The sequence below is a fragment of the Colius striatus genome, chromosome 1 (genome assembly GCF_028858725.1).
Source record: "Colius striatus isolate bColStr4 chromosome 1, bColStr4.1.hap1, whole genome shotgun sequence".
Classification (NCBI taxonomy): domain Eukaryota; kingdom Metazoa; phylum Chordata; class Aves; order Coliiformes; family Coliidae; genus Colius; species Colius striatus.
In genome coordinates, this window is record NC_084759.1 from 164,977,570 (window position 1) to 165,049,658 (window position 72,089).

Sequence of the window (72,089 nt, forward strand, 5' to 3'; positions counted from 1 at the left end):
ACTACTTAAGGGCAATTGAGTACATAAAGTGCATATAGAAGTGAGGGAAAAGGTACAGGAGGGCATTACTACTTAAGTCAAAGGACAAAGTCGGATTCAGAAAAAATAAGCAGAGCAGAATCAAGCCAGAACAAATTTCCCTCTGATAATTTCTCTTCCCCAACCTGGCACTTCATTATCTGACAAAGCAGAAGGCCTTGGTTAGGGATACTCATACTTGCCCGTGCTACTGCAGGGAACAGACTATGAGGAAAAGCTAAATCAGTCCCTATGCCCATGCCTGATTCAAGCACAACTCCCCAACTCATGTAACGATCACCAACTTAGTTAGGAGTGATTGTTTTGTCTTCTATGTCTCAATATTGGTAGTGTCAGGAATCTAGAGTTTCACAGTAGGTCACAGCAGAAGGGCACTGGAAAGATGCTGAAGAGGCCTGTGAATCACTGACAGATTTATTGTATTCTTGAGGGAGACACAAACAGTGTGTGTCCAGGGGTGCCCTCATATGAATTATCATCAGGAACCAGCCGGCAACTGTCTAGTTGTCGCTGTGCTCAGAGCCATTGCCCCAAGGGCTGCTTGTAGGCCACAATTAACTATATACTCATGCGGGCAATTTGCTTGACTAGGCAAGAGATGCCACAAAAAGTGGCTTTTTGTGCCAATGCAGGGAGATATTATCATCAAATAGAGCTTCCGTATGAAGCATTTAGAGGCTCACTGCAGCCACTGACAAGGTGATGTAGTTCTGGCCATGGTAAAAAAACAGAGACTCTATGTTTGATGATAGCTGTTGATGTGACAGGAATGTTGCTACAGTGGGCCTTCTTCATCACCAGTGACTGTGAAGAAAGCAAGGCAGAAGACTCCTTTGACCTGGTGTTAATTTCAGAAATACTCGTCTATTTCTTTAAGTAGTTTTTCTTCTAAAAGCTAGATATAAACTGTTGACAGTGCTGCAGTCATTAGAGTGGAAAACACTGAGAATTTGTTCTCTGGCCTGGAACAGAACATAGGTCAACTTGAAGGCAAAATTGATGCCTTTGAACATGAATGAAGAACAAATTTACTAGAATGGTGTCATCTGAGGGCTCTGGGCAGATGGACAAGAGTATGTGCTGGAGAATACTCTTAGTATAGTGCCAAGAGGAAATGTTCCTTTAGATATTAAAAATAAGTTATCAAAAAAATCAGCCAAGAACTTTAAATCTGTACATTTCAGGTTTCCCTGAAGGCTTTCCATGAGGAGACATTGTATATGTCCTTTAATTAGATTTTGAACTGACTCAGGCAAGTGTTCTCACATTACTTAACTACACTGAAGCAAGTAAGTCTGCCACTAGAGCAAAGACAGAGCATGGCCAGATGTTTGCAGGATTAGTCTTGCAGACTCCCTGGCTCAGGAACTAAGACTTCAAACTGCCTCTAGACAAACAAGCTTACTAAAATACTGGGACTACACGCTATTGTATCAGCATCTGTATGCATCTAAAACCCACACATGCCGTTAAGCTGGTTTTGCCTCTGGGATGCACAAGGAAACAGACTAACTTGGCAAGTGAGCATGACTGCATTGCTGTGACCACATGTGATTTAATTGTTCCCAATGTCACATAGGTCAGCTCTGAAGTGATTTTGATTGGAGATGCAGAGATGACCATTAAACTGCATCTTAGACCAAGACAACCTAATCATATTTCCCCTTGTCTCTCTTTCCTTCTGATGATAAAGTGTTATTCTCAACAACAATCACCAGCAGCCCTGACATTTTGATCCCCAGCAGTACTTAAATACTGTCATGTCTTGTGAGGATGTCACTAAAAAACAGAGGAAAGCTTCAGTACAATTATTATCTGTCTTCTGAAAGCTAAAATAAAATTAATCTTTTTTCCTCTTTTTAATAAAAAAGCAGGACTGAAACAGAAACACTGACGAGTTTCATGTTAATGACAACTTTTTTCTCCAAGTTGTCAGTTTTTCACTCTTCACTGGTTTGTTGGTGCTTTTTAATCCTCAGACTGACAAATTTGGTTATCTGTGTAGCTTAATCAGGCAATCAATGACTTCAGATAAAACTTAAGCTTAACTCAAACCTCATATGTCTATAAACACACCACTTTGCAAGCAGCTTGCTTTTCTTCACTTCCCAATTAAAATCTGAAAATGCACTCTAGATCCCAAAAGGGCTTTTTAATAATATTTTACTTTTTATGGCTCAAAAAAGTACTTACAGAGTATACTAAAATCAGAATTAATCACCACAACTCTCTGCAATTAAGGTCTCAACCATTTTCAGATGCATATCGTAATGTCACTCTTCTCACATGAAAATTAACACAGGACTAATAGTTTCAGGAAATACACAACTGACACCCATTGCTATCTGCTGCACAGTTCACACTCCTAAAGTAATGAGCTGTGGCAATTTTATGGAATTGTGGTTTGTCCTACATACTCGTTTTTTTTTTTTCACTCCAAAGGTATTAAGAAATAATATTGATCCAAATTCATGCATTGTGGGTATGTTAAGGTTACAGTTACAGTGCTTTCAGGTAAAGCCTGAACTAGCATTAAACTAGCTAACTGAAGGTGTCTGTAGCCTCACAGAGGATAATTTACACTCTTCTCAAAGGCTCTCTGTACTGACAAATTTTAAGTCAAGAACTGATCCTTAAAACAGTCAAAATAAGTAAGTCATGGTAACAAAGGGAAATCGATTCAAGTTTCAGATTTCAAGGGTATCCAAAGGTGAATCGGATTGAGGGTCTTATTTGTAACTGCTTTAAACTACTTCCCTCCCTAAAACAAAGGGTGGACCCTGCCCACCAAGACACAGTTCACTTTCCCAAACAACAAATGTAAGCCTATCAGCAAGAGGTTTGTTTTTCTTAGCTTTTGCGATAGTTATTTTTAAAAAGACTACATAGACTTCTAAAGGTATTTATAGACTATAAGTAGAAACTCACTGCTCTAAGTAGACCCTCCACCTGAATTTCAATGTAGCTCAAGCAGAATTTTCAGCAAAGCTCAATCCCGTTCTCCCTGTTGTCAGCTTCAGTTGAATCTTTAACAAAATCTGAAGAAAACAGAAAGTATTTTCAAAGGCCAAATTGGTTTCAGTCCTCGAGAAAACAGTAATTGTACTACCTACAAAATATAATCCATTACCTAACATTAGAATGTAAGATAGTCGTGTAGAAAACTATAATTCTGGGGTACAGGGTAGCACAGTGGAAAAATACTGAACAATACACAGCTTTGCACCCACAATAGAGCTTTCCAGCTCACCTGAAATATTATTTGAGATAGCATGGCTCTCCTGGGACAAAATGACTGTACTTGTAAGTAACACATATAGTGAAAAGCACCAAATCACATTTCTTTTGGGTAACTGATGCAGTTCTTTGCCTAGTAAACAAACTGCTGTTAAACCATGAGATTTCTCAAATAGCAAGTTCTGCCATGGAAACTGCATGGAAATAACTGATGGATTTTTAAAAAGAAATGATTCATATGAAATACCACTCAAAAAGCAAATCTGAATTGATGACAAGAACCCTCAGTCTTCTGAGAATTCACAGCCCTTAATACAACACTACTGCAATCTCTGTTTTTAGTTGTGTTGAATTGCAAGGAACAAGTCAAGCACAAGAAAGAGAAAAGGCTGAATGCATGTTCTGAATCAGTCCTAAGAGATGATCTAGGGTCTTGAAAATTCTCTGTACCTGGACTCTTCTCTGAAATAGCCTGGAGTTTCATGCAGATACAACCAAACTATGTTTAATTGGGGTATATCTGATACAGCTGATCACCCTGCAAACTGAAAGTATGTCACTTCCCAGAGCTATTAAGTCAATACACAAACACTTTGCATTTAACAAAAAGGGGCATGAACAAGATAGAACTGTATCGTATAATAAAAATTATCTGGTTTGTAGCCATGGGGTGAAATGAAGCAGCTGCCCAACAAACTATGCAATATAAAGCTGGTTGTGAAAATTCTTGTGGAAAACTGAAATTTCACAGGAAACATATAGGAATCCAAATGTGAGCACTACAGGTGAAATTTAACAAGACATTTAGTCCAATGACTAACATCCAAAAAATAACTTAAAGGCATAAAAAAATGCTATGAAACCCAAATGCAGATTTAGCTGTGTTACTGTAGTATGGTCTGCTCTAGTATGACCTCTTATCACACACCTCTGTAGCTGTCATAAGCAAGGCTTCCACCTCTGGTAGGAGTGGCTCTGGTACTGAAGAAAATGGCTGTATTAACCACAGTATTCCAGTCACGGGGCAGCATCTTAATAAATTACCCCACACAAAGCTGAGAAGGGGAGATGTGCTACTCCAGCAGCCAATAAGTGCATTCAGAGTGGTGCTGGGTTTTCCCACATTGCACTGCACTGTGCTGTGTATAAATAATTCTCTGGCCCTTGTAGCACCAGTTCCTGAGGGAAGCCAAAGGGTCATAAAAGTCATAAGAGTAACAGATCACAATCATTATTTCATCTAACCTCTGGAATACCTCAGCCATTCTATTTTTCTTTCAAAGTTAGATCAAAGCAAGCCTTTTAGAAAGACCTCTGATTTTTGTTAAGATTTCAAGAAACAGTGAGCAATTGCTCTCTATATTATCCTTATTGCTAGAACAGTATGTCTTACTCAAGGTTGAATTTGTTAAACTTCCAGTCATGAGATCACCTTATGTCGTAAGACAATAAATCCCTCCACTATTACATCTCGTCCATATACATAGACCTACACACAGTGATTCAATTCCTTCTTACCCTCCTCTTTGATAAGCTTTGACTGAGGTCTTTAAAACTCATATCAAAGCTGATTTTACATCTTGAAAGGCAAACAACAGATTTGAGACACTATTCCAGTCAGTTGGTTTGCATAAACACCCATCCTCAAAACAATCTGCAGTCCTGGAAGTATCTTTTTGTTGTTGCTTGCTCGCAGTGGCATAAAAACACAATTTTTTTTTTTAATTTAATTTGAACAATTTAATCCAGCTATTCAGATAATTCTTACCAGTAATTTGGACAAAGCCATAGAATAATTTAGGTTGAAAAGGATCTGAAAAATATCCAGTCCAGCCTCTTGCTCAAAGCCAGGCTAACGTCACCATAAAAGCAAGTTGCCAGGCTCTTTCCCAGTCACATTTGAAAATCCTGAAGGATGTAGATTTCGCAGCCTCTCTGGACATATCTTTCCAGGTTTAGCCACTTTTCATGGTGGGTTGTTGTTCCTTGTTTAATAACTGTGTTATATAAAAGTACAGCCTATGAATCCTTTTTATCCATATTTTATATCTTTGAACACAACACTAAATTTTGTTTAAAAATTTAGCCAGGTTACAGGCATCTTCTCAGCAACAGCCTTGCTCACTGGCACCTGACCATCAATTACATGTTAAAGATGTGCCACTAAGCTGGTTTCCAGTCCATATGATATAAAATCTGTTAATTCAGTCTAATCTCATTGATTCAGCAAATGCCATGTGATATTGAATAAATACAGCCCAAGGAATCAACAAGAAGGCACAGCGTCAGACCCATTGCTTGTGTCTAAAAAGATCCACCCTTCAAGACAGCAGGCTGTCTGGCACTCATTCTTTTTGACTGCTACCTTTTGCTATTAGAGTCAACTGTTTCTCCTGGGAGATGGAAAAGCAATAGCTACTGCACAGCTCCCTGCCTAATTCCACCCTCTTTCTCCAGTTGCTGAATTTAACTGGACAACTTAAGACATTTTCCCAGTTTAGCTGCTTAACATATTCCTAGGCTATGTCTTTAACATTCTTGAGAATTAACTATGCAGCTATGCTGATTAGGAAATGTTTAATTTCAGAAAATGCTGCTTTTCATCTTTCGTGAGTGCAGCTAATACTCCCATTCAAGTCTCTCATCCAAGTGCCAATTAGCCTCTGTGGCAGAGCACACAAAATCTGACCAGCAGCAGATAAAAAAGGAAAACCCCAGAATAAGCTTATAGCTTTCCACAGGCACTCTGCTCAAGCCCAAAGATATTTCTAAAGTTAGATGTTTCTAAAAAGTTATGTATTTGGCATTAACACTACACATTTATTGATAGAAAAGTTACAGTTTTAACTGTATTTTGCTTCAGAATGTCTGTTTCCAAGATAGAACTTTAAAACAGTAAGTCAAGAGGGTTACGAAGTCCTATATGGAAAGCAACTTGGTTGGATAATTCACTTGACACCTTGTTTTCAATATTACTTAAAGACACTTTTGTATCTGTAATAGATTTTTTTCAAGTGTCATAACAGTCCGAGACTTGTCACATTAGGTTGTCATAGCTCCAAATGTGTACTTGTCTTTTCAGGACTATGAATCCAATATACAGTAACGTGACTACTTAAGAGGAGCTGTTATACTTTACATCAATCCAGCTGCTACACAAATACATAAAATCTGCATAACAAAAGTCCCTATGTTAATTTTTGTTTTAAAAACTGACTACTTGCCATAAATTGATTTCCCAACTTTTGTTATTCAAGCCAATTGACACATTTTCTTGTCAAGATACCTAAATGGGCTACTGTTTACTGTTTATGAGAGAAATTTGTGCTGGATTCAGTTTATCAGAAGTGGGCGATTCATATATATTATTTAAACTTCTCTAATTTTAAACCAGCAGAATGTATTTTTAAACTGCACTGAAAACTTTTAATGGCAAAATTCCCACAGCTTCCCTAATTATCTATACTAGTGCTTTAATACCCTTGCAGTTGAAAGCTTTCATTGATGTGCAACCTTGAACTGCTGTATTTCAAGTCCGCTGTGGTATGTCAGATCCTGGTGGGTGGGAACAGTGCTGCCTTCCCCTTCGGAAAGATGCTCAACCCTATCCCAGAGCTCCTTGGGCTAACACAAGGCCAGAGGTACTGCACAGGCCACTAATCCAAGAGGATGAGTTTCTTCACTCAGCCCATCTCACACCAGTGTCCATCGTCGGAAAGGCAGCAGAAGCTCTGAGGGACTTTGCCATATTGTCACACCTTTCTCAGTCAGCAGCTGACCACGTTCCTTTGACTTCATGTGAGCGCTGAGGGTAGATAACCAGAGCACTGCTGGCAAACCTTGCAGGGCTCTAGTGTGAAATTCCACCTTCACACTGAAGGCCGGCGATCCCACTTGACCCGCAGCTGATCTCCCATGAGGCAGCTGCCACATGTTCATGACCAACCTCTCTGCAAACTGAGGCCTCACGCGGTGGAGACGTGTCAGGTGTGCTTTATGAGAGGACACTGGGCTTCTTGAGGATGGCGGGGGTACATAGACCAGTTAGAAAAGCAGTGACGGCCGGACGGCCGTTGAGATGGAGAGTTTGGTCCGTCCGAATAGGCCGCTGCGGAGCACGTCCCGCCGGCCGCAAGCCTGCACGGCGACCAGGTACCTCCTCTCCCGGCTGCGCAGGGATTTACGTCCCTCACGGCCCGCCCCACCGCCCCCGGCCCTGCGCGGCTTCCCGCCCTCACCCCTCGCTCTCTCTCCGCCGGCCGCTGCGGCATTCCCGGGGCGACAGGACCGACGGCGATCCGCCCCTCGCCCCCGCAGACGGCCCCCGCGGGCCCCGGAATCTGCCCCGAGGCAAGCGCGGTGAAGCGGAGAGCGTCGCGCCAGGCTCGGCTCCGACAGCGCAGCGATGCCGGCAGCCCGCGCCGGGCCGCGCCGGGCCGCTCTGCGCCCGCTGCATCGCGGCGGCCCGTCCGTGCTGAGCCGCCCTCCCCTCGGCACCTTCTCCGCCCCGCTCGCCTCCTCCTCCCACGGAGCCACCCTCCTCCTCCGCCCCCTCTCCCTGCCAGCCTCCTCCCCGCCCTTCCCCGCACTCCACGCCGGTGCTGGAGCCGCGCGTCACTCGGGCTCCAGCCCCGCCGCAGACATGGCGACACTGACAGCGGTCCAGCCGCTCACGCTGGACAGAGGTAAGCGCGGCTGCCGCCGCTTCCCCGTCCCTTCATCGCTCCCGACCCGTCACGGTTCCCCGCCCTCGCCGCATCAGCTGCCCCACGGACGCGCACTGTGATCGGGGGGCCACCGCGGCGGAGTGCGGGGTCTTCGCCCGCAGCCCCGACTCCCGCCGGCCGCGGCGGAAGGTGGTGGGGAGGCTGCTCCCGCGGGGCTCAAGTGAGAGACGGGAGAAAGGCTGATATGAAACTTTGTCCGGGCTGGGGACAGGGGTTGTGCGGGTATCCCGCCGGCGAGAGCGCGGCGGTGCCGCGGGAGCGGGATGCGGCGGGGGACGATGCAGCTCCGCGGTGCTCTGCCGGGTGCCGGAGACGCTCCTCGGTACCGCTCCGCCACCTCCACAGCTCTGCGGGGCTCCCCCGTGGGCGGCCGCCCCCGCGCCGCCGCCCGCGCAGGTGCCCGGCGGAGGGTGCTCCGAGGCGTGGGCAGGGACCCCGGCCGGTCCTTCCGGGGGCGAGTTGGGAGCTCGCACCTCCCGGGGAGGCAGTCGTTCGTTAGGAAAATGCGGCAGTTCGGGGGGCTGGATTTGTGTGTGTGCGTGAGAGGACGGGATCGGTGACTGCAACTTCTCTGTTAGCTGGCTTTAATGATGTTACCATGTTCCTGTAGACCACTGCCCAGTATGGGCAGGAGAAGGGGTTGCTGTTTTGTTGGTCTTGAGACTGTCAGTAATCGTACCCAGTTAATGTAAGAGAGTGCTGAAATCTCGAAGGTATGTTAAAATTCAACTTTTGCCTCCAGGCTGTAAAAATTGTACCTGTTCTTCCAAGTGCCTTTGTGCCTGTAATAAGACTCCACAGAAACGTTATTAGATTTGTGTGGGTTACAGAGGAGAGTAACTTACCATTCTGATATGTTTTGCGCCTTCGGCTCCATCGGTTAGAGAAGTCCAACAGCTCCTGGTATAACATCCTGAATTGCTGAAGTATTTTTCTTGCTAACTTGCATCCAGAGTCTCTGAGAGGCTCCTATCATGTATAAAATTTGTATTCTTGAAAATAAAATTGAGGCCAGTGGCTTGATTTTTTAAATGTTGGGGGATTTTTGAAGTAAAATAGAGTTTCTTGCTGTGATCCTATGGAAAAGAAATCTGATGAACTCAGTTTCAAAATGATAAGGGAAAGGTAGTTTTCTGGAACTCAATTGAGAGCAAAATAAACCACAACGCACTCTAAATACTCTAAATACAGTTTGATGGATTGCATAAATTCCAACCTTTGTAGAAATGGAGAATCTAAAGTTATTTTTACTGAAATAACAAATTGCTAGGATGTGCTTTAAATTTAACTGCTCAGAAATCCACTGTGTAATCTACAGTTTTCCCCTAATACTGTTTTAAGTAAGCAGGACAAATCTATTTCCTGGCAAAGGGTTGAACAGATGGCAATCCATTAGCAAACCTGGCTTTTCAAAGGAAATTCTTACTATATCAGAATTACACATTCCTTTTCAATACTAAAACTATGCTTTAAAAAATCTACAATACACAAAAATGCAAATTAATCCCAATTTAAATATAAGCATCTGTTGTCTGTGTCCAGGATATACCTAATCATTTGGCAGAGGTGCCAGCATTACGGTCTCCTTGATTGTTAGCCAGGGCTGATGTTAGTCCGAGTAAGATAAAACATCACAGAATGATAGGATGTGATATGTAAAAGGAAAATAGAGGTGAGAAGAGATTTAAGTATTGCACCTGGCCTGCATAAGGCCATTTTGTCAGAGGGATACACTTCATCACCTATGACATGTTGTTGCTGCTTCGTCAGCTGAAGAGGATGAACGGAAGCAAACCCTGAAGCAACTAGACCAAGCCTGGTGCCTCCAGATATTTCCTCTGTAGTCTCTCACAGCCATGGAAGAAGAAAAGTGTTACGTGGTGAGATTTCCCAGATTTCTGCTGCTTTTATTAAAGCAGATGCAGCTATGTTTGCTGTTACTATGCTTTGCACAGCTCTGCTATGATCTAGGTGCAGCACTGAAAAGTCTTGTGCACTCATATCCACTTTGCTGTGTCCCATGGAGAGCTCAGCGCAGCGAGAAAATAGGAAATGTTTCAGGAGAGGTAGCATTAATAACCTTGCATTGCAGGGGAAATTGCTGCTTGATTTCTGTCCAGGAAGTATTCTGCATTTCCCCTTGCTAAGGGTCATCGAAACAGTAAAACGTCATATGGATACATACATCTGAAATATGAATTACACTCTGACATGGTCTCCTCCTGAAAAAAACACATACAGTGTTCTAGTACAGAAATAGGAGCTTTCTTAAAGCCTGACATAAATGAAATTCAAAACCTGTATGGTAAAATGAATTACCATTTAAAGGTGAAGGGCATGTTGTGTGTGAATGATTGAAAGCCAATTATATTCTGGAAGATTACTTCAGTCCAAAGCGCAGGAATTAATTTTCTTAATTCCTGTCATCATGTGCCTTTTTACCTGCACAAATGTGTGCAAGTTCCATTAGGGCTCTTTAATATGTGGAACAAGTTCACAAAATAATGGAAATTTTAATCACAATTTAATCTCAAAGGCTTTTGTCTGACCTTTGCATGGTGGGAGGAGGGGAAAGAATCAGCAACTCTTTCAGGGAGGAAACATAAAGCAGTGGAGCTATGTGTGGCTACCACTTAGGGACCTTAAGGAGGGTGTTCCCAGTGTTTGAGAGCTTTGGGATGGGGAAGAGCCTGCCTGCCAGGCATCTTCCAACAGCCAAGTAACTTTCCTCTGTAAAGTGCAAATCTTCACAACAACTGTCTTATGTCTTGAAATGATACCACCTCATCAGTAATCTCCAGTGTCCACCAGAACTAACTGGGTAAATTTTTTAGGCCAGTTCAAAACTTAAACTCTAAAGATGTGAGGAACTATACCTTGTTCCAGGTTGAGATGGAAAGTTACAGTACTGTCTTTCATAAAATGACAAGAACAAGAAAAAAAGTTGAGCTATTTTTTTCTTTTTTCATTTTATGGTAAAGGTTATAGATTTTTAAGTACATTCCCAGCTTAATTTACCTCTACTAAAAAAAAAAAAAAACCACTCCAAATCAAAAGGGAAATGGTTAAAAACATCTATACAATTATTTGTACTTCTTCCACAGGTATGTCTTTAGTAAGAACTTGGTCGATGCGGTTTTGGTTATACAGAGATCTGACTACAGTTAGTTGGCAGCAGTATTTATTTGTACTGGCATACCACTCCATCATGTCTTGCTTCTCACCCTTATCTATATGGGATGGGCAGTGCTGCTTTTGCCTCAGTATCCTTTGACTTCCACAGAGGTATTGACTCAGCTTACTCCATGACCAGCAGTTGCTGTCTTCCCCTTTATTATCCAGAGCCCCATGTCTCCCTTGAGGGCATCTTCTTTTGCTTTCCCCTTGTCAAAGCCTCAGTGCACTCCATCAAGTGACTCCCTCTCTCTGTGCATTGCCTTACCCATTTTTACTGTACAACAGCCAAATTTCCTTCTCTATTCCTCTGTTTTTCTGCTGTCCCCTGACCATCAGCACTTCACCGGATTGACACTATCTCACTGCCATTATGCTGCTACATAGACGTCAATGGCATGTTCTGCTTTTCTCCAGGTACCAATCTCATCATCTCCCTCAGCAAGCTTAGCCTCTTCGCATTTCTCTGAGGACTTCCTGTGAATTCCTGTGTGCCACAGGTACACATTGTGAGCAATTAGAAATTAAAGGAAGCTTGGTGGTGGTGGGATCATTTAGAGGGTATGTTAGCACAGTCTGATGGAAGCATTTTCTGCAAGTACCATTATGCTCCCAGAAATATATTGAGAGGGAATAGCTTTCTGTGCTTCCCTTGGGGCTCATTTTAGGAGTGGTCATATGGAGGCCTGCAAATTGAAGCAGACATCTTTCTAGCTATGCATAATAGATGTTCCTCTCCATCCAAACTCTTTTATTTTGCTAAACGTCTGAGTTTTTTTTTCATAAAGCTTGCCACTGAATTTCACTTATGCTCTTCATTCCAAGATGAAAATCTGCTTTGATAGAAAAATGATCATGTATTTGGTCAGATTGCTGCAAAAGCTCAGTCTCGGTTCCTCTCTGCATAGGACCATAAAAGTGGTGTCTTTAAAGGGCACTTTTCAAAAATTCTGTCTATTTTTGAAGATATTATATAATTAGCCTGTGCAAAGACCATCTCATGATTATGAGCAAGGGAATATCTTTTCATGTGAAAGGGGGTTTTCAACCATCTTTTGTTAATAATCTGTGTCCTATTATGTTTTTCCTTATATAGTTACTATTCATGTCACTGATGGTTTCACTTCTTCATGTGACTGAGGATAAAAGAAGAAATTTGAATAGGCTGAATATACAGTGCTGAAATTTTAATCCCTGAGAAGTTTTATAACAAGGTCATAGCTATTGACAACTAAATTTCTCCTGCTTTCAAAAATATCCTTGGAAACTGTAAAGACTTCTTGCTGTTTGGCTGTAACACATAACTGAGTTCTGTTGGGTTTTTATGACTTCAAGCAAATATTTTTCCACTGGAGCGGGTGTTCCAAAACTTCCTAAAAATACTTTACAAAGCACCATGTTCAGTGATGACAAATAGCAATAGGCTTGAAATTGCCATCAGCTGTTAAAAGGTAGTAGATAAACTGTTGGATGTGGAACCTGCCAGTGCCTGACCATTAATACACATTGATACTTGACAGAGTACTCTTCCTTCCTTCCTCCTCTCCTCTTCTTGTCATTTTTCTTCTCATTAAATCCGCATAGCCTACATAAATGGGTGTTTTTCCCCATTTGTGCTCCTATATATGTAACAGAAATTGTGTCGAACGTAAGTCATAGTAGACTCTGCATGTATAAGTATAATGTATATTATCTTGGGGAAAAATATATAACATAATCATCAGGAAAAGAAAATCAGATTCATGAGATGTGGTGTACAGTCCTTGACACAGGAGCAGCATAAAGCCAGATCTCTATCTCATGGGGTGAAGCCCTGTGTAGCAGTGCTAAGTGATGTGCTGCTCCCTGCCTGGCTCCTTGTCTGTCACGGGGGTGTATTCTCTTGCTCTTCAGCCTAGCATGCTAACTACTGCAAGTGCTGCACACTTTCAAGTCTAACATTTCTATGTTTGGTATGCCGACTGAGGACATAAATAACCAAATGAATGCATTCTTGGGAAAAAAAAAAAAGCAGCCTATTATTTGTAGGAACAGAAGAAAGTGCAAATTGGGGTCACAGACTGAAATGTTTGGGTTTTTTTTTTACATCAGTGTTCCAAGATTTATTTTATTTTTTTAAATACACTTTTATGAAGTGATAGATTAAGGTAAATGGATTGAACTGGTGGTTTATGGGTAATGACTGGGATGTTTTGTGAGGATCTGTGCTGCTGAAGTGTTGGTTAGTTAAACGTGTAGTTCCAGTGCCTCCTGGAGCTCCGGAGATGAGCAAATACCTACTTACCCATCATCTTTGTTTTTCATGAGTGGTGTAAAAATATGTGACTTGAAAAGTTAAATGCACATGTCCAATTTAAATATCTCTGTCAGCACAGGCCCAACCTGGAGAGGTGCTGGGACACATGGTGCCACAGGAGCTCTGCACCAGGCTGGAGGTTCCTGAGGTGGGCTAGGCATGCATGTGAGCACACCCAGAGAGGGCCCTGTCTTCCAGACCCGAGTGACTCACAGGCATGTGGAATCTGAGAGAAAGTTGCACCAGTACACAGACACACAGAAACATCTACAAAACTCATGGCATCTTTTAAAATTAAGTCATCTTTGTGGAGTGTAGAGGGGGAATATCTTACATTTCCAGTCATGTTTCCTTCAGAAACTCGTAACTGATAATAAGGATGTATGTGTGTCTGCAGAAACTGGTTGTGCAGTCAGGAAACGTTTGCAAGTCATCTTTGAAAGAGTAACCAGGCTCATGGCCAACCGATGGCCATGCAGGGACCTTGTGTTCCTCCTGCTCTGTCACGCTGAAAATATTCTTTCAACAAGGTAGCAGTGAAGTAATCAGTTTAGTCTATCTGAATTTGTCCTGTGTAGAGGAAAGTGATAAACTAAGCTTGCCTGTGTATGTTGTGTTTCTGATCCTCCAAAAGGGACTTGCTTCTGCAGCTGGGTGAGGTGGATAAAAGCTCTGACAAGAGTCCCCACACAGGTGCAGGATTCAACATTTGCAACAGGTTGCAACGATGTTAATGTTTAGAAAGCACAAGGGATGCTATTTTTGTATGTAGTAGATGTATGCTCCCTAAATATCACACTGTTGAAAAAGAATCACAGGATCACAGAATGGTAGGGGTTGCAAGGGACCTCTGAAGATCTAGTCCAACCCCCCTGCCAGAGCAGGACCACCTAGAGTAGGTCACACAGGAGCTCGTCCAGGTGGGTTCTGAATGTCTCCAGAGAGAAGGATTTGTTTCCTAAATAACATCCCTATGCTGTATCCTAGAAACTTCAGTTTCACACTGATGTCTGAGAGACTTTTGTTTAACTACAGGATTAACTTCTTAATGTAATTGTAAGTAAACAATTTGCTTAATTCCATCCTATGGCTTGAGTTGGACCCCTCTGGTGATGTTGTCAGACAGAAACTATTTTTAAAATGTGACAAATTACTGAAGTCATCAGCTTTGTGCAGCAGATTAATTTGTCCTCTGAGTTCACTGTTTCAGGACACGTGCACGCACATCTCTCCTTAACACAGATGACACACATGAAAGTACAAAAAGGGATAAATACAAGCTTTTGGCTGACCTGTGTTACTTAGATACAAAACCATGCTCTTCTGCATAATGCAATAGAATTTGAATTAGGAATTATATAAAACTATCTATTTTGGTTAATCATTAAGAAGCACAAATAATAAGAAGTTGAGGACTTAAGAGGAAACCAAGCAAAGGCAGATAATGTTTGGAGAAGCACGTAACTGTAAATTTGTAAGTCTGCCTTCTATCGCACACAGTTACTTTGTTTCACATGATGCATTTTTAAGGTAATACTAATGTGCTGTAAACTGTACATGTGTGTATAAATGCAGGCATTTCCAAAGTTAATCTCCGTCAGCTTAATCTTCTTTTGAGACATTTGCCGGAAAGTCAGCCTTTGAATGAGAAACATTTGACTGTTAATTCTCTATTCAGATGAGAAGATTTGATTTAGAAAAGCACATTTACAAACTAATGTTTTCTTGAGTATTTAGACCATAAGCTTGGATCTTAGATATATTAAATACAGAGGGAGATGTATGTATATATTTGAGAACTTAAAAATGTTTCACCAGGTGTCACAGTTTAGGCCCAACCAGAAACAAGGAACCACGCAGACACTTGCTCAGTCCTCCTACTCCCAGTGGGATGGGGAAAAGTACCGAGGCCTTTTGGAAATCCCTAAGGACAGGAAGGGCTCACTTGCCACTTACAGTCCTGGGCAAAGCAGACAAGACTACTTGTCTTGAGGAAGAAAATGAAACAATTTAATCCACCAGCAACCAAAAATATAACAAACAGAAAACATACTCACCTGAAAGCAATACAGAGTGGTAGAATGATAAAGAGCACAACCAGCCTTTTAAGACTAACTTCCCCCCCACCCCTCCTCTCTTTCCAGGCTCAGGGCCCTAATCCCAGTGTCTTTACCTTCACCCCCTCGAATAGTTCAGGGTAGCAGGGAATGGGAATGCAGTCAATCCTGTTCCAATGGCTCCTGCCATTTGTCTCGCTTCCTCACACACCAGGCAGCTCTGCATGGGCCACTCCCACATGTGACCGTCTCTAGGGCTGCAGCTCCTCTCCTCCTCCTCTGGCATGGGGTCCATAACATTCACTGTGTCTGGCGTAGGGGTCCTCCCAGAGCTATGGGTGACTATCAGTCCTGCCATTGCCCTCCATGGGTTGCAGGGTGACAGGTGCTCTCTCACCATGGGCTGCAGGATGGTCTCCGGTCTGGCACTTGTTCTCCCTTTCTCTCTTCCTGACTGCTGGAGGTTGTTCAACTCAGAGCCAGGGGAAGTTTCAAGAGCTGCTTACAGGGCTCAACACTGCAGCCCCCTCTACTTCTTACCAAGCAAAAAGTGGCTCCACAGAAACCCATCACACCAGGGTCCAAAACAGAGTTGTTAAATCAACCCTGAATTTCCCAAGCGCAGCTCGGGAATTGCATAAGACTTCTCATAATGTGTTGTTATCCTAGTGCTGCTTTACTAATAATTGTAAGAAAAAGATAGAGAAAATCTTGATTAGAAAACTGTGTCTTGAGGAAAGATAGGATTGTTCTGTATTATTTAAAACATGGAACAATGAAGTATCCATGAATAGACAGAGCACCAAAGCATTGATTTTACTTATTCCTGTATAAACATAGATCCTTGCATAAGAAAGAGTGTTGCCCAAAGTAGGTTCTTAATTTATTTCTTCTGAACCAAAATTACATTTTTACGGATTCTTTTCAAGAGAAGCACATGATTAATCACTAATCCTTCACATCCACTAACTCTTTAGTTTTCTGTTTCAATCATGTTTTCTGCAAAACAGTAAATCTCTTAGACCTTAAGGTGGCAATCCCTCTACAATCGGTTAAGCACTGGGGAAGAATGCACTTGAAATAGATTAGGTGGATGGCTGTGACCATCAGCAGTAGTCTTAGCCCTCAGATATTTATGTAGCATCATCTCTTCACTTTTCAATAGATTTGGCAGTAGTGTTTTTGTCAAAAGGTATTTACTGAATCAGCTCAGGAACAAGAGGATAATGTAGCTCTTCTTTGTTATACAGAGCCAGACCAGGGAAATTTGAAGATGGCATGATTGCTTTAAAATCTATGAAACAGTGTTTGAAAAAATAGATGATCTGATCCCCTCTGTAGCCTGATAGTCTTGTAACCCAATAGTATTAGCTCTGGAGTTTGTACTCATTTGTACATCATCTTTTGCATTCTAATGATACAACTGTGTCAGAGTATGCCAGGTGTGCCCCTTGTGTCTTAGGTGTATACCTTGTAAAATGAGGCTGCAACTCAAGATGAGTTCCAGTTCTCCATTTCCTGTTCTCAGCATCTTTCAACACATAGGACACCAAGCAACAGCACTGCAAGGTGAGCTCTCTGTTTCTCAAAGAGGTTTTCTGTTTCAAAGTTTTATTTGTAACTTGTGGCAGTAATTCAACAAAGTCACAGCTTTCTTCTAAGATCATATTTGTTTCAAAGTTGAAAGTTAACAGTAGTCATTGACATCTACCAGCAGCATAACTGTACTGCCTAGTTTTGCTGGAATCTATCAACAAGGGATTTTATTTATATTACTTTCTTCTTGCTGTTGTAGCTTTTCACATATACACTTTCAAAACACAGGATTTTTTTCTTTTCCTGTGAAATGACTAGTATGTAGCCAGCTACTGAAGCTGGCTGCAAAAAACAATGTCCTTAAATCCACTAAAAGTGAAGACAGAATATTAACTCTCTTCTTGCTACCTGAGCCTACGGGTAAAGTCGTAGAATCATAGAGTGTTTTGGGTTGTAAAGGACCTGAAAGATTCAACTCTCATAGTTCTCAACCTCAAAGTTCCAACTTTCCTGCCATGGACAGAGACACTTTCCTCTAGACCAGGTTGCTCAAAGCTCCATTCAAGCTGACCTCGAAGTTGTGTTGGATATGCGTACCTAAAGACTATGTCACATCCACTGTATGGCACAAATGCCATCTTTTGACTGTTGTCTCACCAGAGTCTCAAACCACATAGAAAAACAGAAGATAAAGTCTTGATGCTTGATTTCAAGTGACAATTTGTGTCGTAACTATGTACAATTGCCAGTAGCCCACAGCCATCTTCTGGTAATAACAGAAAAAGATTTAAGACTAAGATTAGCAGGAGAGATAAGAACTGAGGAGAGGCAGCAGGATGCTGTAGTAATGACATACCAGCAGAGAAGAAAGTGAGAGTTACTGCTTTGGCTCAAACACACTGCCTGTTGTGAAGGAGAATTAGCATCTCTAAGTTAACCTTGCCTCCCTTTGTGAGACACCTGTTGGGGTCTTTTTTTCCCTCTTCCTGACTTCTTCCCTGCCAACAAAAATCTATATGATGCAAACTGAAAACACATGCTGAAAATATCAGTGTGGGAAAGGCATGAGGTTGCCCATATGGCCAGCACTTTTGTGTTGTGTACATTGGACACATAAATAGACAGGGAAGCAAGAGAATGGATTTCAACTAAGCTAAATGTGTGTTGATTTTCATCCTATTTTTCTTTGTTCAGGAAAACTTATTGTAGTTATTTCTGTTTTCTGCTTCTCTAGCTTAGTCAATTTGTTCATTCGTTCGCTGCTTTTAATGTTTTTATATATATGCATGTGGTTTAAAACACAAAAGAAAGTAGTTTGTTAAGTAGGATCCTTGGGGTATGTTAGTGTACCAGTCTTTTTTCTTGTCATATGGAGTCAGAACCTCTAAAATGTTTATATTTGGGTTTTTTTAGCACAGGCATCCAGTGTGCTTTAGTCTGGTGTTTAAAGCAGCTCTACTCCAGAATGGTGAGCAGTGTCTGCTGAGGCAGAACTGATCCTACAAGATCAAGTGATGTGCTTAGGAGATAGATAAGACTGGTGGAGAGTTATCAAGGCATCTCTTTACAAGACAGCTATGGCTACAGGGGATAGTAGACAGCTTCCTTGCTTTCACATAGTTCAACTTGTAGGAACTTAATTCATTAAGTTCAGGTCTATTCACCTGGGTTCCAGGAATCATGTCTTATTCGTTCTCATCTGCAGTGAGTGGCTAGCTATATATCTTAGTTATGATCACAAAGAGCAAGTATGATTAAGCGATATAAATTCAAAACTATATACAAAGGGGGAAAAAAAGGAATTTTACCTTCCTTTCCCTATTCTCTACAGCTAATGCAGGGGGAAAATAACATTCTAAGTACTGTGTTAGAAAATACCATAGTTTTCAATATTCTTCTATTCTTTGCATTTCTAGCTTTCTTTTTTGGTCTTTTTTCTTAAAGGACAATTTGGTAACTTATTTTCCTACCAGTGCTGTGCTCAGTGCCTTCTATACAAAAGCAGTGGGTGCTGTCAAATGTAAAGGACCAGTGTATCTGAAATGTCTTGATTTCTCACAGATGGCAAAATCTGGTAAAAATATTTTAACTTAGATTTATGCGCTTCTTCATCTGATTGCTTTAGAAATTGCAAGGAAACTAATAATTTATAAGAATAAAATTATATTGGTATTTAAAAATTATTACATTTTAAGGTTAATTTTAAATGCTCATCTTTGAAAATTCTTAATTGTATTACTCTTCAGATCTCAAATTAAGCTAGTGAAACTCATCTTACTAAAACAATCGTGTATTAGCCTTTAATTCTGTCTTTACTGTTTTGTAATTTAGTGTTATTCACTTAATAAGGAAATGTGACAGTAACAAGCCACTTTCTCTAAGCATCTGATGAACTCTTTAATGACTTTAGGAACTATACAGATCAATCTCTCTCTCACACACGCCCAGAAAATCTGAAAATTGCTGACAAAGATGCTCCCGTGATTTACATCAGTAACATGAAGGCTTCAAGGAAAAAAATTGATGACTGCTTCTATCTATTTATGGTAATGAATATGTTAAGAAGATTGACCAAAGAAAAGCAAATCCAGTTCTTCCAGTTGGCCTGCTTGGTAGGTTAAAGCTGTGAAAATCCCCATCTGAGGAGAATCCCTAAGTAAAACTTAGGAGAGTGGGAAGAAAGGGAAGATTACTTAACACATAGTAGACATTGTGAGGTCAGAGAACACAGAGAACCATATTTTTTCATTTAAGGGAACCTTTTGAATATTGCATTTGAATAAGCTAAGCAGACTATTCAGGAGCAGTATGCCTGAAACAGCAGTATTTCAGTATTGCAGGCAGAATGCTTGAAACGGCAAAAGTGATTGAAATTGCTGGAGAGAGCCTTGAAGGACCTTTGTAGTGCTGAGGATGCCACATGGAGGGATCTCCACACAGTTTACTGCCTGCATTTGGATCACGGGCTGCACCTGCTTTCCCTTCAAAGAAACTATGTCTTTTCTGTAAATTATTTTGCAAAATGTCTCAGACCTTTGCTGTCATATTTAGGTGTTCCTGTCCAAGCTACTGGGAAGACATATGATGTGTAACTGCCTTGGGATGTGCAACAGCTGGGTCACAGTTTCTGCTTCTGAGAAATGAAGCAGAGAACTTGGGTGCCTGTGGTGCGCCTGTGAAGATAGAGACTGACAGAATCTGGGTGCAACTCAAACATATAGAAACATATAGACCAAACATGATCCATTGAGTAGCCAAAGACAATGAGCCTGCTTCAGGCAGTGGGGGAATGTATGTAGAAACCATTGGGGGTGTGCCGTTAATGACATTGGAGAAGCTGCTGGAGAGAGTTCAGTGGAGCGCCACAAAGATGATGAAGGTAGTGGAGCGTCTCCCTTATGATGAAAGGCTGAGGGAGCTGACGTTCTTCAGCTTGGAGGAGACAGAGGGATGATCTCATTAATGTTTACAAATATGTGAAGGGCAGGTGTCAGGAGGATGGAGCCAGGATCTTCTCAATGATGTCCAATGATAGGACATGGGGCAATGGGAAGAAGATGGAACATAAGAGGTTCTAAAGAAATATAGGGAAGAATTTCTTCACTATGAGGGTGACAGAGCACTTGAACAGGCTGCCCAGATGGATTATGGAGTTTCCTTCTCTACAGACATTCAAAATTCAGCTGGATGAGTTTCTGTGTGACCTATTCTAGGAGGTCCTGCTCTGGAAGGGGGTTGGACTAGATGATCTTTCAAGGTCCCTTGCAGCCCTTAAGATTCTGTGATTCTTCTCTACCCTGGTGAGACCTCATCTGCAGTACTGTGTTCAGTTCTGGGCTTGCTAGCTCAAAGACAGGGAACTTCTAGAGAAAGTCCAGTTCAGGGCCACCAAGATGATCAGGGGACTGGAGGATCTTCCTTATGAGGAAAGACTGCAGGATCTGGGACTGTTCAGCCTGGAGGAGACTGAGGGGTACCTCATTAATACTGGTATGTATTTGGAAGGAGAATGTCAAGAGGATAGGGTAACATTTTTTCTGTAGTGTCCAGTGATAGGACTAGGGGTAATGGGCAGAAGTTGGAACACAAAAAGTTCCACTTAAACTTAAGGAAAAACTTCTTTACTGTAAGAGTGATGGAGCCGTGGCACAGGCTGCCCAGGGAGATGGAGTCTCTTTCTCTGTAGGTTTTTAGAACCCACCTGGACATGTTCCTGTGTGACCTGATCTAGGTGCACCTGCTTGAGCAGGGGGTTTAGACTAGGTGATCTTTAGAGATCCCTTCCAACCCTACCATTCTATGATTCTATGATAAGACAGAAAAAAATCTGTAAAATTATTGGTTAAGGCATTTTTAAAAGCTTTAACTAAAAATGCATTGACCTGACTGCTGACAACGCTGTTGTTGTCAAGTGTAATGGTGTCTCCTGAACCACGCAGAGATCAGTTTGCATGAGTCATTCACTGTGTATCTGGGCAGTAAGAGTGGGTTTCATCGTACTAATGTAGATGTCTAATATGTAGGATGCAAGCATTTACATCTGAGCTAATCATCCAATCTCCCTTCATAGTCAACAAAGGGAACAGGCACTCACAGAGTATGATTCATCTCATCTAAAATAGGTCAGATGAATTGTAGCCTCAAAGCATCTGTTTTTCCTCATTGACTGTAATGGCAGTGTAGGGTGACTTGCTGAGCTGTCGATGTCTACATCAGAAGTGTGGTAGCTTGAAACCCTCACCACAAGATGAATCATGAGAGCTCTGTATGGTTGTCCTTTGTTATATTTATTTGTGCATTCATAGTAATGTTTAACCACAGGACCACAGCAATATGACATTAAATCTATAACTGCTACCCATTTCATCTAAACTGGGGTATGAAAGCATTGGTAGTTTTATTCTTGCTGTAATTAATTTGAATAGACCTCACAGATAGACACTGTACAGTGTTGAATAATATTGCTGTTTTCTAACAGCTTAGCTCATTGCTCCCTGCACGTCGAGCCTGATTTACCATAGTGAAGTGCACCTTTATGCTTACTGATTAGCATGAAATTTTGGGCAAGACAAACAAATCAATTTAAATGGGAAAAAAAGGCTGCTCTTTGCTTCAGTGTCTCTGAACTCTCCAGATTAGATTAAATAAATATGTTAAATTAATGGCAGAGCTTTTGTATTTTGGGAGAGCACTGTGGTGATGCTGAGGAACCAAAGAGGTAAATGGAAGCTTATTAGACAGTGTGGTATTTGGCACTAGAGGAAGAATTGCCTTGTTCTACAAAGCAGTGACTGACAGCAGAGCTCTGGTAATACAGAAAATTTTCAAAAGATAGACTCTGAAAATTTTCCAAAGCTGGTGCTTTAACCATGAAGTCACACAAATAGTTTGATACAATGTACAGGGGCTACTGGGTATGAATTATGAAGGAACCTTACCAATTGCTGTGGAATTCTGGTTGCCCAACCATTGATTACCTGCTGTCCTTTGATAGTGTTTGGAGAAGATCGCTAAATATAATAAAGCCCCCGATACAAACCTTGAGAATTTTGATTAAAAATTGACAGAATAACATTAGGAATTTTTGAATGTATTCTCATGAGCTTCAAGGAATAACAAAACCTGAACAAAAGTATTGGAGGAATGAAAAACTACGGACAATTATAAGGACCTGTTATGTCATGCAAATTCTTCACCTCCAGCCTGATTAAAGGTCTTCAAGTACAACAGAGCTTGAAAATTGCTAGTATTATCATTCTGTAATGTCATGGTGAAGCTAGTGAATATTTTAGAGGCTTAATATCCTTGCTGTCAGTTTGTAGTGACGTTCCACCTCTTTGAGGTACCAAAGGATGGTGTTTATGCAGCACATTTACCTTCCCGAATAACCAGTATACTAATGAAGTGAAGGTCTCAGAATTAACAGGAATGAGGCATAGAAAGGCCTCAAGAAGATGAGAAACTTCTTCTTTAATATCTTATTAATAAACAAGTGGTCACGATATTTTGGCTTGGGCAACAACTCAACAACATTATTCTACAGTCGTAAAGAAATACTAGATTTCTGAGTAATTACTATTTGAACCCAAACTTGTGTTACACAGCATATTACACAAACTGTCTAACTGCCTAATAATCTCTTAAGTCAGAGTAATATATTTATTTTAAGGACTGCAGACCAACTCACTCATAGATTAGCATGAGAGGAAGGTTAGACAGTGGTAGATATACCACCGTTTTCATATTTTGCAGTATAAAACATGCATGTACATTCTTTTTCAAGAGTCATTCTTGTATTAAATGGGATGTATTTTGCATGCTAACGTGATTTGCTACATTTTTGCTAATAATTTGCAACATATCTGACTAGACTGAAGCAAATGTAAACCCAGAACAAAATTTACTGAAGTGAAACCTCGGACTGGACAACTTTAATAGAATGCTGGAGCATGGTCTACCTGATGTGAGCAGTAACATGAAAGAGCACCAACTTCAGACCAGCCAGGATTCTTTCTGTGGAATCTTAATTTGCTTTTTAGTTGTAAAACTGAATTGCAAGGTGTTGGAAGCAATGCTTACTTTCAAAACAGACAGCAAATTAATTGTGCATTGTGCATTTTCATTTGAACAAAAATCAACAAGTGAAAACAATACATAACAGAACAAAGTGATAATTAAGCCAGATGACCTTTTTTCTTTCAACTACACTATGATATATGATTATGTGTATGTTTCAACACCATTTAGTACAGCATGGGAATGTTCCACTTATATCACAGTATGGTGTCTTGCTAGTTATATGTTCTAGTGATTCCTCTCTTTCTTAGGGTTTGTACAGTAACCTGCTTATGTCCTACCAACAATGCAAATGAAATTTCTTTCAAATGAAGATACAGAAAGGGCACTTGAAACAAGACTTCTTTTTTTTCAGAGTCATGCTTTTCTTTCGATGAGTGCACTTGATAAAAGGCATTCCACCCACCCACAGCCCCCACCTTCTCTATGTTTCACTCATAACATAACCCACCACACTGAAGTAGTATTATTTCCTGAAAGGCTAAAGACAAGCACACTGATGAGAAGACTAAAAGGAAAGTGAATGTTAAACAGAATGGAAGATTGAAGAATTATGTGTATATATGAGGAAAAAAATGTGTTTTTTTTAAAAACATATGTGGTTAGATTTGGATATAATAAAGGGGAAAGAAGTACATACTCCTTTTAAAGTATATACATCATAGAATAAAGAATAATTCTACCACATCATTGCTCAAAATTCCCACTGATTTCCGTGGGAAATGAAGATGTATTTCAATTACATTAGCACCAGTTTAATGTTAGTATAATGGTGTTCATATTTTGGAAAGTGTTTGGGAGTAGACAAAAGAATCCTATTCAGAAGTTGTGTTTAAAAAACACCTTTGCTTACAGGAAGCATACATCAGAAATAAAAAGCAAGAATATTTTAATTACATAGAACTTAACTGGTTTTAACATAATTCCAGGAATTTTTTTAACATATAACTACATAAATACACTCATTTCATCAGTTTGCACTTTCCATAGTATGTAAGAAGAGGGTATTTAAGAAAATTCCTTGGTGATGACTTTTACAAGAGAAACTAGTTATATTTATTATTAAAGAAGAATTGGGAACAGGAAAATTATCCCAGCAGAGGAGTACTAGTCCTCTCAAACATGACAATACTGTAATTTACTTCAACAGAGGTGGATTCCCTGAAATACAGGGTTTTCTAATGTTAACTTTGAAAACTGTATTGCCAGTTTTATCACTGCTTTAGGCAGGCACTTGCTTTAGTTTTAGCTGGAGCTCACCATTAGCAAAAAGCTTATACATCATGAGTTCTCATGTATTGATAAATTTCACTTTTTAACCTGTCTTAAAGCAATTGTTCGCTCAGGTCTCCCTTTCAGAGTTATTAATGGAAGGAAATACAGTGTGTTTCATGAAGTCATATTTTATACACTCATGTTTATGCATTTTCAGTCTGCTCAAAGTCTTCTGGTTTGTACCAACTGTTATATTTTGCTCCTGACAAAGCATCAGCTGGTAGCAAACAGCTTTGGCCCTGAACACATGCTGCATTTTCATTCTGTAATTTTATCCTGTGAAGCTCTTTATTATTCTGTATTCTTTCTACCGTGAGCAATATCTCACAAGTCATTGCCAAACTGAGCAAGCTATGGGCCTAATTGTGACAAGAGAAAGAAGGCTGCTTATTGTTAAGAATGTGATAGGTGAATAATAAATCAAAGCAAGAATTTGGGCAATGGCATTCATGTATTTTAGCATGGTGGATGAATATGAAAGTGTGGAAAATCAGAATGCTCTTGGGATTTTCTGGTTTTTCTTTACTACTTCTTAATCACAGTTAAGTATCTAGTGTTGACAAACAGCAACTTAGTGCCCAGTTTTGCCTATGAGATTACAGACTAAGCACCCATGCCAGATTTTTCAACCAGAGGATGAATTTATCATTTGTGCTGTAACACTCATCACTTTAGAAGTGATTCATTATGATCTAGAGTCTGGTCCTTGCCCCAAGGAAGTGTTTAGACGTGTACTTAACTCTTTTAGATTGCTTAATATACCTAAGGCCATTTATGGTACCTTCTGGATCAAGACAGATTTCTCAATCAGTACAGTTTTTTCATTGGGACCACAGCAAATATGAGGTGATTCACAGCATTTTCAGGTGTGGTGATCAAACTTCTAAGCAACTGCAGAATAGCAACCAGTCTTTCATCTGTGGCATTGGCCATCTACAAGTACAGCTGGTGAGATGGAAAGAGTTTGAAACTTACTTGAACTGCCAGTGGAAAACACCCCAGTCTGATTTAGAATATCTGAATAGCTATTATGTGTCACATAATTTCAGAGGCTGTTGAAGTTTCTTCAGAATAGATCATCTGTTCACTTTGTGCTGTCTGACGTGCCAGCTTGCATGGAACTGATAGTAATAACCAGGGAGTATGAGTTAGTATTAGCTATCTGCAAGTCTTGGGTGGCAGATACAGACTCTAAAAGAAAAAATCCAAGGTAAATAATTCAAAGATTTTGTTAGGAAATCATTGTGACATTACTGAGAACATTAAAAATCATGTTTGCCTGTTGCATTGTATTTTTTTTAATGCATTGCCATTCTTTTGCACTCCATGGAAATTGTTCTTGCTAAAGAGTGTACTTACCTCTTCTTAAATTTCAAAATCATCCTCTATGGTGTATTAGCTGCCATCAGTCATATTTTTCTTTTTAGAATCTCTATTTTTCTTGGTTTCCATGGCCTTATTATTTCCCAGATCTCCTCTTAGCTTTCTAATCATCACTTTAGTTTGTGCTCCACATCATCTCTTCCCTTTTTATTTGCAAATACAGCTTCAACTGCTGCCTCTGTACATGCAGCACACAAACCTGCTTCATTAATCCAGACCTTCTTTTTCCTAGCACACCATCGTCTCTGTCTCTTAGATGATCCCTTTTGAATGGTACTGACAATGCCTCTATCATAACATCTACCGTGGAAATCTTTCTTATCGTGCCTTGGATAAACAGAGGCAGATGAGAAAAGCAAAAGAGGTGGTGCTAAAGACCCCATGCCCACATTGTGTGTGTTGTGCAGAGAAGTTATTTCAGACTAGCTGTGATCTAGTAACATGGACTGCACCTGTGCAGTCTTTGAACATAGGGTTAGGGATAATTTCATCTGAAAGTTCATGAACTCCAAGACTGCTCTGTGATACAGGCCGGTAAGTGGAAACATGCTTCTAAAAAAACACTGTGCACTTCTGCCATGCTTCCTCTCAGAGCTGTCTTTTGGTAGATGCCTATAAAAAACCTTGAGAATTACTTGGGCATTAGTCTACCATGGCATAACCTGCCATGCTGATGAATTGCCTGCACCTTTTAATTAAACTTGGGTTTTATTGAGGTGTCATCTTCCATTTTCCTAACACTGATGCAGCTGGGTAATAATTATTTTGTTACAAATGCAAATATATGATTATGATTTTATTCCTATTGCAGCTCATCTAGTGTCATCTCTTTTCTGTTTACAGAAAAGTCCTCATGTCTTTGTTGTATAAGACATCTGGTCAATATAGCTCAGCTACAAGCCAAGGATTGTAAGAACTGTTTCAATTAGCATAATCTCCCAGTCACAAACAGTACAATCTTTGTCATCAGAAAGGAGAATTATGTAAGGTTGCTTCTAGCCATCGTAGTCATTTTGGATTTGTGTGTTTGTGGGGGAGGAAGGTGTTTATTTCTTTTTTATGCAGTTAAAATGCAGAATTAAAATGCTTCAAATATTGCTTTATCATTTGGTACTATGCATTCATTTCATCACTAGGATATAGACGTATATTTAGTAGAGAGGTGTAACTGGCAAGTAGCGGCTCTGGTAGCTATGCAAAAGATACAAAAAGATGTGAGAATGACCACACAGTCAAGACAACAACATTGCCAGGTTCAACTAGACCAGTAAATCTACATGAAAAGCTGCAAGGTATCATTAAATGACACAGGAGGAGAAAACTTTCTATTTCAAGTCTGCCATCTTGACAACTAACCAGGATATGTATTGCTCAGTTCACTCCTGCATGTAAGTCAGCACACCCCCTGCTTGAATGGACAAGCCTCCATGAGACTGGCCACTATTTTTTATGCTCCTGTGTTGGTAGACATAAAGGATTTCAGGGCATTTCTTAGGTTGGAGTGTGATTTTTTTTGTATGTATCTTAGTAATAACTGTGTAAATTAGCAACTGGTGTTAAAAAGGAGAAATATAAAGAGTGAGGGTTTGGACATTGTTACTGGAACAGATTCCTACTCACTACTCAATATGGCCACTCATTTAAGCTCTCTGGACTGCTCTTCTGAGACACTTCAGTCTTTTTCTTGACAATACACAGGTGCTTAAGGAGAATTCATGCTACCAAAACTATTATTCCATGTATTTCTGTGGGTCATATAGGTTTTGTGTTGCAGATCACTTTGGAGACCCAGACAAGAGCCTTACTTTTCTCTAGCAGACTTCTCATTCTTCCCTAGGAAACTTTGTCTCTAAAAGACTTTCTCTATCGGTAGTTCATAGATAAACTTAGATTTAAGAGATCAAATATTTTTCTTGTGTGTTGTCGTCCTGAGGATGCTTACATAAGAACTCAGATTCATTCTTTCAGATTTTCTGAAAGTAGGCCCCATGCTACTTCTGTTATGCAGAAATATGGATTAGCCATTTTGAACTGGTAGCTCTGTTCCAAAGAATGTTTGCAACTAAGACTGAACCTCTGTGTGTGTGTCTGTTGTATGTGTACATGCATGATTTGTCCATGCTTTGAGATTTGGATCTCTGAATAGCAGTGTTATTGCCTAGCTGAGGAAAGTATAACACAAGATTAATACAGTATGTGTTAGTAAAGCTGATTTTAAATTTCAAATGACCATCGGTATGCCTGTTTTAGTTACTTATTACTGTTTGTGCTGAACTGTATTCTTTCTTTTTCCCCACTCAGATGTTGCAAGAGCAATTGAGTTACTGGAGAAACTGCAAGAATCTGGAGAAGTACCAGTACACAAGCTACAGTCTCTCAAGAAGGTGCTGCAGAGTGAGTTTTGTACAGCTATCAGAGAGGTATGGCATTGAGATTTTTATTTTTTTCTCAGTAACACCCCTCTCTTGAAAAAGATATTTGCCTTTCAATGGTAGAAAAGCAGAAGGGCCTTGTATGAAGGATGACGGATGTGAGATGTGTCTGTAGATGCCTGCTACCATGCAGAATGCTGAAGTTATCGAAAAGCAGACGCAGAACAGTTGCGTCAGCAAGGCATCAAGCCTGAGGCAATTAGAATTGCTGAGGAGAAAGGGTGATTAATTAGTATTCTGCTCATGCTGTTTCAGGGTCTGCACTAACCTGTACAGCACTGTGCTGGGATATGGGGACATGCCAAGCTGGGTCAGTGCAAGCTTAAATGCCTCTCCTGTGAGCTCAGGTGTGTGATAGGGATGTACTGATAAAGTCAGAACGCTGTGAGAGACAAATGGTGCACACACTGAAGTTAACTGAAGCTGACAGGAATCTTGCCGATTAAGTCAGCGGTCGGGTCCCAGTAGGCCTTGCTCCACGAGTCAGAAATCCTTGTCAGACTGCTGAGAACTGTGATCATTACCCTGCCAGCTGTGGTCAGGGCCTTCCTAAGCTCTGCCCAACAGTAGATAAATGATGATCGCTTTTTTCCTAGTCAAGCTACACAGGCACCCCAGTTCCTACATACAGACAAACAGTATCTTTAAAGCAATCACATTAAAAATACTTCTGTTAGAAGTTTCTTAGAAGTGTTAATACAACATTGTGTCAGGCTTCTTACTTACTAGACAGAGTGCTGTTAGCCTGCTAGACAGAAGCAGCTCTAAATGCCCTAATGAAGGCAACATCTTTTCAGCAGAAAATCTGTAAGAACTTCTGTTTCAGTTTATCAATCTACTGCTTGGAATTAATCCTCCCTTACTGAAATCAATGGGGAATCTAATGTTCCCTCGATGGTAGCAGAACTGAGCTCCTGATAACTAGGCAACAGCAGCACATTGATTGAGTGGACTGCTGGGTGGCTGGAAGGAAGGAAGAGAGGGACAGACATTAGTTTCATACGCAAAATGCAACACACTCTTTGTTTTTTGGAATATATTATTCAGTGTGAGAAACAGAGAGGGTTCCACTTATTTAAATAGCAGTTTTCAAGGCTTTTTGAAGGGAATAGTGTTCTATGACAATAAATAATGGCACTGGGTACCCTGAAAAGCTGATATTCTGACTAGTCCTTTCATTTAAACAACTAAATGCTTCTTTAATTAACCACAGAGCATTTAAAAGTTGTGGGATAGGGTTTTCTTCCAAACAGCAGAGCCTGGTACTCCAGTTGTTAAAGGCAACTTCCAATCTTTGCAGCATCATCAGTAAAATATTTTTAAATTTATATTCACCTCTAGAAAATAGTCTTGGCAGAAGCAAACACAAAGCAAACAGGTACAGAGCCTAGGAAGTAGGAAAATAGCTTAGACAAATGCACTCTCAGTTCAGTGAACTAAAAGTAGATTTTGACAAAATCATCTCAGTGGCACATAAGGTCTTTTATAGAGTGTTGTGTGAAGGCAGCCTGCACATGACAAGCTATCTAATTACTGTCAGATTCTTACAAGCAAACAATAGTTGCTTTAAGAAGCCAGGAGGTAGTTCTAGCTCACAAGAATTGAGTTATGATGAATAAGCAGTTAGAACAGTCCTACTAACTTCATAAACAAAAACCTTTATTTATTTAAAAATATATATTACATATATAATGTGACCTGTGTAATATATCACTATCAGAGAACAAAACTTCTAAACTCAAAAGAGATATTGATGCCATTCACTATTATATATGTAAAACTTTTCTTAGAAGAAATCTTCAAATATAGAAGGCCCAGTAACAAATATTTTCGTTTAGTGGGACTGAGAGAACTGATATATATACATTGATAGTATTTCAAGTTGTTCAATATGTGTCTCCTCTTTTCAGTTACTTACATTAAGATCTTATTGAATTTTTAGACTATAAATCTTTTTTTTCATCGATTGAAGAGTTGTTGTAAAATTGCAGAAAATATTTTTTTACATTAAAAAAAAAAACTAATAAGAAAAACTTGGAGTATTTTGGTCACATTACGTTGTTAGCCATCTCCAAGCACTGCAGCATTCATTTTCTTCATGTACACTGGAGTTTATGAAAGACCAATAGCTACTTTATTGACAGGTTTTTCTGAGTGTAGTTTTGCTCAAGGTAGCTGAGGCTAGACAGAAATCTCCCTGAAAATACTCCCATTGTTTATTTTCTCTTATACCAAGTGGAAGACATGAGGGTGTGGCAACTATTCTTTGATTCCCTGTGTCAGCACCTAGAGGAGAAAATTTACTGAGCTTACACAAGAACACACTACAGTCAGTTGGAAGTAACAAGAAAAGTGAAGTTTGTTAGATCACAAGAAGCTTCCTGGAAAACACAGCAAAGCACACTGAGTGTGAGAAATAGGTAGGAGTAATCAAAATGGAATGAGAGGTAGTGGCAGGCTTTCTATTGGTATGCAAATTCGGGAAGAAACTGCTTATTATGTTTTTGCAGAGATTCAGATCTGCAGTGTAGTGGGTTCATTGTATAATGCAAGATCTGAGTCTAACTTTCTTTCATCAGAAAATGTAGTAAAAAAGGATAAAGCTGACTCCTGTAGTCCTATAAACTCCACAATGGAGGAGCTTTGGAAAATAAACTTTTTTTTTTTCCAGTCTGAGAACTTATGCACACTTAACCAGCCTATGTGCTAGATTGTTAAAATATGCCCCAGAGAAACTCGATATTGGGCTGAGCACTGGTGAAAGGATCAAAGATAAAATATAATCCACACAGTATTGATTGAATGTGACTTGTCCCTTCCAGAAGTAGGAATTCTTTAGCTTCAGAAGCAGGAGGTCACTTTTGTGATCAATTAGCCTTTAAAAGTATGATATTTTGTTAGACGATGTACATTCTAATCTAATGGGTAGGAACATATTAAATGGCTGTAATGAATAGTATTTATGGGAACTTTTTAGTAAATCAACCCGCCAGTTCAAATCCCCAAGGTAATATCCCATAGAAATAAAATCTTTTTAAAGTGACTGAGTGAATGAAATTTAAATAGAAGTACTTTGGCTTTTTTCTAAGATGCTATGTCAAGAAATGGTGATTAATGGTTCTCACTTAGCTAAATATAAGTGCCACCAACTGAAATAGTCTGTCTGGCACTAGGCAAGAATACATATTAGCTCTGGAAATAATGGTAATAATTGAAGTGTGTAATGGCCTCAGTCCCTCCTTTTCACCTGAAGCCCTTAGACTAGAAAACAAGTTAACCGAAGTCAGATCACATTAAAATTGAGTTTGGAAAAAAAAAATGTTTTTTAAAGTGACTTGTTTCAAAAACTCCATAGCTACAGGAAGATTAATTGGCCTTCTATGGCCTTCAAAAGGTTACTAGCAAAAGATGCGTGAATCTTGTTCGTTTTACCATTAAGTCCTTTACCCTTCCAGATGTTTTGCCTGTTTATACAAAGCTGTTACTATGTTACAGTCTTCTGATTCCTGGGAGGTTACTGGAATAGATGAAAGGCAAGGCTGCGAAAGTGAATGCGTAATTGAACTACATTGAAGGTATATTAACTTGCAACATAAAACTGCAACCTGAATTGATAAAGTGGCTTTAATTGTTTCAAGTCAATAAAAATGAAGTTATGACAACTGTAAGATAAGGTGACCGTCTTGGTTTGGCAAGAAACCTTGAAGAGCTGTACTCGCAAAAGACAGAATAAACAGTTAAACAAAACACAGTGAATCATCAATGAGAAAAGGTGGCATGCCTTAGCAGATTATGGGAAGTTCATTTACAGTTAACATCTAGTAATTGGTACTGAAATGCCAGGAGAGTAATGAATGCAGCTTGATAAGGCCATATGTCTCCTGATGAGTGGGAGCATTCCTTCAGGTTGATTCTGAAGTTTCCATTTCTCTATGTTAAATATGTAAAATTCAGGTGTATCTCACCATCCTCCCAGCTTTCCTTCGCTACTTTATTTTCCATTTCAAGATCTTATGTTCTTCTGTGGGGATGCAATTTAAAAGGTAAATGCCTATGGTGAAACATTTATCAGTACCAAAAGTAATCAGATCAGAAAGTCTTTAATAAAATGTGATGTGGCAAACAGACATATGAAAATAACCATTATTTCTTTCTGTTACCTTATGAATCCCACCATAATATCAGAAGAGCACTTTTGCAGGACTGGGTCACTGGCAATTGTTTCTTAAAAGGAGGAACAATCAACACAAAATACTGTTATGCATTTTGTATGAAATTATTCTGTGGAACAGCAAGTTGTCTTTTAAAATAGTTCAGTTTCTACTTTAATAGTTTAAAACTTGTAAACTCGCTATGGATAGAGCCTCGTGAACATTTAAAGACCACCAGTGTCTTACAGACAGAAAAATGGCAGTGGCAGAACATTAACCCATATGAGATCTGGATGTCCCTCAGTTACTTCAGAGATATATTTTATTAAGTTCTATAATATTAAAAACATAGTTCCACTGTATGATAGGTAGGACAGTTCAAGCCTAGTTGGTACATTGGAATTATTTCCTTTAATTAATATTTTTCATTTTCATGCCTTACCAATATGAATGCTTGGAATCCCTGTGCTTCTGATATGCAATGAGTTATTATCTGGTCGTTTCCTCAGGCCACCTACTTTGATATATGTCTTTGAAAATTAGGGAACCAGAAGAAGGCTGCTGGGTAGTGAAAGCTGGGGTCTGGTGATACTGTACGCATTACTTTACTGTGACACAGTGTGTGATGGCAGGAGGCTGGCTGAGACCCTTAGCTGTTCACTTCAGATATGGTATGGTGGTCATCCCTTTAAAGAGCTGTACTAAATAAAACAATCTGGGTATTAGCTGGACTCAGAATTTCATTACATTTCAAGAATCTCAAGTTTTGTTTGTTCAGTTTGCAGTGTAACACTGTTCCTCCATCTCCCAGACCTAGCCTCTGAAAGGAGAGTTCCATTGTTTTCTACCCAATGATCCTCATTTCCTGTAAAAACAGAGGTTCACTGGGCTGGAACTATCTTGGTTCAAACCCTGCCCTGCATTGCTCTTTCATTTCACTAGTAGTTGAGTATTTGTTACATGAGGAGAAATCTCTACAGGGTGAGCCCAGCTTTTCAAGTTTGTAAATTATAAAATGCACCTTGAAGGAGAAAATATATATATGAGAACATAAAGTTCACAGCACAGAACTGTGATTAAGGCTCAGTAGGAAACTTGACATCTAAAGTCCCCTACTGTCACATTTACCCATGCAAATGGAGGTGTTGTTAAGCAAAAGAGGTATGTTGGACTTACTAATAAGGCAATTAGTAAACAAAAGGGCAATAGGACAACATAATGTAAGTAAAGCAAATGAGATTTATCAGCTCAGATTTGTAACTCAGGTCATAAAAGCAGTATGGTTATATTAACACGGTGCCCCATTAGACTGTCTGGGAAGGAAAGTTCTCCTCAGGCTAATCCGATACCTTGTTATACCTTGTTCTGGTATTCCAGAAAGCTTATTTAGAATTACTGAACCATTAATTTTGCAGTAGCGTTCATGCAGTAGCAAATAGGGAATTGTGCAAATTGGCCACGTTCATTCACATTTTCACATGGATTGAGTTACACCTTTTCATTAAAATTTGCATTACTGGGTGCTAACTATAAAGTTTTTTTAACATGTTTGTTTAAAATATGGGCTGCCTGCTTTTTGTGTTGCAACCATGCTGAATTAGGCATTGAGAAAGTTCAGCAGAAAAGCTTAAGTTAGCAGTAAACACAGGATTATTTTTCATGGCATTACCCTACTGTGTTAAAATATGTGCTGTTTTTCAGGGTGAATGTAACCAGAAATTATGCAAATTTTGCAAAGCACTAAGTTTCATTTACCACTTTCACGTAAGTGATTGAAGCATTACTCTGTTTCTTGCAAGCCTTGGATGGCATGAATGAGAACTTTTGGAATGATCACCTTGTCTATCAGCAGATGGCCTTCATTAATGGCAATTATATGAATTTACCAAGCTGTCCAAGCATTATCTGAGAGAAAACATTATTAAGTCTCTGTGCAATTACTGAATCCCTACAACTTCCATGACTTCACTGCAGGAGATTTAAAGCAGCTGCTGTTGTCACTTTTTTTAGCTGCCTAGAGCGAAATACATTGATTTCACAGATGTAGTACCCCAGAATCTGGTGCCAGACCGTATCACTGATCTGTAATCAGTGCATTCTCTCATTGGTTTTGATTAAAGATCAATTTTCAGAGTTGGTTGATGGCTGTACATGTACTCACATTTGTGCTCTGCTTGTATAGCTGGGCTTTTCATAAAACATAAATATTTTAGTGCTGCAAGACTCCTGCAATGTATAGAGTCAAAGCAGTGACATATTTTGTTCATGTTACAGTTTATCTGGATAGCTCTACCATAGTCGCTAAAACTCTCTGACGAGTGGTGCTCAGGTCATGTTCTTCATTGTGCACTCAGCTGCAGTTGTGTGTGCTGCAGAAGATGACTCCAGTGAAACATGGGTGGTGCATCTCAGCATCATTTTTGTTTTCCTCACATTGTCATTTTATTTTACTGTTGCAGTATCATACTGGATTACATAAAACTCATTAAGAATAAAAAGAATAGCCTCTGCTGCAGTTCATCTCAAGCCTGCTTCTTCCTCTTGAGAGAGATCAGAAGTAAGGTGAACTACTAAGGAATATTATGCTGACAGCGCTGAAAGATGCTGCATCACTGTTTCTGCCTTGATGGAGCCTCGGGATCCCCGTGCTTCTGCTTGATGTCACTGACAAGACTCCTGAAAAATGCTGCTCTATCTCAATTTTTTAATTATCCCTTCAGAAAATAAAAGAAATTGTAAAACTGTTTTAAAATTCTATTTTAGATATATTTTTTGTTGATATTTAGAACAAAACATCAGCAGTTTTCTTCCTTCCCCCTGCCTTCTCAGTTCAACAGAAACACTTAAGGTGAACTTGCATGAGAGCTCCAGTTATGTCATGTTTCATCCACGTGCTGATTTTGGTAAGGTTTTGCCAAATCTCTTAAATTTTAAAGTAGGTCTACTGCGTATAGCAGCCCAAACAGCGTATACAGACTTATAAAGTGGAGAAACTTTAGTGTTTATTAATGCTTGGCATATTTTTGGACTCAAAAATAACTGGCAGTGAGGCCTAAGAGAGACAGTTTTTCATTATAAGTTAGGAATCCCAAGTAGTCTCCCAGGAATGAACTGATCACACATGTGGCTATTTCTTTTGATCCCTATATATTGCAGTAGAAGCAGCAAAAGAGACTTCTAGGACGGTATTTTGCTAAGGTTCAGTGACTGCAAAGCTCACAGTTCCTGAGATACCTATTGACATTGTCTTCCAAGACTCCAGATCATAGTTGCCATTGAGCTAGAGCGGAGTACAGAATGGTCTGAAAGGGACGTGAAATAAACTAAATGACTTAATCATGACTTAATATGTATTTGCAGATAAAAGTCTGGTTTTCATTATTCTTAAGAGGGTGCCAAGCAACTTCCTATTGACTTGTTATTGATGTTTCCAGACAAAACCGGCATTGGAGGGAAGAAGAAGGGACACGCAGAGGTGTTTTGTGTCCTAACAGCAACACCACGAGTGTTTCAACTGACTCATCCAATACATGCAGAGGATGTGACAACATGCATTTCCTGGTGCACCTGCTATGTTCTTCTGCTCACGCAGAAGGGAGGAAAGAGATTCTGGCTGCAGCCTGTAACCCCTGTTGGGTTGTTTCTTGGACAGGTGCAGTCTCATTTGGCAAGAACTCAGGAACCAATCCTTGGTTCAGCTTTCAGACAGTGACACAGATACTGCCAGAGCAGAGTGAGCACCACCCTTTTCCACACAAAAAATTAAAAAATGCTGGACCAAGTAATATTTTTGCATTTGAACTGGAGTCACCATAACATATTCCACCGTAAATTAAAATATTATACTCTTAGGGTGATTGTACTTAATTTATTTTTAACAATGTTTCAGGACTGTGCTGTTTTTTTCCTGCTGCCTAAGGACACCTTAATAATACATCAAGATTCAGATAATTTTTTTTCACTTTAGTAAAATGACCTAGTTTCCTCCATAACCCCCACCTCTCAATGAAGGAAATTTTTAAATAAAATATCCTCCATGAAACTGGCAAAAGCCAACATTCATAATATTTCTTCTACATGTTCTGAAATTAAAACTGTCTCATTTCCTCAGGTTGTTAAATGAGACGTGAGTTTCGTTCACAGGTCTGAGCTTTTTAATGGGTTAGCATTCCTATGCATGTGGCAACATCCATGTGGTGTCACCTTATAGAAAGGGATTGTTATGAGAATTCTGAAAATGGTAAAGATGTTTGGTTTTGAAAGTAGACACTAACAGTTTTCATAATGCAAACATGTAACTGCTCACAGGCTAATGAAAGCTTATCATGTAAAAATATGCAGTATGCCAGCAACCTTGAATGACCACAATCTGTCAGATATAAATAGCTCATTAATCCGGACTCGTTGTCACAAAGCTGCTTTTTCAATGGGTTGTACAAATTCAGTGGCTGCAGGAAATAACATGTTTATCTGGGCCTGCTACTTCACAGGTCTGAATTGCAACGTAGCCTGCCTTGGGTTTTGTATGTGGGTGTTTTTGAATAGTTGTTCGTTGCTGCAAAATGTTTTCTGCCTCGTGCCTTATCCCTTCCAATGGTGAGATCAAGTTGTCCTAAAGTCAGCTGAGCATCACTGTAGAAGGTAGAGTTGCACTTAGAATTATATAACATTTCACCAGGGGATGAGGCATTGACTACATCTTACAGAAGTTAATGGAACAAAATCTGTTTAATTAAATTGTAACTTTGAGAATTCAGCAGAAAACATGCTGCATCATTCAGGCTGTGAACAGAATGCTGCTTCTTGCCACCTTTATAAAACAGTCTGCTAAGTGCACTATTACTCCCGGACCTCCTCCTGAAGCTTTGCGTTGACTTAAATAGGCCAGCCCAGAACATGCTGCTTTGTTATAAGACCTTATGGAGTAATTTGTGTTAAGAAACGAGCTGCTAAAGTACCTGTAAGGCAGTCTCCCCCACTTCCCATACTTCAGTAATGCTAAACCAGCTGCTTTACTTCCCAGCTGAATGCATGGGGATGAGGACCATCATCAGAACAGTAATACCTGCTGCATCTGACTCACTGCAGCTCCTGCTGGGAGAAGTAATAAAACGTACATTTCTCTGTGCCAGCAAGAGCTGCCATGGTACAAGGAGGATTCACTTCCAAGTTCAGATTTCCTAGTTGTAATTTTCCTCCCTCACTCTTTTTGTATTTGAGTACTATTGGAGAATAACTTTAGATTGTGATGTCTGAGGAGACTACCTGTACAAGCAGAAAAAATCTTGAGATCTGTATTCATGCTTTCAGGAGTGTTTCTTGATGGGAGAGTTGTATTCTCTGCACCACAGGAGAGAGAAAACAAAGCCAAATACGTCTAGCTCCACAGCACAAATGAGAGCTGTGTGAATAAACCCCTGTCTGCAGCATGCTTCTGCCCTATGAACGTTATGCTTACAGACACTGACAATCTTGGTAGAAATCGCTGTGGGAGAAAATTATCTGAAACATTACCATTTGCCTTACAGCTGCAGTTTTGCGTCTTGAAACATTGACATTTCACCTGTAATTTAATCTCTATTATTAATGAATTGTGGAAACTCTTTTCCCTAGACATTAGACCATCAGAATGTGTATGGAGTCTGTCAGCAAATAATATTCCTAAATACCCATGTAATCTTTCAGACACTCTAAAAAGAAATAGCTGTATGTACAAAAATAGATATGCAGCTCTCTTCCAACTTAGTAATGTGTAGTAACCATCCAGATACTGTGCTGGACAACCAGCTCTGAGTGGCCCTGCTTGAGCAAGTAGCCTGAGCAAGATGACCTCCAGAGGTTCCTTCCAACCTCAACCAGTCTGTGCTTCTATGATATGTTAATTCTTTCTTCAACTCATTTGTATTAACACGATTATGTCCTTTGAAATTATTCATCTGTCGTGGTCAAAAAAGGTCAGTGTTTTAAAAGACTTCTTTAGTAAATATTCTAAAGGAGCTATTCAAATACTTGTAATTAAATTCTGCACCTTTGCCTGCTTCTTTTCGGAGTGATTTTGTCCAAATGAGGAAATCTACAGAAGACCTTATAAGGACATCTTAAGGATGACATTGTTAGATTCAACAGAACTGCTATAATTTTAAAATGTGATGAGATGTACAGATAATAGCAGGCACCAAAATAAAAGGTTTTATAAAACCATTTCAATTGCTTGTCTTGTACAATAGATTGAACAAGAAGCTGTATTCCACTCTGGGAGGATTTGAATGCCACCTTATTTAGTTTGGAAACAAAGAGATTTTCATTTTATCTGTTCTGTGTACATAGAAGCAGCAGCAGAATGGATTTGTTGTGCACAAATCATGGCTAAGGTGGCGCTGAGAACAGCATAGATAAAGGGGTTAGTGTGGCCACAGGCAAACAACAATTATTGGTGGATTTCACTGTGCTTTTTGTGCATTGCTAGAATGGGCAATGATTAGATCTGAACCCTACAGAGAGTTTAAAGGGATTAGCAGAACAGGTAGGGTTAATTTGTGTTTGGCTCTTAAACTCAAGTTATGTTAGACTTTATGGTACGGTCAAACAGGACAATTAAATTTACAAACGCCTCAAGCAGATATTAAAGACTGATCACAACTGTAGCTTATAGAGATTGAGATTTGACATGCAAAACTTCTTTTCCCAAGAACTGTGCTATGGATATAGTAGTCACTGATAGCTCTTTGCAGAAAACCATTGTTAATCTGTTATAATTGAGAATTTACAAATGAATCCAAGGATTATATGACATTATTTATCATCTTTTTCACAAGTTTCTGAGTTGGTTACTTTAATCACAAGCTAGTGAGTTTTTTCTTTCACCAGTATACAAATTAGTTACCAGGATATTATGAAGCCTACCGGCTAGACACTGCTAGAATGCAGACAGTATGGAGTTAAATGACATCACACCTAGCAAATAATCACATTAATGTACTATTATAAGCTCACCTTTATGATATTCTACTTTAGTAATTAGTATGTTAAAGAATTTAGGAACTGTTCCTATTTCTGAAATATTGTGACCTGTTTTCAAAACAATTTAATGTCATAATAGTTCAATAATCAAATAGACATTTTAGACATTACAGCCAGCCACTGCAAACCCTACACTGCCAAGCTCACCGCTAAACCATGTCTCTAAGCACTGTATCTACATATCTTTTAAATACCTCAAGGAATAGTCCAATTAAGTACAGGATCTGACACTTTCTCTGCCAAAGTAACGATTATGTTACCAAGGAGGGAAGTTTTGGCACTTCCACTAAAATATCACCAAATCAGTGAAAGGTAAATATATTTTGGGAAGTACAGTTGAATCTGCACTCGTCAGGGACCCTTAAAAAAAGACACTGATGTAAAACCTATCATGCTTTACTAGGAAAAGTTCTCTCAGAGGAATGCAGCCTGAGACATAAAGCACACAAAAAGACAAAATTCTTGATTTTCTGGGTCAAGAAAATGCCCAGAGTAAATCAGTGGCACATAGGAACATTTATTTTAGGCTTGTTGGTTTATAAGAAAATTAAATGTTTTGTTAAATGTTTTGTTTGTTTGCATTGACCTTTGCTTTTAAAAAAATAAATCCATAGGTTATATACAAATAATTTAAGTTTGCTTTCAAAATTTTTGGCTACTATCAAGGCATTTTTACATTTTTTTAATCTAACAGTGTGGCAAATCTAGAGGACAAAGGCAGTATGAGAGACCTTTTCCTTTCTCCTTACTAAAGGTGTTTAAAAGGGAGAGTTAAGGACCAAAGAAACTGGGCCAGGAGTGTATACCAGAAAAAAAAGCAACAGACAGAAAGTTGTACATATTGTCAATGATGATTGCTAGTTATAGTTGATGGAAACCAGTACTGTGACCTTTCTGCAAAATTTAATTTTCACTTCCATTCTTTAGCATCTGTATGCTGACCAACTTAGATGTTTTTTTAACATCAGTCTCCTAAATCTTTAGTTCAGTGAACAATTCAGGCCATTGTGGGAGGCTAAGACACCTCTCAAATCAGTTCAGATCATTTGCATTCAAACGAGTTGCCTGGAGACACTATTTTTTGATAAAACAGAACCTTACTGTCCTGGTTTGGGGAAATGACGTGCTAGATATGGGAAGGGAATCATATCAGAAGATGCACAGTTGAATTTGCAAAGTGTCACGAGAAACACAGATTGATGATCTCTTGTAAACCTAAGCATGCACAAGTTTAGCAGAGAAGTTAACCTGACTATGTGATTGCATGCATGAAACAGCATTAATGAAACATAGTCTTGTGAGGGCAAGGGACTGTCCTGTCTGGGTTAATACAGCATCCTTCTTTTGCTTCTATAATTAATTTCATTTTGTTTTCATGAACATTTTAGGTGTATCAATACATGCATGAAACCATAACTGTTAATGGCTGCCCCGAATTCCGAGCCAGGGCCACTGCAAAGGTAGGAGACGTGCAACTGTTGAAATACGTGTTACCAATGTGACCTAGTAATTGACTGTGCGCGTGTGTGTTTCAGGTATTCGTGTGTACACTGTAAGAAAATTTAGACATCAGTGGCAGCCCAGAGTCTAGAACCAGTGCTACTTCCCAGGTAACAATCATAATGGAAAATTTCAACCTTTATGCTGCTTCTGTAGCTTAAGAAAAGAGAATGATTTTATGGAATTTGATGCTTTTTGAAAAGTTGCTTTGCAAAAGCAAGTCTACTGGTTCATTCTGTAGAAGTCTGCCTGTAACAATCAATATTTTAATAGACTATTTTCCCATACAGCTCATCAAGAGAAGACTTAATGTTTTGGGAGACAGAAACTAAACATTCAAAATTCCACTTTTAACTAGTGTAAACAGTAGATACTGAGCGAGTTGTAAGGGTGGACAGTGACTAAAATGGCCTGATCAAGAAACCACAACCAAATGCAAGCCCATTTTTTCTGATGTTATTACCTGCTTTAATAAAATATGTTACCTCTTTGTCCATGTGGACCTGCCTTTCTCAGATCCTTAGCCCACGGCAGCTGTATTACTGCTACTACTAAAATGGTAGCTTTCCGAGGGAATTCACACAACCATGAAAGAACCCATTCTATATGTGCTAGCATTAAATACACTCTGTATTTTTATAACATACACAAAGATAGATGCTTCCAAACAGGGAGCTCCACCATGACTTTCTTTTTCCCATTATCATTTTGTACTTAACACTATTTTCTGGGTAGTATAGCAGATGCTATGCAAAACCTGCAAAAGCCATAGATCTTTTTTAGAGATATTTCTTTATAGTCCCACTTCTGTGAAGTTACTGACAAAACTCCCTGAAATCCTCACAGAACTAAGATCATACCATTATGTATCTATGTTAAGAGATTTTAGTTTAAAGCTGTATCAGAAGATGAAGGTTGAGAGTGTGCTACAGAATGATTTGTACAGTGTTTTAGAGAAGCAAGATGTATAGTAGCCAGCAAATAACCTAATATACACTTAATTGCAGTGTATTTTCCTTACTAAATAGAATGTTCTTTTCTGTAGGCTGGTCTTCTGATTTTAACCTTCTTCTAATTGAAAATTAATGGACAATGTTAATTTGTAAGGTCTATGGTTCTATATAGACAAATGTGTGTATGAAATCTTGATTTATCTGCACTGCAGGTAAACATAGAAATTATTGCTATGTTGTGTAGTAAATGAGGAGAAATCCAATTAGTGTTTACCATTCTCATTTCTTATTCATATAGAACAGCAGGGTTACAGAGCAATGTTTCAATATCGCAATATTTCCTGGTTATTTCTGGGCTGTCTGCATTGCATTTTCCTAGTGCATTCATGTCTGACATAAAATGTATGCATGATGACAAAGTCTGCATGTGCAAAAACATGTAACTGAGAATGATCCATTATGTCACATCATCCACTAGCTTCTATTAAGCATAAGCGTTGTTAGAATGCTCAAAAAACGTTAGTGTAATGCAGAACTGTTTGAGCAGTTTGGACTACAAACACATGTTGAAAAGGATAAAAGATTTGCTTAATGTTTCTTTAATGATTTACTGAGATCTATAAGTAGGAAAATACTCATAGTGACAGATGAAGTATGAGATGTAATATTTTTCTGGATGCAAGCTTTGTGGTTTGTTAGTTTTGGGGTTTTTTTGCTAGAGTAAGAGTAACAGTCCAGGATTTTTCTAATTGATTTATAAATCCATTTTCTTAAGATCTAATTTTTCAATAAAAGTTTTGATCAAATTATACTTTAAAAACTCATATTCCTCTTTAAGGAGTTATTTACTTTGCAAAATTTCATAAAGATTCTAAAGGAAGCTTTTCAGACTAAGAATATCCTTTTAGGATTTTTTTCTGTACTCAAAGAATAACATGCAGAATTCTGTACCTCTGAAAGCAGAGCAGAGAGTTAGCAATTCAGTTCATCCAGTTTATTTCAGAGAGTTCACACTATCTTTTCCCACAGTAAATAATTTTCTCCCTGTGAGAAGGCAAAGAAGAAATGAACTAGTGATCAGAAGTTTTCACCACCTCGCAGCCAAGCTTCCCAGTGCCTACTTCCAGCTCTGCTGATAACTTGCTGCATTATCTTTGAAAAGTCACCTAAACTCTCTATTCCTCTGCTCAATCCTTTGTTTCAAAAGCAGTGGAATGGAACTTAATATTTTTTAAATGTTCTCAGATAGTCAGAAAAGGTCAGAGTGAGGCACTGAAGTATTTTCACATTAATTAATTTTTCCTGCAAATGAACAACAAGGTATGTATCAGTGTTCTCCCTACATAGCCAAATCACTTGGTTTCTTTTTTTCTTCCAGGCAACAGTTGCTGCTTTTGCTGCAAGTGAAGGCCATTCACACCCGCGAGTGGTGGAGCTGCCAAAGACTGATGAAGGCCTGGGCTTTAATGTCATGGGAGGAAAGGAACAGAATTCACCTATTTATATTTCTCGCATCATTCCTGGAGGAGTGGCAGAAAGGCACGGAGGGCTCAAACGGGGGGACCAGCTGCTTTCGGTTAACGGAGTGGTATGTGGAAATTTGATAGAGTTTTCATTCTCCTCTAGATTTACATTTTTCACAGCTGTTCTAATATCATGATTTAAATTGCAGCCACATGAAACAAAAAGAATTAGCTCTCTGAGAGACGTTCAGTGTGCAATTGTGGTGCAGTGAGGCAAAGCTGCATCAACAGCTTTATGCCTCTGCAATTTGTGTTCTGATGGAGGGTACTTGAAGAGCTTCATTTCAAATCCATGCCACATGCTTAATTTCTCAGGAAGCTATGTCTTTCTGTGGTGGGTTGGCCCTGGCTGCTTACCAGGTGGCCACCAAAGCTGCTCCATCCCTCCCCTCCTCAACTGGACAGGATAGAAAAATTATATTACAAAGGGCTCATGGGTTAAGATACGGACAGGAAGATCACTCAGCAGTGACCATCATGGATAAAAATACTTGACTTGGAGAGAATTAGTTTAATTTATTACCAATCAGAACAGAGAAAGGTAAGGAGAAATAAAAAATAGGTCTTAAAAACATCTTCACCTCCATCCGTCTCATCTTCCCAGTCTTAACTTTATTCCAAATTTTCTCTACCTCTTCCTCACCACCGGTGCAGGGGAACAGGGATTGGAGGTTACAATCAGTTCGTCACAGATTGTCTCTGCCACTCTTTTCTCCTCAGTGAGAGGAGGACGCACAGTCTTTCCCTGCTCCAGCGTGTGGTCACAGAATCTGAAGGGTTGGAAGGGACCTCAAAGATCATCTAATCCAAACCCTCTGCCAGAGCAGGGCCACCTAGAGTAGGTCACACAGGAACTCATCCAGATGGGTTTTGAATGTCCCCAGAGAAGGAGACTCCACAATCCATCTGGGCAGCCTGTTCCAGTGCTTCATCACCTGAACAGTAAAGAAATTCTTCCTTGTATTTCTTTGGAACCTCTTAAGTTCCAGCTTATACCCATTGCCTTTTGTCCTATCATTGAACATCACTGAGAAGAGCCTGGCTTCATCCTCATATCACCCACCCTTTACATATTTGTAAACATTAATGAGGTCACCCCTCAGTCTCCTCCAAGCTGAAGAGCCCCAACTCTCTCAGCCTTTAATCATAAGGGAAATGCTCCACTTCCTTCATAATCTTTGTGGCCCTACACTGAACTCTTCTCCAGCAGCTCCCTGTCCTTCTTGAACCGAGGGGCACAGAACCAGACACAGTACTCCAGATGAGATCTCATGAGGGCAGAGCAGAGGGGGAGGAGAATCTCTCTCAGTCTACTGCCCACCCCCTTTCTAAAGTACCTCAGGATGTCATTTGCCTTCTTGGCCATGAGGGCACATTGCTGGCTCATGCTTATCCTGCTGTACACTAGGACCCCCAGGTCCCTTTCCTCTACACTATTTTCTAACAGTTGACTCCCCAACCTGTACTGCTACATGGGGTTCTTCTTTCTCAGATGTAAGACGTGCCCTTATTGAATTTCATTAGTTCCCCCGACCCAACTCTCCAGCCTGTCCAGGTCTTGTTGAATGGCAGCACAGCCTTCTGGTGTGTCAGCCACTCCCTCCAGTTTAGTATTGCCAGCAAACTTGCTGACAGTGCCCTCTGTTCCCTCATCAAGGTCATTAATGAATATATTGAACAGTACTGGTCCCAGCACTGATCCCTGAGGGACTCCACTAGATACAGGCCTCCAACTAGACTTTGCCCCATTGATCACAACTGTCTGCATTCTTCCCTTCAACCAGTTAAAAATCCACCTCACTACCTGATCATCCAGCCCACACTTTCTCAGTTTTGGTGCGAGGATGCCGTGGGAGATGGTGTCAAATGCTTTACTGAAATTGAGATAAACCACATCCACTGCACTACCACCATCTATCCACCTGGTTACATCTTCATAAAAGGCTATCAGGCTGGTCAAACATGACTTCCCTTTGGTAAAGCCATGTTGACTGCTAATGACTCTCTTGTCCTTTAAATGCCTGGAGATAGCACCCAGGATAAGTTGTTCCATCACCTTTCCAGGGATGGAGGTGAGATTGACCAGTCTGTAGTTACCCGGCTCCTCCTTCTTGCCCTTTTTGAAGACTGGAGTGACATTTGCTCTCCTCCAGTCCTCAGGCACCTCTCCTATTCTCCATGACTTATTAAAGATGATGGAGAGAGGTCTAGCAATAACTTCTGCCAGCTCCCTCAGCAGCCACGGGTGCATCCCAGATTACTCTTCTCATCCTTAGCCCAATCTTCATTAACCAAATAAAACTCCTCCTTTAATCTGACTTTCTCTGGAGTCTGAGGCTCCCGAGGACAGTATCCAGCAGTATCCTTTGTCACCAGGGCACTGAATTCATTCAACAGTGGGCCTACATTGCCTCTAGCATTAGTTTTATCTGCAATGTATTTGAAGAAGCCTTTCTTGTTGTCCTTGACCTCCCTTGCAAGGTACAACTCCAATGAGGCTTTAGCTTTCCTAGCTGCCTCCCTACATCCTCTGACAACAGTCTTATATTCATCCCAAGTGGCCATCCCTTCCTTCCATGATCTATAGACTCTTTTCTTCCACTTGAGTTTGCCCAACAGTTCCCTATTAAAACATGCAGGTCCCCTGGCTCCCTTTCTTGATTTCCTACCTGCTGGAATGAACTGATCCTGAGTTTGGAATAAGTGATCCTTGAATAGAGACCAACTGTCTTAGGCCCCTTTACCTGCTAGTACCCTGTCCCATGGGATGTCCTCTAGAAAATTGCTGGAAAAGGCCAAAGTTGGCCCTGCTAAAGCCCAGGGTCTCTCCATGAATTGTAATATGAGTCCATCCCAAGGGCTGCAGTTCTTCACAAACTGCTGCAGTGTGAGTCCTTTCCATGGGCACAGTCCTTCAGGAACAGATTACTCCAGTGTGGATCCCCAACATGTCCTGGCAGCAAACCTGCTCCAATGTGGGCTTCTCTCTCCATGGGTTCATAGGTCCTGCCAGGAACCTGCTCCCACACAGGCTTCCCACCAGGTCACAGCCTCCTTTGGGCCTCCTCCTTCTCTGGCATGGGGTCCTCCCCAGGCTGCAGGTGGATCTCTGCTCCCCTGTGGCCTCCATGGCTGCAGGGGCAGAGCCTGCCTCACCATGGGCTGCACCATGGGCTGCAGGGGAATCTCTACTGTGGCACCTGCAGTACCTTCTCCCCTCCTTCTTCACTTGGTGCCTGCAGAGTTCTTGCTCTCACATTCTCAGTCCTTTCTCTGGCTGCAATTATTCTTGCACAGGAACACCTTCTCATTCTTAAATACATTATCCCAGAGGCTCTACCCCATTGCTGATGGGCTCAACCTTAGCCAGCAGCGGGTCTCTCTTGGAGATGGCTGGCATTAGTTCTATTAGACATTGGGGAAACTTGTCACAGCTTATTACAGAAGCGACCTCTGTAGTCCACTGCTACCAAAATCTTGCCATGCAAACTCAATACACTTTCTTAATTGAGGATTCTGCAAATGCCTTCAGCAGTAAAAGCATAATAACAGCTTTTGTTGTTCATGCATTTCATAGCCTCTGAGGCACACAGCCCTTTCCAAGCACAGCGATGCTTCAGTGGCACTTGTGTAGTGTTGTGACCTTCAGAGCCTTTGAACACATACAATCTAAAGAAATTTTTTAAGTACATTTGGTGCTGGTTTGCAGCGGAAGGTACATTCCAGATTTCCTTTGGTGATATGCAACCAGCTATGATATTGTTGTCAGAGAAATCAGCTGTACAAATGTACACATACAGGAAGCATATACTCTGAGTAGAAACGTATTTTTCACGTAGTTGTTTTTCTTTTAAGTCAGCTTTAGGGTGCAGCATTTTGCAGTAGTTTCACTCTGAATTTCAATATGGAGGTAAAAATAAAAAGATTGTTGGAACAGAGGAAAAATAAGGCTCTAACTATGTGATATGTGTCAAATTCTGCCTTTCATTTTAATTTTTGTCCCCGTTAGAAGGGAGTCTAAAGTACTGAAAAAGTAAGCATTCTCATTCACATAACCCTATGCTTCTATTAATGAAAGCATAATCCTTTTTCATGCAATACCTCCATCTAAACCGCGTATTTAAATGCATCAAAGGCACGTAGAAGCAATTCCAGAATCCAGTCATAAATATAAGACTTTTCAACTTAAATTTCCTCTCTGTTGCAAGCCCATAAAGAATGAAAAAAATGCCGGCTTCTATATGCTTTCATGTTGTCATCTGTTTCTCTCAACAATAGCTATTCCCCTTCTCTTGAAAGAAAATATCAGTGCAAACTTCAGACAGACTTTTTACCACTTCTCTTATCAACCATCATGTTCTTGAAAGACAAATAATAGGTATGGAATATTACTTGCCCCTTGTACAGAAAAGATACAAAGCAAAAAAAAAGAAAATCCATTAGAAATATTATTTAGTCTCAGGGAAAAAGATATCAACTGAACAGTTAATTAAGTAAATCATCTGAACTTCACGGACTGGAAGTATATAAAATAATTTTGTTCTTGTTGAGGACTTTGAACAGGTGAATAAAACAACAGGTTAAAAGAGTTTATATTCACTAATTTATGATACTTCTTCAAAAATCCTTTTACTGTCAACAGCATCTAGGCAAATACTGGGGAGGAAACTGGTGAACCTTCAGATGTCAAAATACATTGAATTTTACTATTATCACCTCTCTTTCATGATATACCATTCAAAAATTTAATGGATGCGCTCTAGAAAATATATTAAGACACAACATAAAATTCCCAGTTGCGTGTAGGCACATGAGAAAGTCAATTCCAAGATGCAACAGAAATATTTTTCCATTCATAGTCTAAACAACAGAATTTGAAGTTTGAATTGCAGTTGTGTACTTGAAATAATGGTTATGAGCAGCTGTTCATAGACCAGCTTAGGCTGGATTAGGCCCCAACAATAAAATTCATAAAAAGGACAAAATTATAGAAGTGGTAATTTGTTTGCAGACAGCTCGAGACAGGAGGAAAAAGGTCTAAATTTAACATTGTTCACTGGGCATAGTTCACTCTGTGCTTCTCTCAGTTTAGCAAATAATACACAGTATGTGCAATATAACAGACGGCTCAGCAGTGGAACATGAAATGAAAAGGAAATATCTGTAACTTGTTTGTGCCCAGAAGTTGGTGGTTATCCAACTTCATAATTACCAACATAAAATTAGAGCCGTGTGTTCAGAATCCGGATTCGTTATCCCAGCATGACTGGGATGACTGTTCCTTGAACTGTTTCACCAGATGTTAAAAGAAGTGTTTTCTCGTTATACTGAGGATTTTATTGCATACTTTTGTCTCACACCCCCTAAAAGCAAAAGAAGTTTAAAGCAATAAGCCCAGCAGATGGCTCAGCAAAAGCACTTGCTGGTGACTGTTTATGTCTGGCAAAGGTTCTGCATTTGTCAGATATCAGGTGTGAGTCAGACACAGAAATGGATACAAAATCAATTTATAATGGCTAATTTCTCACCCAATGCTTACAAATATCTGATAGAATTATTATTCTCAGTTTTTCGGCTTGTAGGGTAACAATCAGATCCTCTTGTTTGTCTGCAGGAATGTTTTATTTTCTTTTGTATTTGTGACAAATCTGAGCCTGTATACAGTATTGACCAGTGTTTCCCCACACCATATCCACAGTTCTTTCAACTGTTCATGTCTCTACACTGTTTTGCATCCCTTTTTTTGGTGCAATTTACCAATGCAATAAGGGAAATATACTTAAGTATATATAAACATATGTAATAAAAATCGACATAAGAAATAAAGATATACATTCTGAAACAAATTTATCAGGTCTCACATGTGGTGGGAAGTTCTAAATTAACATGAGTGTCAGATCCACGCAACATCCTCAACCAGTTTAATCCAGTGAGCAATATCCTTTCTACAGGCATGACCAATACCAACAGGAGTCCTTCGCGAACACAACTTCAGAGGTTTGCAGAGGAAGAAGTATTCAAACAGTGAAACGACTTCCTTTGCTGATATAAGCTCTTTTCCCTTCTCCAAGGGCTCTGCAATTTAAGTTGTGCAGTTATTGCTATGCAGGTCATGCATTCATTTGTCATGCCTTGGAAATATTAGTGTAAGCAGCAATGAAGATGTTAAGAGCAAATGCAGTAATCATTAATAGCAGCTGAAAACTGTAGCTGTGAAGACTTGAATTAGGTATGTTTGGAGAGTAGGATTCGTATTTAGCAGCACTATCTTTGCCTTTGTTATTTTCTCCTCTTTGGTTGTGGTTCAGAGGTTTAGGTTTAATTTTGCATCATTACTATTCAAGTCAATGAGAGTTTTCCATTGACCTGGATAGAAACAAAGTCAGACCCTTCGTTTCCAATTAGAAAATACTGTCTGTAACTGGAAGAGCAAGGCCAGAGGCAAATGGGAGAAAAAACAGCCAATCATTAATTAAATGTAGTTTACTAAGTTGTATGAAGTATTAAAGTACATCATCTTGTACATCATTCCCCTACAGAACAGGTTACAATCACAATTGCTTATTGGTGTCAGTTAGAACCATCTAACTCTCTGAGAGCAAATTAATATTTTAGCTACTTCATGTGTCTTGGGAGCTTACAGTTTTTGGTCATAGCCTGTTCTAAGTTCATACTATTCCACAGCAAAACTGATCACTACAACACAGAATACAATGCCATTTCCTCTGAATGTCCATGCCACATCATACTGACAATGATTCACAGGAAACAAATACAATTAAAACAATGCCAAATTTTATACAGTTCCTCTTCAGGTGAGAACTCTGTTTACAAAAGCCAGTGTCAAAGCCAGTCCCAAAGCAATGAGTTATAAAAAGTAGCTAGTTAAGTATGTGTTAGTTATGATGACCACTTCTAACACTGTGTAGTTACGGGGTAGAGGACATGAAGAAGAAGTTTTAACTTGTATCTGACTTGTTCATTAAAGCAATTTCACCAAACAGCTTGTGCATCTGTAGGTCTTTGTTTTAGCTCTTTGGATTAGAGTATTTTATCCTGGAGAAGAGGAAGCTGAGGAGAGAGATCTGATCACTCTCTACAACTACTTGAAAGGAGGTTGTAGTGAGGTTGGGGTTGGTCTCTTCTCTCAAGTAACAAATGATAGGACAAGAGGAAGTGTCCTCGTGTTGCACCAAGGGAGGTTTAGATTGGAGATGAGGAAGAACTTTTTCACTGAGAGGGTTGTTAGACACTAGAACAAGCTGCCCAGGGAAGTGATGGAGTCACCATCCCTGGATATATTTGAAAGACACATAGATGAGGTACTGAGGCATGTGGTTTAGTGATGGGCCTGGAAGTGTTAGTTTATTGGTTTGACTTGACGATCTAAAATACCTTTTCCAGTCGAAATAATTCTATGGTTCTATGATTATTAGACATATTCACCATGTTGTTTGTATTATTTATGTAGAAGTGTACTGTGTCTGCTTTATGAAACTTCTAAATCATTATTTCTAGCCCATAGTGTGCCACAGCAAAACAGCAGAAGTAATTCTTATTTGCTGTTCATGCACAATGCTACTCAGTCAAATAGGAGAGAGAAAATAGAATTTCCTTCTGACAGTTGCTATAACAATGCAAAGTTATTCTTTTAGCATGAATAGAACTTCAAATATTTTGAATGCTGCTGATTCTCTTTGGAAGCCTATGGGTATAGTTTCATTTTAAATAGCAAGGTATACATAAGAGTTTTAAAACACAGCATTTAGTAAACTTTGACTTACTTTATGTGGGAAGAAAATTACTTATTCTTACATAATCTAAAATCCATGTGAAGATCTCAGTTGTTCAGGCTTTTTTTTTTATTTCTGTGCAGAGACACTTTGTTGGAATATATCCTACAACACATGTGCAATCATACACCATTAGAAAAAAGCCTTTCTTAAGGTGTGGAACAATCCACATGTCTGAAAAGCACTCCAGTCAGTCCACTTAATAAAAGAAATTAAATACTCTTTTCACAGCCAAGTCACTTCCCCCATTTGGAAATGTACTGTTTCAAACAACGTGAGCGTAGAAATCAAAGCTTGAGACCCTTTGGGAATACTTTTGATTTCGCAGCAGATATCATCTTACTGTAAAACATTTTCCAGAAAGAGAGGGAAAATATATATTCCTTCAGTAAGAACTTGCAGTGTTTCAGTTGTTAGTGTTTAATTGCTTACAACTAACTAGATAAGAGCCAGTTTATTTCCAGTAGAGAACCCATAATCAAGTGTTAAACATGTGGGCAGTGCCATTAGCTCTCCAAGACAGGGATTGTCCCTGGGAGCAGCGGGCACATTCCTTCGCCTGCAACTCAGCAACTGTTTTAATCACCACATGCTGTGGGATCCAAACAGGGCCAGGGTGCAAGAAAAGAATTGCCATTTCAAACTTGCAATTTCCGCATTTCTTACCAACATCAAATGAGGTATTATTTTTGTGCCTTGCAAACAGTTTGTTTGGGTTTGTACTGTGGGGCTTGGGGGATTTTTAACATTTTTGTTTGCATAAAGCTCCTTTTCACACAGATCAGCAATAGTTTGCAATGAAACCTAAATCAGATTTGGGTTGTTTAAAACATGAAAATGAATACATTCCCAGCAGTGCATGGATCTTATTTAACTCAACACTTTCCCGTAATGATCCCTTGAAAAATGTAAGGTACAGAAACTTCCTAAAACCCCGACAGCATTTCTGTACAAAAAAAAAAAAAAAAAGGACACAGCTCTAGATCAAAGCAGCATTTTTATTATTAAATCTGTTCTCCCTGCTCCCAGAGTGTGGAAGGAGAGCACCACGAGAAGGCAGTGGAGCTGCTGAAGGCGGCTAAGGACAGTGTCAAGCTGGTGGTACGCTACACTCCCAAGGTGCTGGAGGAGATGGAGGCTCGCTTCGAAAAACTGAGAACAGCCCGGCGCCGGCAACAGCAGCAATTGCTCATTCAGCAGCAGCAACAGCAGCAAACTACACAGCAAAACCATATGTCGTAGGTGAGAGGATTCATTGGTCTTCTCTAAAGCCCACTGATGGCACCCTGCCCCATGCCACCCCAGACAGAGCAGAGCAGAGGAGCAGCCCCAGCATTGGGCACCTCCCTGGGGATGGTCACAGGCCCCAACATGGGCCTGCGGGCAGGCCTGGCTCAGCGGGGCCCATGGCCAGGCAGGCCAGGGCTGTGGGGAGACTGAAACTGGCCCTGCTGGCATGTCACTGGGGCTGGGCCTGACAGCCCTGGGGTCTTGGGCTGTGGGCAGGGTGAGGGGAGCCCACAGGGGATGACCTGGGGTCCTGGGGGAAATCAATAGGCACTGTGTAGCAATGGATTATCCGCAAGCAAGCCTTCCTAGCCTGTAGTTCCTGAGAACATTTTTTAATAAAAAAACAGAGTGTTTCTGCCAAGAAAGAATATGCTATGAGATTTAGACACAGTTTAATGTATTTTCAACTACACTGTTACCACTCTGTAACAGAACGTCAAGATTTGCTTGTTGATAGGTGAAGAAAAGGTGAAGAAAAGTCTTCCTAGTTCCTTCCCTGCTACAGAGAATCTAAACCTCACTCTCTAGTTCCTCTGTGGGGAACCCACAAGTGCCTACTTCTCATCTTCAGTTTGGTAGGAAGTACTTCATTCACTGTTGGCTGTCATGCAAAATGAAAATAGCTTCCAAAAGGCTTGCAAGTTTCGCAGTGTAGTCAAAGCACATGGCATGTGAAGTACAGAGATTCTCCACATAATGCAGATGTTCTGAAATCAGTGAGAGTTTGTGACATGAATACGTTTATAGATATGCTCCATTTGCCCAAATGAAATCAAGTAGGAAGCATATCCTAATGACTTATATCCTAGTCCTCCACATCTCATACCAAGTGTTCCTAAAACAGATTGTTTGTACCAGTAAGTCTAAAAGTGACTCAGAAAGTCCCCAAATGGTAAGAAACAAACTCTCAGTCATGGTTTTGTCATTATTAATGTTGAGACTGACCTCTGTTGACATTTAGGGGGAAATACACACCTTGTAGATCCCCTGTCCTGTGACCACTAGAATTCCAGCTTTATTGATGCAAATAAAAGCTCTGAGTAGGATCTAAGTCCCACCTCAGAGCCTCAGCTCAGGCAAGAGGTATTAACAGTAGTACTTCATCAAGTAAATTTTGAGTTTCTGTGTAAAATAGGGCCATTGCAGGAGACAAACGTACAAATAGCACAGTCTCATGTGAAGTTTTTCATTTTTCCAGTTACCTAAATCTTTTAATTAGCAAAGTATTTGTTTTTTTCTTTAAACTGAAACAGAAGAAAGGCAAGCAGAGACAGCAAGCAACTTAATTCCTTGATTCCTTGTGCTTGCTCTGAGAAATGTACTTCTTTAATTTCTAGGTTATTCTCAAGGAAAAAGAAACCTCGATCAAGAGTTCAGTGATCAACCACCAGAGCTCCCGCAAAAGGAAACAACTGCAGGAACACAAAACAGAATTCATCTGGAGAATGTGCAGTGCAAGAGTGATGTAATTAAGACATCCATAGGGAGAGTATCGTCATGATAAAAGACTTTTTTCAGCACATGGCTGTCACAGATAATGGTACTTCTGTGACTCTATTCCTAATGAGAACAACATGATAGGTAAACACTATAAAACAGAGAAGTCCAGGGCTTCCAAATAATTCTGTTTGATCTAATCTCGCACTCCTTACTCTGACAAATTAGCCAGTTGGCTTTCTCTAGTCAGTGAAAGTTTTGTTTTAAGGAGATCAAGATTGGCTGCTTTTGAGGACAGAATCTTTCCATACAGTTATCCCCAGAAATGAACTACATCAGTTCAAAATTTTGCCACAGACATCAAAGTCATACATCACGCTTCATAGTCACTTTGTACTATATATTGTAGAGCTGTTTTAACCTAACTTCCTATTTATAATTTTCAATTTTCCCCCTGGAAATAGCAATTTACTATATTTATAAAGTATTCCATTTGTAGAAGCAATTGGCTTTTTACTCTTGGTGTTTCCATATATTTTATTATGCATCAACAGAGTGAGAAAGTTTTAGATCAATTTTCATTTTATTAGTAGTAAAGTTAGGGAATCTTAGAACTGTATTTTTAAACGTAGGTATTGGTTGTATCTATTATAGTTACTATTCAGAAATCTATAACTGGATATATTATATATTTATTCCATAAAATATATATTGTCTGAATGTACCTGTTAGAGAAGTAGGGTCTTTGCTTAGCATGTATTGCAAATGTAGTAAGCTAATGTTAGCAAAAGACCAAGCTTTGTTTGGCAGATATTACTGTGACAGCATAATCTCAGCTTTTCTGTAATTTATTTTCCACTCTAACATTAATATATTTTAGAGAGGTGGAAGTGTAAGTTGTTTCTTTTAAGACTCGCACGTTATCATTTAAATCAATTTGAAGTTAGAGTTCTGACTTTGTTTTTTCTTTTTAGTCAAACCAAATTGGAATGTGCAAACAAAATCTGTAACTAAGTTCTTAAGTTTACATGTCTGCTTTTCCAAAGAAAAAAGTCAAAGCTGGAAGGCTTTAGATGTCATCTACTTTCGAGAGAGTAAGAAAATGACCCCCCCAAAATTTTCAGCATGCCTTCTATGCTTCGTTAGAAAAGATTGGGGGAGAAAAGGAGTTTAGGGGAGAACGCTACAGCCCTTGCATGTTGAAAATTCCAGCTGATGTCAGTGAAAGTTTAGTAACGTGAGGAATGTAGAAACGGCCTGAACCAGTGTTCTGGTTGTGAACTTGGAACAAAGTCAGAAACGGTTAATATTTTGAAGGATCTGTTCTCAAACAGAGAGAGGCAAAGAAAAACGGGGGAAATTGGCAGTATCATAGCATATGTTAGAAACTAAATGCAGGCTAGCCAACAGTCTTGACAGTGTTTGATTAGTATAGTAGCCATTGAAAGGAAATTACTGTATTTTTAAAACCAAACAGCATGAACTCATACAGAGAAGCCTCATTTTATACAGAGAAGTAATTCTATCCAGTGGTCGTTGGTGACAATATCAATTATGATGGTGGAGTTTGAGAACTACCAGAATTAAAGATGAAATATATTGTATTGTGCTCTGCACGGTGTCTTTTTATACTTAATAAAATTGTACGTACCTATTTTAAAACTGTATTCTCCAACAGACACTGCTGTTAATATTGACAGTATATAAATTGTTGTTATGACTGCATATAACTGTTCTGTATGTCATCAGTATGATTTGCATTACACTGATAGCTGCATTTTCAGAGACCTAGTATTCAAATTTAGTCAGCCCACTGTGCTGCATTTTTCCAAACTGCCTCTCCACCTCCTCCCCTCCCTCAAAAAATTTAGGTTTGATGGAGTGGAATGTGCTGATTAATAAATTTCAATAATAGGATGTCATTCATATAGAGAAGCATATTAAATTCATTTTCTTATATCAGTATTCAATAAATCATTTATGCACACTAAAATTAACATTCTAGTCTTTGCCAGCATTTAACAGTAAGATGAAAGAAAAATGTAAGTAAAATACAACTACCAACCAATTTGAAGTGGAAACAGGAAGAAATAACTTCTTAAGGGCCACTTCTTATGCCTCTTGCTCATCAATAAAACATTTAGCCACTTAATCACAGAATAAACTGTGTCCCTAAACCTCTCATCTTCATGTAGTTGTAGACAGCCTTTTCATTTGTGATGCAAATGACTTTGGTCCTGGTGCAGTAAGGCATTTCTTTCCACACATGCATTGATGAATGAGAACCCAAGCAGGGAGGATAACACTTCCCCATGCAGTTCTGGAGGTACTTGTGCATTGCATTTTAACTGACTGGTCTCCTGGCATGTGCTGTTTCACTGCAATGAATTGATACTCCCTCAGTCAACTTGGTGAGTTTTAGTGCTCACATTTGCCCTTGGGGCTCCCGTATGTATCTCTGTGCCGGCAGCAAACTGGAGCAGGAGTCTAAGAAGTTTTTTCTGTCTCTTTAGTACAGTAACCAAAGGGGTGCCGTGCAGTTTTTACAGGTTCTTGCATCATGTCTGTTTATGCCAAAGATCCTGATGCAAGAGACAACAATGATAATAGAAATTCAGGGTTGGTGGCATTTACTTACTAAAGTTGATGGACTTGCTGTGCTACCCATAGTTTTTCTGTTTGTGACATCTGATCTGACAGGCACTTTATAAGGGAATGAAGGATTTCATAGCCCTTGATAAGGTTGCAAGCTCACCAGTGTGCGCTTCCCTCTTCTACTGTGACAAATCATAGATGAAAGGTCAATGAATATCCATGAGTGGAAGAAATTACATGAAAATCTATCTGCAGACCTCTCTTAGTCCTATGCATCGTAGCTTTTGTGTTTCTTCTTTAAAGCCAAGCTTCGTATCTGACTGGAACCTTTGAGAACTCTTGCAGAAGGCACAAAATTCTGTGCCACATTTGCAGAGGAAACTGTTTATTCGACTACTAACTTGAGGGATTTTAGAGTTCTAAATGAAATTAAGATCTCATGAGCAAACAAGACTAGGCTATAAAAATGCTAAACAAGAAGAAGGGTGGTTTTGCCCGTGTCTGAAAAAATACATGATTTTAAGCATAATTTCAGATTTTAAAATGCTAATTATGCTCATAGAAGATGTATTTTGTTACAGGATGAAAGATCACTTCAGAAAGTAACAATTCTTTCTGAGTCTTACTGAAAATGAGATTGTAGAAGAAAACTAAACCATAAAACAATCTCCTAATGCAGAACTGTGTCTAGAAGAGCTAAAGGGATCCTTCTGCATCTAAGCTAGAAGTAGTACTGTCCCTGTACAGGCATTAGTGAGACTATTTCCCTATCTAGCATTCAATAAAACCAAGTTTCAAACCCAGGGGGTATTCTGGGACAATTCACAAGAGTGTGCTGCCTGCTCCAATACATGTCTGATGAGGAATATAGCCCATTATGCATGAGACGGTCAAGACAAATTAGGGATGCATTTCCAACACTCTTGCATTGCAAACCCAAGCTTACCCTGCTTGTCCATTAAGCAAACACAGTCTAAACCAGCAAAAAGACTGAGATATACATTTGATGGATTCATTGCCTCTGCCTTCAGCTGTCTCCAGGCAAGCTGCAGAGCTTGCACTGATTGTTTCCACAGTCAACAGAGAGTTGGAGGCCTCCCTCAAATGCGACTCATTCCACCTGTCTCTAGCATCTAAAAACAGGATAAGGCATCCCTTAAAAGGGTTTATATGCAGACACACTGACTAAATAGCCTAAATTACTACCTTGAAGTAATGTCTTTTGGGGTCTTTGCTGTTTCATTCACGCACAGCTTCCTCATAAATAAGTAAATACATGTCCAGCCACCAGTGTTTGAATTCTCTCGTCTCTGCACGTAGCTCAGAGGACTACTAAGCCTTATGTGTGATCTGGTTTGCAAGGAGGTTCCTGTTGCTACAAGATGTCTGTTCTGAAACATTCAAAGTTTAAGAGCTCGGTGCAGGTATCGTTAGCAAGATGCTTTGGTTGTCATGTGTACATGAGCAGAGTACAAGGAGCTTTGGTCTGTGAATGCCGACAGCAGAAGCCTATGCTGCCACTGGTACCACTGGGAGAGCACGGGAGCATTTTATAGTACCTGCAGCCAAAAACAAGAGCAATTGCTTTTGATTTTTGGTTACTGAGATGCACAAAAATGAAAGCCATTAAACTTCCAATACAGAAATTTATGATGCCAAGAGTCATCGCAAAACCTGACCAGTTCTGAAAGCTAGAAGCATGCAGCTATCAAAGTCAAAAGATTACAAAAGCAGAAGATACCTGTAAGGAACAGCCTAAATCCAAGAGAGAAAAATCTCATGGGGATTTCATCTCCAATCTGCTTTTAATTTACTTTCTTATACTTAGATTCACACTTATCAACTCATCTGACCAAATGTGAAGAAGCTTATGATTCAGCAATTGTGCTTTGATGAAAACCGTATCGAGCTGATAGGGTAAGATGAATACCTCTTCCCTTCGTTTCTTGCTCTGAGGCTTGGATGAAGGTGGGTTCTGACTGAAAAGAGGTGACATCTAGACACATCGCAGTGCTACAGAGTTTCTTCTTTAGTCATATTACAGTTCCTCCCCACTGGCAATTCTCAGCGTGTTTCCTGCAAATGGGCACATTTTACAGATCCATAAACTTGTGTTTGTTTCAAGGAAAACTTGATGTTAAGCCTTAAGCTGTAAATCTTGCCCAACCTTTTCATTTCAACATCCCAAACCAGACCAGCTATTGCACTTGTAATAATCCAGCTGAGAACCTGGTAAACTGGTCTAATTAAAAACTATATCCCAGGAGTCAGTTCTCTAACATTTCTGTTGAAATTAAACAAAAGTTAGACACACATAAAGTATAACTTCTGAAGTACAGAGGGTAGCTAGTGCAGTACCACAGAAAGGGGAATATAGTTAGGATGCTTTCTTCACTCATGTGGAAACTTGTCCAGAAATACAGATGTTACTTTTCTCTAAACAAGTTATTTTATTTTGGGAGGACAAGCCACTTCTTGAGTGTCAAGTTTTGGTAAGAATAAGTTGCAATGCCTAACAAACACGAGAAACTGTGAGAAGAATCCAGAGTGTGTTAAGGCGGGGAAGGGGGGATCCACCTCAGGTGAGAGTAACTCAGACCTACTTCTCCCACAGATCTCTCTCCTATCCCAAGTCTACTTGCATCTAATCCCTCCCCATTTCTTTTTTTCATGCCAATTTGTTGTTGACTAGAGCCCAAGCATCACCACAAAGCTATTCTAGCTCTCGCATTGCTAAGTGTTCCCTTAGCTGAGCAGTGATGCTTTTTGCCTGTGTGCAATCTCCCAGCCAGCTGCGGCATCTGGGCTTGCCCAGGGCTACCTCCTGGACTGCTCTGCTCCTTCACTTGCACTCCATATCCATTAGCTGCCCTCTCATGGCCACCACAGCTGACTTGCTTCCCACACATAGAATAATCTAACTACCCACAAAGGTTAAAGGGTGAAAAAATATGTTGAGGGGATAGAAAAGTGGTAGATAAATCTTGATAAAAAAATAATCAGAGTACACTGTCTCCTCTTTCCTGGGTCAGCTCCTTTTCAGCAGGTTATGATTTTCACCTTATTTAGTTCCCTGCTGAGAAAGCACAACATGTGGTGACACTGATTGTGGAACAACTGTATACCCTCCTCTGGCTGAAACAGCGGCTCCTTGTCTGGAACTGAAGGACATCTAAACCTACTTGAGTGTATTATAGAATTCACACGTGTGCAGTAGGTCAGTTACTGTGCACGCACTGCCTACAGGAGTCAAACAGGTGAAGAATTCTGGCACACAGATTCATGTCTGTGCAGGATTTCAGAGATGGAAATGTGGAACAAACTCCTGGCAATATCCTAACATAGAGTTAGAGCCTTCAGCCATTCCATCTGGAAATGTTTGTATTATAAAAAGTCATCCAGAAACCAAAGTTTAGTTTGATTCAAAATTCTATTTCAAAGTAAGTTTTTAACAACAAGGAAGGAGAAACTGAAAACCTTTCTTAAACTCTTAAGGAGCAAACAGAGGACTGTTAATTTCTCTTATAACTTCATGCTTCTGGTGCAGAACTTACACGAGCACCACCTTTCAAGACTCAGGTTTGTGCATATCTTGTTTGTAGTGTTGACAGAAACAAACTAATTTTTAAGGAAATTAAACTATTTTTAAACAAATAAAATAATTGCATTCTTTATCATTGGGTCTTAGTACCCCTAAAGGAAAATATAGACTTGACTGTTTGCAAGAAGGAGACTTACTGCATTGCTTTTGGGCTCCCCAGTTCAAGAGAAACTGGAACTGGAGAGATTCCCGTGGAGGGTTATCAAGATGATCAAGGGCCTGGAACATTACTCTTAACAAGGAAAGGCTGCGAGACCAGGGGCTGTTTAGCCTGGAGAAGACTGAAGGGGGATCTTATCAATGCTTGTAAATACCTAAATGGAGGATGCTGAGATAATGGGACGAGTCTTTTTTCTGTGGTGCCCAGTGACAGGACAAGGGGTAACGGGCACAAGCTGGAACACAGGAAGTTCCACTAAAACATGAGGAGAAATTTCTTTCCGGTGCGGGTGGCACAGCCCTGGCACAGGCTGCCCAGAGAGGGTAAGGAGTTTCCTTCTCTGGAGATTTTCAAACCCTGCCTGGACGTTCTCGTGTGTGACCTGATCTGGAGCAGAGGCTTGAACTGGATGAACTCTAGAGGTCCCTTCCAACCCCTACCATCCTGTGATTAAACATCAATTAAGAAACTAAAATGTGCTGACTAGGCCTTTCGAAGTAGTATTTGCCTCTGCCGTTTTGCATCGCACCGAACAGGCAGTGTCAGCCATGCGTTCCCGAACACTTTTGGTTCGTTCCCGCTGCACAAGCCGCCCGTTCGCAGCTCGGTTGCCGGGCACGGTGTGTCCGTCACTCCCCAGGCCGGGCCGTACTGTGCTGGGCCGCGCCATGCCGGGCCCTGTGCGGCGCTCCGCGGGGGCCGCCTAGTGCCCAGCGCTGGCCATGGCAGCCGCCGCTCCGCCGTCCCCGGCGGCTGCGGACGGGTTTTTCTCCCGGGATCGAAAAGCAGACACGTACAGACCCACGCACCAGCCGTTCAGCATATTGCAACACGTTTTAGAGTAAACGGACAGTTCAAAAAAGGCTCAATTTAACATGTAAAATAATACCAAATGAGCGAAGAGTTTAAGTTTGTGCTAATGTAAGTACCCAATCCTCCAGTGCTGCAATACTGACAAATATATAGAGCAGAATACAGCACAGCTGCTTCCATTCTTGCAAAAGAAGTGATTGTTTTAACAATCTGAAAGGATATTGTAGCACAGCGAGTGTCGGTCTCTTCTCCAAACGGAAGCAATACGGCAAGAGAAAATGGCCTCAAGCTGCACCAAGGGAGGTTTAGATTGGATATTAGGAAATAAATCTTCAGGGAAAAGGTTATCCAGCACTGGAACAAGCTGCTCAGGGGAGTGGTGGAGTCACCACCCTTGGAGGTATTCAAAAGTCTGGTACAGGTGGCACTGAGGGACATGGTTTAGTGGTGAATGTGGCAGTGCTGGTTTAACAGTTGGACTCAATGATCTTTTCCAGTCTAAAGGATTCTGTGAATACTCTGTGGAGTCAGAATGGCAAGTGGCAAAATGGAAAAATGCAAAAAAAAAAAGCAATATTCTTACCTGAGTAAGAATTCTATGGTAAATATGATTAGCAGTCTGCAGACAGTCAGAGTCTGAACATACTATACCTGCTGTTGCAGCTTCCAATATCATACATGTGCTAATGCAAAACATTACCAAAGCACCATTAGGCAAATGTATCACCTGCACTGAAGTAAATGAAAGATGAAGCACACATCGTCATGCCTTGCTGAAGGGAGCCATGTAAACTAGGGGCAGGAGCAATTTGATGTAAGTCATGAATCTCACACTGCAGCTGCTGCTCTGCTTCCAGGGGGGAACTTGCCAAAGATACTCATTAAATTGGGTCTCCCTTGTAGCTGTTAATTTTCTCAAAGATCCTAACAGTCTGTACCTCTACGTGGCACAACCTTCCTCAGAATAGCACCCACAGTCCCAGGTTGTTAGATACATGTGTTCCTATGGACTAGCTATACAGGTATTATGTTTCTCCCCTTCCAAACTCTTAATTTTTTTCCTCTTTCCCCTCCAAACTTTAACCAGGACTCTGATATTTACTTTAAGTATCCAACTAGTTGTTTTCACTTTTTTTTTTTCAGTAGGGAAAACAAACTAAGAGCTACAGTCGCGGCTTCCTCTCTGAAATACCTGGGAGAAGGTCTATCAAACACCAGTTTCAGAAATGCAAGAAAATTGGCACCAGTGCTTGAAATAGAAATGGACATCACCAGAGGAAGGCAGCTAGGATGATAAACAGTCCCTTGGCAAGCTCCAGTGGTAAAGTCCAGGCACCAATAACCTTCATTTATGTTTTTCCATGAAATACAGGGTGCAAAGACAGCACCTGGGAGAGAGGCATAGGCCAGATCTGCTCAGCCTTGCTTTGTGTTCCTAGTATGGGACTTAACAGCAATCCAAATGCCCCAGTACTGTTAGAAAGCCACGTAACTCTGAGAAGAGTTATAAACCTGGACAAAGAGAAGTAAAATGACACCTGGGTTCATCCTGGAATTTGCTAGTGTGACAACATAACTGTTTGCCCAATTTAAAGTCAAAGTAATATCAAAAACTTATGTTGATAAAATGCACATTAATTGCTTGAAAGTTAAAAAAAAAAAAATCTCATGACATCTGTAAATGAGTCTTCCACTGAGATTGGTGCTGCTGAGACTGGTTTCTTCCCTGAGTTCCTGGCTAAATCTAGAATAACTATCTTAAATCTGAATGCAGCAAGGATGTGAACTAAGTCATCAGTACTAATGGAAATGCAGGTGATTTTTATGAGATACTGAAGAGTTTCCAAGTAGATTTTTTGCTGAACTAATGAACCCTAGGCAGTTATCCGCATAACAATTAGTACACCTCCAAAGCATAATTTAGAAGCAGTCATCTTGCCTTTAGTAAATTATTCAGCTCAGCTGCTGAGGAGCAGTACTGATTTGGCTTGCTAAGGAGATGAGTGCAATCTTAAAGCAAATTTGCTCTGCAAGCCAAGAGTCAAAGAATGACAATCTTCAAAACTTGGGAAAAAAATGAGAGAAAAAAAGAAAAGCTCCAAATGTCAAATCAGATGAAGATTTGACAGATTTATCTGACTGTAAATGTTGAAGTGACTCAGGAGTCAGTCAGAACACCTGACGTTATCTTTTTCAGAGGCCAGGGTTAGTGAAGGTGCAATTAACTGCACCTAACATCTCTAAAACAGAGATTCTGGTCTAAGCCAAGCATGAGCCTCTGCAGTTAAATGGAGGGACGAATTATCTCCAAGGAGTGGTATAACAGTTACTGACACAATATAATACTTTTTTTTTTTTTTTCAGTGAAAAGTGGAAGAATTTTCTCATCATCCTCCTCCATCCCTCTCCCCTCTGCATTGCCAGTCTTTATTGACACTCTAACAGGTTTCTGCTTCATCTGTTGAAGCAGCACAAAACCTTTCTCTCACCTTCCCCATTGGAAGGTTTCTTGGTTTGTCTGCAGGAGCATCCTATTCCCAACTAGTCAGTGGAAAAGATATATTTGCTAATCATACCATTTCTCAAAAACCTGTTACTAGGAAACACCTCTTCATTCACTGCATAGAGAAACCAGGTGAATTGATCAGATAGAAAGCCTAAATTTTGGATGTCACATAATGCGGCAATCTATTGATGAGCACAGAAACATTTACCATTGGGACAGTAACTGCCAAAGATTAGTGCACAGAAGCCAAACTAACTCTGACTGCATGAAATGAATGGGCAATAACTGAGACAAAGAATTACGTCTACACATTGTCTGTAGCATACAATGTTGAATCAACAACTGCTAGAGTGTAATTCTAGGAAATTGCATGCTACCTGGCTATAAAACCATCTGGTATTAGGTATTTTGTTGTTTTCAAGAGAGCAGAACATTAAAGATCAGAGGGATCACACAAGCTGAAAGCAGGGCTGGGAGCCTTGTAATCTAACTCCAAAGAGTGGAAGGTGGTGCAAGTGTTATAGTGTGTTTCCCCCTGCCCATAACTGGCTTCCAGCAACTCAGAGCTTCCTCCGTAGCCTTCCTTTAGTAGCCCTTCATGATTTTTTCTTCTGTTATTTTTTCTAGGATTTTTTTGAAGCCAATGTTTTCAGCAACCAGCAATTCTGTAGCAGTCTCACAATTTACTTACACAGGGTGCAAAGAATTGTTTCCTTTTGTTTTGAACTTTTAAAAAAAATACTAATTTGGTACCCTCTGGTTGCTCTAGTGGGACAGACATTAAACAATCATTCCATGTCTGCTTTTTCATGTCACTCGTGAGTTTTTATCATGCCTTTATCTTTTCTCTTGGTCTTTTGATATAGACTTGTGTCTTCCTTGAATTACCAGTCTTCTGATGATGAATTACAAATAAAACAGAAGCCCTAGGTTACTCTGCAACCTACATTCCTTGTAGAGAAGCCATTTGGGAATCTTTGATGGCATTTGTTGTCTTGCCATGAATCTTTGCCTATTCTGCCACATAAGTCTTCAGATGGGTGTAGTAGAGGAGCCTGTGTAGTCTGGGGGCACACTGAGATTTGTGTAATAGAGTAGTGATGTTTTCTGAGTGCTCATTACCACTTTCTCTGTAACACCTAACACCATATATTGTAACTCATGTCTTTCTTGAGTGGCAATGGGTAAGGCAACCCACAATGCTATACATGAAGTTAGCAGTGTTTTTCCCTGTGTGCATCCTTTTACATTTATCAAAACTGACTTTCATCTGCTGTTTCAACAGCCAGCCACTGAGTCCCATGGAGTCCTTGTGCAGTTCTTACAGACAGTCCTGATCTATTATTTATTATTTACTGTGCTGGTTTATTAATATCAATAAACTTTTTCTCCTTGCAAGTCACATCTTTTTCCAGATCTCTTATGGATATGCTATACAGTGCAGATCCCTGAAGGACTTCAATAGTGACTCCGCAGTGAAAACCAACCTTTCACTTCAGCTCCCTCTTGTCTAGCTTTTCTCTCATTATTTATCCAATCAAAAGGAATGACAGGATTCCTGTGCAGTTTTGACTACTTTTAGAAAGTGTTATCTTGTTTTAAGCTATTTATTTAATTATCTTTCATTGTTAAGGAGAAATTTCCAACTGTAGTAGGATTTGAGGTTTTATCTACAAAGTTCTTTGGGTTTTTTTATTTTACCACAGATGTTTCACATCCCCTCTCAAATTTTACAGCTGCTAGTAGAGGTGGTTCAGATGATCTGCTCAAGACTGTTTCTATTTATGCCTTCTTCTGGGTATGGATATATAGAGAGCAATATGACATGGAAGATTTGTTTGAAACAAGGCAAACCATGTAGTAAACAAAAGAGCTCCCTATGTTTTACATACATTTTACTTTGTGCAGTGGGCAATTCTTTCTTTTTTTAAAAAAATATTTTTCATTCAGTTTAAATTCTTATTCTTAATATTTATTTATTTATTTCATTGGTTTTATTATTTCTTATTCACAAAATTCTACAACAAAATCCCAACAAACACAGCTGAGTCCTGCTAACAGACTGAAAGACACATATGGCTGAAAAAATGAAGAGATTATTTCATTAAAACTTGAGCAAAACAAATGTTTATATTGAAAAGAAAAAATTATTTACTTTAACCACTTGCCCAGTGCCTTCTAACAATTGCTTTGAGAAGAATAGGAATGACAAAATACTGCAGCCACCATATTTACCACGTAAGACCATAACACAGTTAGCAATCTGCTACTGTGCCCAGTGGGTCCTCAGCCCAGCAGGCACATTATTTCTCCTTTACTACTGTCACCTGGAGGTTCAAGACCACCATCAGGTCATGTCATGCTCCCCGAGGAGTTGTCCTGCTGCCTCTGCTGAGCCTCTGAAGCAGCACTGCTTCTGGAGATGCTCTACTTGTTGCACACACCTTTACTGACTGCACATACCTACATGATGCCCTACAAGGCTGCATCATCCCTACAATTTTTAACCCACCCTTCTATCCTATATACTTGCCCTTGGGCCAGACATTGCCTGTTTTTCCTGCAGTCACTCTGCTTTAGATCTTTAAGCTAAAGAATTTGTGATGCTTCAAAGAAAGTCAAAAGCAAATTAACAGAATCTGTCTGGAGAACTATTTGCTCATGAAATGGCAATCCAATGCTGTATTTTACAACTAGATCCTCAATTCCTCTGGAAAGAAAAATCCAAACTGTCTGAAATCCATTTCCTGAATGTTTGAAGCACCACCTGCCTGTTGCTAAAAGAAAACATTCTCCAAACCAACTTCATACTGAAAATATTAACCATGTTTAGGCAGGACAAATTAATTTTAACAAAATTTGCAGATAACAGAATAAATCATTCTGCAGAAAGTTTATCAGTGTAAAACTAGATTTGATAATTTGCTGTGATAGCAAATTATCACAGAAATCCTTCACTTACAGACTTTACTATACCATTAATGTGTCAAAATTACACTTATGCAATCAGCATATGACTAACTGATTTTCTTACCACTTTAAAGAGCTATTATTTATAAGGCACTGATTATCTCCTAAAGATACAATCACAGACCAACACTTCATTGTCGTGTATGATGCTCAAAAATAGAATAAATTGTTTCCATCTATAGCTCAAGGTACACAACCACACACTTGGATATATAATGCACACCTCTGGCTTCACCAGGGAGTCCATGCTGTGGTTAGTTTGCCGTGCACAGAAACATCCTATTGAACTGAGGTCCTGCAGATAGACCTTCTAAGATATTCAAGTGCCTATAAGCAGAGGCCAGATCCAAGGACTAGATCAAAAAGGCATCACAGGAGCTAGGAAAATCATTTCTTTTAGCCATTTCAGATTTAAAAAATGATATTTTTTCAGGATAATCCCTTAGATGTCAATAACCCTGAGAGTACCAATGTTTACCAGCGCCTCAGTTTCAATGAGAACATTTCTGGAAGCCTACTCTTCCTAACAGCACCTTATCTCACCTTGTTTCATCCTCCTTGGTGACTCTGAATCCCAACCAGATAAGCTCTTGTATCACCTACTCACCCAAAAGAGGCAAATGTCCCCTACAGTCCCATCTTCGTACTCATTTTGTGTGGCCCTTTACCCCTTGTATGACTCCAGTTGCAGATGTGGAATGACATACCCTGTACTACTATTACAGATCCCAGCAAATGGATGGTTGGAGCAAAGAACCTCTCCTAGTTAAGCATTTCTGCTGTGGACACTGCTTGGTATGTTACAAAGATGCTTGTCTAATAACCTGGAATGCAATCAGTAAATGTAAAAAGAATGAGAACAGGCATGAAAGTTCATGAAAGTTTGGGCGCAAAGTCAGGTTGAGGATAACAGTTCCAGGAGGACTGACCACAGCACTATCAACACCATGAGTCAAGTTACAGGTATGAATTATTAAATTAATAAATTACAATTTAACAGGCTGCAGCAAACTAAGTGGTCAGGAAAGCCTGGGTCATCACCAAGGGTGGAGTTTGACACTCTATGCACTTTAATTTGTCACTTTTTAAAAGATTTCTATGCCCTTCTGTAGTTTCCTGAAGTGTCCCTTTTGAACTGATTTCTTGTTTTCAGCTTTAAAACACAATTTAAACAGATAGATTTGATGGTTTTTTGTTTCAAATATTGCTATCATTTATAGGGTTGATTTTGATTGCAGTAGATGCAAACATTTCCTAACTAGAGCAGAGTCGTATAACCAACTTAGTTGTGCCCATCTTCACTCCAACATAATTCCTAATACTTGCAGAACAAAGTCCTGGAAACTATGAGAATAAGATTAAAGGACACGTTAATCTGATGAAGTAAAGAATTTCAAAGTAGAACTGTGGAGGGAACCATATTTTGGAGGGATGTTACCGTTTGATGTATCAGTATTATTTACAATTGAGAAGATTAGGAAGCAGCAAAACAAAAAAAGAGCTCAGTTTAAACACATAAGGACGGGCATCATCCACATTTGTTAACCCATTGCCCCAATGACCCAGATGGAAAATTGGTTTGTGCATTTTGCTGCCACTCCACATCACAGCAACTTCTGAGAAGTATAAGCAGTAGCCTGTCTCTTTGTCATCTGCTAGTGATAGCATATGGATTATTAAGGCAGTGCACTCTTTTCAAACAGTTTTTCCTTTGAGGGAAGAGATAAGCAGGTGCAAGCAGGTTAAGGAGTCAGAAGCATCCTGTGTACTACGAGATAGATGTTGCTGCTTTAGCATCATTAAATGTGCAAAATCCCAGCAAACTGACATGAGTGACTGCCACCACTTTAAGTCACTTCATCACAGGATTGTAAAGGGCACAGGCTAAAAGAAAGAAAAAATAACCAACCAAAGAAAAAAACACCACCAAAAAAAGCCACAAATCCTGGTGTCAGAAAAGTATCGTCATGTAGTGAATCACACCAAATTCTACTGCCTGTGATGCAGAGAGGACAAAAAAGTAAATAAATTGTGCCTGCACATCACTGTACTCTTCAACATCACCCCATGAGTGGCTGTTCACACATACATTCATTCTCAGTTCATCCTCATTCATCATTCTTTTCATCCTCATTTCGTTAACCTGCTTCCCATATGATCATCATTCAATTCAACAGCAGAGGTTACAAAAACCCGTAGGCTACACAGATTTCTCTTGCTCTGTTTCAACGGCCTGGATTGCTGCAGCAGCTACTATGTGTAACAAGTAAATCTGTTCATCTTTCTTGGACGTAACTATTTAAAGTTCATGGTCACCACTGGAAAAAGACCTCATCCTATACTTGACAAAGGCAGAGAAGAAGAAATTAACATTGCTCTTCTGGGATGTACACTTGATATTTATCAAAAGCCTTGCTGCAATCATTCTACAGGTCAAGCTTGCTCCAAGAGGATCGGGTTTGGCAAGGAGACCTCCTCTTGAAAATAAGAATGTTTGCAAGTATTTACCTGAGGCATACAGCAAATAGTTGAGAGAGATCAAGGCCTCCCTGTTACTACTGATAATTCTCCCAGATTACAATAGAGTCAATGGCCATTCCTGCTGCAGGGGTTCCAGTTCACAGCATATGAGCAAAGACCCACCTTCTGCAGGAGCCTCATGGTTGCAAAACCCTTGGCTCAGGATATCCATGCAGCCTGGTGAGGAGGCTTTTGTGGGCCGTAAGTCGTAACCTCTGCCTATTCTACTCAGTGGGAAATATGCTTCATTTGTGACCAAAATACACATCTTATCACACAAGGAACACAGTTGAAGCTCAGGATAAGTAGTTTGGTCCCACCATGTGCCTGAGCACACACAAGTGGGCCTGTCATGAGACTGGATGTGGTCTCATTGCAGGATGGAGAACCTGCAGTTTGGCCATTTACTAGATGTGCTTTCCAGCCACATGATAAAAAACACAGAGCCCTTCAGAAAAAGGGGATCATACATAACACAATTCATTCACCTCACAACCTGGGAAAAGGGAAGCAGGGGTATTTAGAAGCAAATTACTCTTCTGAGAAACCAAAGTCACCCTGCGAGCTGCAGGAAGGACATTCCTGTTTAGTCCATGCAGTGGAGCAGCTCAAAAATGCACTGAAGACACCATGCCTCAAAACACTCTCTTCTCTCCTAATCAAAGCATTCCCTTCAATAAAGGCAGAAAAGAGCACTGATTCATCTTTACTCATGAAAAGTGACTGCTGTAATTGATAATCTATTTAATAAAAGGGGAACAACTTCACATCCCCCTTCTGTGATTTAAATGGAGTATTTATTCCTGCTTAGCCTATGAAATGCAGGATGCAAGCACATGAAAGAAAAAGCTTCTCTGGAGGAAGACACTGTGTTCAAATCCAGATTAAGACATTTAAGGAAGGCATGTTCTTCATCAAGTTCTTCTTGCTATTTAGACAGAGCCCTGCTGTGCATAATATGTTCCCAGACACTGCTCTGGGGCCCAGGTGCCTCACTATATGTTGTGAATGTCCCATATTTACAGTGTTCTGTAAAGCTAGGCAAGGTGCCTGGCACTGAGGATCCTTAACATTCTGCCTCTGCAGTCTGATTCTTAAATATATTTAAACACCTAATCCCACTGGAGAATTTGAACCTTCATTTGCCATAGCATTTTGAAAAGTGCCCCACTCCTATAGATTTCAATGCCTTAAATAGTACAGTTGATATTTTTCTAAAGTCATACATTTAGAATTCTGCACTGCAACATTTTAGAGAGATAGGCTTTTTATTTTATTTAATCTTACATTCTTTAGAAAATCCATCCCTTCAATTTTGGAACTTTGAGGAAGAAAACCAAAACCAAACCTCATCCTGCACTTCCAAAATTTGTACTCTGACTAGAAAGATTTTTGTCATGATTAGAACTACAACTGGGCCCAAAATGGATTTATCATTTCCAAATCCTCCCCCATGACAGCTGAACAGTATAATGAAAGTTTATCCCATGTTAGTGATAAAATAAATTGCTTTTCCAACACAAGCAAAGAGCTTTATAAAGAGAATAATACCACTGGAACAAAGGAATTCCTCAGCTTTGGATTCCTGCACCCAAAAGGGTCTCAGCTGCAGCAACCTGCTCTGGAGAAGCCAGAGGAAGTGAAACCTCATGGAAGTGTAGTGTGTCACTTGAAGGTAGGCACTTTTATAAATAGCAAAATACAATGGATCATAATGCTCATGTCTGGGTGCTGATCAATTGTTTTTAATTTTATAAGTATTGGAGCATTATACTTCCTGCTGGATCAGTGTTATGTTTATAAATTCCAGTTTTCAGGCTACAGCTATTTGAGTCATATTTGGCTGCGATGTACAGCATATGCTTTCAATATGGATTGGGGCTTTTTTGTGTTCTCCCACCAATAGCTTAATTACATTTAATTGCAGTGGGAGAATTACGTGTCAAAATTAATCCAGAAGCTCTTCTCCCCAGTTTCAGTTCTAAATTAGAGCCCAGATCTGCCAGTTTGACATGCCAAATAGCACCAAAGTCAGCTCAGGACCTGGCTGAGTCTTTCCTGAGCGTGCCTGTCATCAGAAAATTGGACTAGATGATCTCTAAAGGTCCCTTCCAACCCCTACCATTCTATGATTCTATGATTGTACAAGTATCTGGGCAGAAAACACCACTACATGTGGCCTTGCTGTGCAGCCCACTGGCTTGGGACTGTGTTGACCCATGGAGTATGATGTATTGGGTGTTGCAGGTCTCTTGGCATATTTTACAAGGCAGCACAGGCATATTCCAAGCAGACTGAGAGGCCACAGTTTGAAATCCCCATCCCAGGTAGGTATCTACCACAAGGCAACAGCAGGGAAGACCATGTGTGGAGCAGCTCAGTGACCACATATTCTGTGTGATAAAAGGCTCAGCCAAGCCCCAGGACTGCTTAATGTTGGAGCAATGCTTGATTACTGCTCTACTTATTACAATGATGGCAGCTTTCAGACAACCCACGTTCTCAGGCAGGTTATGAGCTGCTTT

The 72,089-nt window shown here is 39.9% G+C and overlaps 1 protein-coding gene across 1 annotated transcript; it reads left to right on the forward strand.

Moving 5' to 3' along the window:
• Positions 1-7,681: 7,681 nt before the first annotated feature.
• On the forward strand, positions 7,682-54,858 carry LIN7A (lin-7 homolog A, crumbs cell polarity complex component). Its single transcript, XM_061993130.1, has 6 exons — positions 7,682-7,961; positions 28,602-28,720; positions 41,292-41,363; positions 43,735-43,944; positions 52,702-52,914; positions 54,300-54,858. Exons 1-5 carry the CDS (start codon positions 7,682-7,684, stop codon positions 52,912-52,914), a joined length of 894 nt encoding a protein of 297 aa, XP_061849114.1. The 3' UTR covers positions 54,300-54,858.
• The last annotated feature ends 17,231 nt before the right edge of the window (positions 54,859-72,089 follow it).

Bases quoted from the DNA above. Each gene is read 5' to 3' on its own strand.
- LIN7A (XM_061993130.1), top strand. From the start codon at position 7,682: ATGCCGGCAGCCCGCGCCGGGCCGCGCCGGGCCGCTCTGCGCCCGCTG. The intron at 41,364-43,734 runs GTAGGAGACGTG...TTTTTCTTCCAG, and splicing joins GAGCCAGGGCCACTGCAAAG to GCAACAGTTGCTGCTTTTGC. The intron at 43,945-52,701 runs GTATGTGGAAAT...CCCTGCTCCCAG, and splicing joins TGCTTTCGGTTAACGGAGTG to AGTGTGGAAGGAGAGCACCA.